Source organism: Meriones unguiculatus, chromosome 21, assembly GCF_030254825.1.
Source record: "Meriones unguiculatus strain TT.TT164.6M chromosome 21, Bangor_MerUng_6.1, whole genome shotgun sequence".
In the NCBI taxonomy this organism is placed as follows: domain Eukaryota; kingdom Metazoa; phylum Chordata; class Mammalia; order Rodentia; family Muridae; genus Meriones; species Meriones unguiculatus.
The window spans coordinates 5,188,877-5,260,965 of record NC_083368.1 but is presented as its reverse complement, the minus strand read 5'-3'; the positions used below and the strand labels follow the sequence as shown (position 1 = coordinate 5,260,965).

General features: G+C 37.6%; 2 pseudogenes; one reads left to right on the top strand and one right to left on the bottom strand.

Moving 5' to 3' along the window:
• The first annotated feature begins 26,613 nt into the window (after positions 1-26,613).
• Positions 26,614-26,988, top strand: LOC110544082 (protein phosphatase 1 regulatory subunit 14A-like; annotated as a pseudogene).
• A 6,963-nt stretch (positions 26,989-33,951) lies between these two features.
• On the bottom strand, positions 33,952-61,144 carry LOC110543524 (transforming acidic coiled-coil-containing protein 3-like; annotated as a pseudogene).
• Positions 61,145-72,089: the final 10,945 nt, after the last annotated feature.

Here is a 72,089-nt window from a genome sequence, read left to right as displayed (position 1 = left end):
TGAAGTCACCTTTAGTTTACAGAGAATTTGGTGGCAGAAATGTGAGTGTTTCTACAGGCTCAGATTTTTAATCCCTTGGTCCCCGAGTATCTGGCGATGTTTGGGGAATGTGTGAAGCCGAATGCTGGACTTCCTTTGAAGTTCCAATACATCACATATAAACCTTACCACAGGTAGAAAACATAATTTTCTGGAGGAAATAAAGCTTTGGGTTTTGAGTTTTCAAACCTTGCCCGTCACACACACACACAAATGTCCCAGTTAAATTCCATGCTGTACAATATTCTCATCTTCAAAGTAGGTGAGAATGATTTCTGAGCATCTGGCCAGAAATATATTTCTGACTACCTACCCAATCTTAGTGGGACTAAAGTTCATCACAAAAATAAAAGACACCAATGCTGACAGAAATCTCACAATATACCTACCCCGCACAACATTTTATAGCATAAAATACAGTAATTGCAAAGGCTGATCTGGGATAATTAAACCGAAGTTCACAGGAAAATGCAGCAGTAATTGACTGTCAGGAGGCTGTAATGTTTGTTGCAGCTCTAAAATAGCCAAATTATCTTGGGCTACCTTTGGCTCATTTAGTCACCATGTTTTCATGACTATCAAGTGAGTTCCTTCGGAATTCATGAAGAAAACTCTACCTTCATTTTCATAGGATAATTCATGTATATGCATGTCTCATGGACATATCACACACACACACACACACACACACAAAACTGAAAACTGAATTAAAGTTTAACTAAAATAAAATTTCAAACTTCTCTGAAATTTTCTATTTTTTTCTTTCAATGAGATTTTTGAGTAAAGAAATGGTACTTGGTGAAAAAACTGAGAGAATAAATGAAAGACTTGTGAAAAGAACAAAAATAAAGTGGAAATAATTAAAGTTTCTAAATACATGGATTTAATAATGAGAATATATCAGTTATACCATAACTGGTAATTTTCATTATCAGGTGAATCAGTTTTTAATTTTATCAGGATATTGTAATATATGGAATTCATATTGGTTATTGTTTTATTGAAATCTAATTTTACAACAACAGTATTTCTTTCAAGTTATAAATGTTTTAATTATCTGTGTCTGAGGAGCGATATTTTTGAGTATTGGTTACTATATTACATGTTCATGTACACTGAATTATTCTATCATAATATAGGGTAGATTAAAATATTAGGTGTTCACACACCTTTAATAATAAATGAATGTCCTCCATGAGCTAGCTTTTTGAGAGTCAGGGAAGGTCTGTTTCCCACATTATGACTAGGATACATGCCATGCACTTTGACCTCATTGGTATTCATATTTGACTCACAGGATTTAGTCATTATAGGAGGCCTATTAGTGGACATGACAGCATTATTGGGGAAAAGTTTGATAATATCATATAAAATATTTTCATATGGGAAAATACTAATTCCTAATGTGAACAATTTCTTTTTAACAGTACAGAGATCTGCAGTACAGTACAGAGTATTTCCATGCTCATATTCTTTGCAAAGTAATTTATAAGCACTCCAGAGGTTTATTAATTTTGCCTACTTGTAAGTAATGTCACTTTTTCTGCTCACAGTTTTACTTCCATAGAATGCCATTTAAACATCAATAGGGATATAAGATTGTCTTATTAGAGCTGAAAAATGTAGAGAAATACCATCATACATTTTTAAACTTAGTGACCTCTCCCATCAACCACCAATCAACGAAATGCCCCACAGGCTTTCCCACAGACCAGTCTGATGGAGGCTTCTTCTAAGTTGAGACTGCCTCTTTCCAGATGACTCAGGTGTCATATTGATTAAAAATAAATTAAACAAAACGTTCCTCAATGGACAAGTTTTGCCAATGTTGTGGTATTTGTAGCTCACAAGGGTTACAGCTTGAAAATCTCACAGGCAAACCTAGGATCCTTCCTAAAATATATCCGTATTTTAAAAGAGTTTAAGTGGATTTATTGTGTGTAGAAAAACAATGCCCCCACTGTATAACACGGGCTAACAAATTTAAAGCTGAGTGACAAGAATGGATGCTTTGCCATAGCAGACTAGGTCTTCCCATAACAACCAAGACAACCAAAGGTAAAACTAGTGCATACAGTCCTTCACTGAGTCTTCGTCTCCAGACAATTCTGGGTTATATACAGTTAAAGCAAGCTATTATCTATCTATCTATCTATCTATCTATCTATCTATCTATAAGTCATCCATCTTTCTGTCTGTCTATCTATATATCTATCATCTATCAATGTGTACATGTCACCTATCATCTGTAAAACATCTGTCAGATATATATCATCTATCAGTTGATCATCTACCTAACATCTGTCTATCTATCATCTATCTACCATCTGTTTATCACCTATGAGTCTATCTGTCTCCCTGCCTATCTTCTGTTATCTGTCTATCATCTGTCTATAATTTATCTTTCACGTACACACATATGATTAAATGCATACATACAACCTTCCTAGTCCATTTACTGTTGCTCACACATCTGGTTTTAAGGCTGACCATCTCTTGTTTGACAAACAGTTATGGGGCTTTGTAGGCTTAGATTGTCCAGACACCTACTTTATTTAAGGTTCTAAAATGCCTCTACTTTCTTTCCAACCTCCTAATCTTAGGTAGGAGATTGGTAGAGTTCTTTTTATTTCTACTAAATAAGGTTTAGTAGAAAAGACCAAAGCCCATGTCAAGATCAGACTCCTCAGATTCTCCCTTCTTTGTTTCCACTTTCTTCTCCTCAGCTGGGGCAGTAGTGGTAGCTGGGGAAGGGCCTCCTTTTGGCACAGCTTCATCTTTTGACGTTCAGTGGCTGTTATAGTCACTGTTTTATTTTTGTGTGAAGAAAGACCAAGGCAACTATTGTAAGAGACAGTGTTAATTGTTGGTCTGATTACAGTGTCAGAGGTTTAATTCATTAACATCATGCCAGGGATCATGAAGGCAGACATGGAACTGTATAATGATTCATATGCAGAAAGAGAGAGAAAGAGAGAGACAGAGAGACAGAGAGAGCAACAGACTAGGCCTGTCATAGCCTCAAAGGTGGTGATTAGAGAAAAAATATTGGGTACACAGTGAAGATTTAACTGAGTGGGAATCATGCATTTTAAGGTCACTTGTATGCGCAGTAAGAGAAATCACAACAAAACGAATACATAGTTGGTGGAACATATTTTTGCCTTGAAGCTATGCTATTGATATTCAATTTAAACTTTTTATAATCAAGAAAGTAGTTTATTAGACTTGGAAAATAATTTGAATGAGACCCATTTATAAATTTGTTCACAGTAAGCTGGGAATGGACATCGAGCACTTAGACCTTGGTCATAAGACCAGTTGATATTGCCATTCTTGAGACATCTCACGTGGACTGTGCTCTTTCGGTGGTATAACGTCACCAAACCAGCTTGTTGTGACCATGGATTAAAATTTAGTGGATTATGATGTTTGTTGACGTTGTTTCTGAATGTCAAGAGTTCAGGAACATTACACTCCACTGAGTTTAATCCCATTGTTTAAAATAAAGCAATGCCAGACACATGCAAATACTGTCACCCATATTTCTCTGGAAATTAAAAAAAAAAATAATTGGTTCATTGGCACCAGGCCCACGTATTTCTTTTGATGAAAACTTAAAAGCTTCATGAGCATTTTCAGTTCTTCATTCAACAGCAGCTGCACGACTCTGCTCTTCTGCTCCAGAAGAAGGTGGATTCTAGAAGATGAAGGTCCTTCTGCTCGCTGCTCTAGCCTGTTTGGTGTCCACCAGGGAACCATTACGGGTACAAGGATGGGATTTCAGGAGGTTATACAAAGGCAAAAGTGGAAGTGATGACCACCTTTTGACATGTCAACCAATTTGATTCTATGAATACATGGTTTTCTTTTGCTTTTGTAATTGTATATGGTCCAGTCTCTTTAAAGAGTTATTTCTTTTAGTTTTAAGATTTAATTACCCTGAGCTTTTTTGGAAGGGAGACTTGATAACTGCTTCTATTTCCTTAGGGGATACAGGACTATTAAATTTATTTACCGCTCTTGATTCAACTTTGGTAAATGGAATCTATCAAGAAAATTGTCAGTTTCATTTAGATTTCAAGTTTTGTGGCATATAGACTTTTGAAGTAAGACCTAATGATTCTATGAAATTCGTGAGTGTCTGTTGTTATTTCCACCCTTTGATTTCTGATTTTGCTGATCTGAATAGTGTCTCTCTAGGTATTTTATTTAGTTTGGCTAAAGATGCTGATTTTTCTCAAAGAAACAGCTCTTGGTTTCATTGATTCTTTGTATTGTTTTCTTTGTTTTTAATTTATTGATTTCAGCCGTGAGTTTGAGTATTCCTAGTTGTCTACTCCTCCTGTGTGTGTCTCTTTCTTTCTTTCTTTCTTTCTTTCTTTCTTTCTTTCTTTCTTTCTTTCTTCTTTCTTTCTAGAAGTCTCAAACTTCTTTCTGAAGGCACTTAGTGCTAAGAACTTTCCTCTTAGAACTGCCTTCATTGCCACAAGAGACATTGTTCAGAACAGACCACCAACAGCACAGTTTCTTAGATCAATAATCAACAAATGGGACTTCATGAAACTGAAAAGCTCTGTAAAGCAAAGACCATTGTCAGTAGAATAAAATGACAGCCTACAGACTGGGAAAGGATTTTCACCAATCCAATAACTGACAGAGGGCTAATATCCAGAATATATAAAGACCTCAAGATGTTAAATACCAACAAACCAAGTAATCCAATTAATAAATGAGGTACGTTCTGGATGTTAGCACTCTGACCAATACAGGGTTGGTGAAGATACTTTCCCAATCTGTTGTCTATTGTTTTGTTCTGCTGACTGTGTCCTTTGCTTTACAGAAGCTTTTCAGTTTCGTGAAGTCCCATTTATTGATTGTTGATCTCATAGTCTGTGCTGTTGGTGTCTGTTCAGGAAGTTGTCTCTTGGGCCAGTGAGGTCAAGGTTTTTTCCCACTTTTTCTTCTAACAGGTTTAGTGTATCTGGTTTTAGGTTTAGGTCTTTGATTCACCTGGACTTTAGTTTTGTGCAGAGTGATAAGTATGGATCTATTTGCATTTTCCTACATGTAGACATCCAGTTAAACCAGCACCATTTGTTGAAGATGCTCTCTTTTTAACATTGTATAGTTTTGGCATCTTTGTCAAAAATCAGGTGTTCATAAGTATGTGGGTTTATTTCTGGATCTTCTATTAGATTCCATTGATCCACCATTCTGTTTCTATGCCAGTACCATGCAGTTTTTATTACTGTTGCTCTAAAGTACAGCAACAGTAATAAGATCAGGGATGGAGATACCTCCAGAAGATCTTTTATTGTACAAAATTGTTTTAGCAATTCTGGGTTTCTTGTTATTCCATATGAAGTTGAGATTTTTTCTTTCAAGGTCTGTAAAGAATTGTGTTGGTAATTTGATGGGAATTGCATTGAATCTGTAGATTGCTTTTGGTAAGATGGCCATTTTCACTATGTGAATTCTGCAAAGCCATGAGCATGGGAGATCTTTCCATCTTCTGATATCTTATTCTAATTCTTTCTTCAGAGACTTGAATTTTTTTTCATACAAGTCATTGACTTGCTCGGTTAGGGTCACACCAAGGTACTTTATGTCTTTTGTGGCAATTGTGAAAGGTGTTGTTTCCCTAATTTCTTTCTCAGCCCTTTTGTCTTTTGTATACAGGAGGGCTTCTGATTTTTTTTTTTTAGTTGATTTTGTATCCATCCACTTTGCTCAAGATGTTTATCAGCTGAAGGAGTTCTCTGGTAGAATTTTTGGGGTCACTCATGTATACTATCTTATCATCTGCCGATAGTGATACTTTGATTTCTTCCTTTCTGATTTGAATACTCTTGAGCTCCTTTAGTTATGTTATTGCTCTAGGTAGGACTTCAAGAACTATATTGAAGAGATAAGGAGAAGGTGGGCAGCCTTGCCTTGTCCCTGATTTCAGTAGAATTGATTTAAGTTTCTCTCCATTGAGTTTGATGTAGGCTATAGGCTTGTTGTATATTGCATTTACTCTGTTTAGGTATGTGCCTTGTATCCCTGATCTCTCCAAAACTTTAAACATGAATGGGTGTTGGATTTTGACAAATGTTTTTTTGGCATCTAAGGAGATGATCATGTTTTTTTGTTTTTCCTCTTTTTTTTTATGTGGTGGATTATATTGATGAATTTCCGTATATTGAACCACCCCTGAATGCCTGGGATGAAACCTACTTGGTCATGGTGGATGATATTTTTTTGTGTGTGTTTTTGGATTCTGTTTGCTAGTATTTTATTGAGTATTTTTGTGTCAATGTTCATACGAGATATAAGCCTGAAGTTCTCTCTTTTTTTTAACTAGTTCTTTTATTTATTTTTATATTAATTTCAGCTTATTCACTTTGTACCCCTTTGCCCCCTTCTTCATTCCCTCCCAATTTCAACCTCCCACCCTCATCTCCTCCCTTGCTGCTCTCCAAGTCCACTGATAGGGAAGGTCCTCCTCCCTTCCATCTCACCCTAGCTTATCTGGTTTCATCAGAACTGGCTGCATTGCCCTCTTCTGTGGCCTGGCAAGGCTGCTTCCCACTTGGGCACTGAGCTACCATGGGCTACATTTGAGCAGGGGTTCTAGGTTATATTCGTGAATGGTCCTTGGTTGGAGTATCAATCCCAGAAAATACCCCTGTGCCCAATTATTTTGGTTCTGTTACTCTCCTTATGGAGCACCTATCCTCTTTTTTGTTGGTTCTTTGTCTTTTAGGTAAAAAAGGTTACTGTGGCCTCATAGAGTGAGTTTAACACCAAGAAACCAAGATATCCAATTAAAAAAATAGGATACAAAGCTAAACAGAGAATTCTCAGTAGAGGAATATCAACTGGCAGAAAAATTTAAAGCAATGCTCAACACTCTTAGTCATAATAATGACTAAGATTTCAGCTTATACCCATTAGAATAGCTAAAATAAAAAAAAAAAAAACTCAAGGGACAACACATGCTGGAGAGGATGTGAAGAAAGGGGAACCCTCTCCTATTGCTGGTGCAAGTGTAACCTTGTACAACCACTTTGGAAATCAATCTGCGCTTTCTCAGAAAATTAGGAATAATGCTATCTCAAGATATAGCTATACCACTCCTACGCATATATTTGAAAGATGCTCAAGCATACAACAAGAACATTTGCTCAACTATGTTTATAGCAATTTTATTCGTAATAGCCAGAATCTGGAAATAACCTAGATGTACCTCAAACAAGGAATGGATACAGAAATTGTGCTACATTTATACAATGGAATAGTACTCAGCAATTAAAAACAAGAAAATTATGAAAATTTCAGGCAAATGGATGGATCTAGAAGGCATCATCCTGAGTGAGGTACAGAGAACCAGAATGATACACATGCTACATATTCACTTATAAGTTTATATTAGCCATATGATATAGAATAAACATTCTTAAATCTATAGTCCTAAAGAAGCTAAACAACAAGAAGGACCCTAGGAAAGATGCTTAATCCTCATTCAGAAAGTCACACAGTATAGGCATGTATAGCAGGAAAAGATGAGAAACAGGGCAGGAACCTACTGGAGAAGGCCTCTGAAAGAATTTACCTAGAAGGGTATCGAAGCTGATTTTGAGAATTATAGCCAAACTTTTAGCAGAGTACAGGGAATCTCAGGGAAGAAGGAGGAGATAGAAAGACTTGGACAGGACAGGAGCTCCACAAGGAGACCAACAGAGCCAAAAAATCTGGGACCAGAGTAGCTTGCAGCGACGGAGAGGACCTAGAACTTCTGTTCAGATGAAGCCCATAGGCAAATCAGTCTCCATGTGGGTTCCCTAATAACGAGATCAGGGGCTGTCTCTGATATGGACTCAGTGGCTGGGTCTTTGATCACCCCCCTTCTGTGTGGGGCGGGGGGGGTGGCGCAGCCTTCCTAGGACACAGAGGAAGAGGATGCAGCCAGTTCTTATGAGACCTGATAGGCTAGGGTCAGATTGTCCGGGAGGAAGACTTCCCCTATCAGTGGACTAGGAGATGGTCATAGGGGGAGAAGAAAGAGGGAGTGTGGGACTAGGAGGAGATGAAGGAGGGGGCTACAGCCAGAATAAAAAGAGAATAAACTGTTATAAGAAAGAAATAAGTAAATAAATGAAAAAAGGATTGTAATTACTCCATTGCACTTCCTATAGTTCCTACTTTCATTTTCCTTGAGTAAAAGAGTGAAAAATAATCTGTTTTTAATGTATTTTTCCTTATTTTTTTTATACTTTAGCATAACTAATGTTTTTTACAGTTGAAACATAATATACCTTTGCATAAAAGATTTTACTATCCTATAAGAATTCTAGAATGAATTTTAATAAATATAATAGAAAAATTATAATAATTTTAATACCTGCAGGACCAACACATTGTGTGTCATTTGCTGAAGAATACATTTCTCTATGTTTAAAGACATCCTACTATGGTCAATATGAACAGTTATATTGGTATTAATTGTAATCCAGTTATGTCTCTAAAAACAGACGTGATGTTTTTTTGATGTTTGCATGTCTGTGTGTTTGTGACTGTGGGTTCACAATTGCTGCAGCAGAAATGTAGAAACTAAAGCAAAGCCTCCAAACAGGTACAATTTTCATTCTTTCCTCTTGTGATCAGAGGGATTTCTCAGGAGAAAATGGGATCTGATGCTTTGGCATACAAAGACATCAAAATCATCAAAACATGATTTATTCTTTTTATTTACTTTGAGTATATTTAGTATGCAGATTTTATTATATTTTCTTTTGGATTACTTATGTGTGTTGATACTCCTTCATTATAGAGACCTTTATTTTTTATTTTCCACTTTTTTCTCAATCATATTTCTGCATGATATAAAATTATTATCATTACTTAAATGTATATATGTTTTCAAATAAGGCGTTGGGCAATTTTATGGTCTAAACAGAAATGAACAGTAATGCTGTTATCACGGTATATGTGTAATACATTATATGTCACAATATAAAATATTTTCTATTTCTTTACCTTAATATTTATAACTTACTATTTTTTTCTAACCATTGCTTTTATCTTTAAATTTTTACTAATTTTATTTTACTGTTTTTATGGGTGTGGGTGTTTGGTCTGCATGTTGCACTGTGTGTAAGCAGTAACCTCAGCCTTGGAAATAAAGCTACAGAAGTTTATGCACAAACATGTGGGTGCTGGGACTTCAACTTCTATCGTCTAATGAATTTAATTCACATTAATTTTTAGTTTTCAGGGAACTTTAAAACCATCTACCTAGCAGCCAAATATCTGAGGTCAACAGAAGAAAAGAGTCAAGTGGAGATACTGATGCGTGAAGTGAAGTATTTTAACTATTACAGAGCCATGAGCATGATGTTCTATCTCAGGTAAAAACTTCTCCAGTAGAAAAGCTGCTCCAGACATTCCCAATATGCTTCTGAAGACAAGATGACGATTTGGATCTAATCATTCAAAAGCTGAATTTAAGAGTAACCTTATCCAAAATATATTAAACTCAAGTGTTCATATGTTGTAGTTTTAATTTTTTCTATTAAAATACTGAAAATATAAACTCAAAGAGTAAAAACTACATTATGTAAAGAAACTGATTTTTCTAAAAGTAAAATATGAGTAGGTGTGAATGTGAATAAAGGAAAATCTGAGATGGTAAATATCAAAAGAGCAGTGTTTCTTACCTCACTGTGAAGAATGCTCCTTCTTCTGAAAACCAGCCTCATGACTGGATAGCTATCCTAGCATCAGTGAGGTCATTGGCAGAACTTCTGTGACTCAGGTCATCCTGTCAGTTATGGGTCTGGTGCTCATTCTCATCCACATGTCATGGTGAACACAGAAAGTCAGTTTATATCTGTAAAGAGTCACAGACCAAACAAATATTTATTGAAAATATTTACAATCCATGGAATAACATCATGGAAGACAGGGACAGGGCAGCAAATGTGTCTCAGTTTCAGCAAGATTGTTCTTCTTGAGACACAAACGCATGTGGGATGATAAATGTTAAATTATGAGTGATTATTGTTTATATTTTTTTGTTTAGGAAAAATGGGACGTGCCAACTACATTCAGCTTGGGCAGATAAAATTGAATTGAGGTATTGCCCTGGGAAATCTCAGAAATGTGAGTATCAGCTGTTCAGGATAGCTGCGTTATTTACATGTTCTGTATGGGATCTCTCTAATGGGTAACTGTTCCATTGTGTCTCAAGTTTCAGCAAGTTTCAACCTAGCAAAATGCTTGAAGAAGAGCGAGACTGACTTAATTCTTGGGATTTGGCGGTTGCGTGATCCCCATCTTCACTTCCCACAAGCATACTATTATCCAATAGCTCCTGTGTGGGGCACAGTCAATTGTGAGTAAAATCTTCATTACCTGCTTTCATCAACTGTGAAAACAAAATGCAAATATGAATCTTGCTAAATGGCACAAAAATAAAGAAAGAAAGAAAGAAACAAATAAATAAAGACAGAATTTGCTAAAGTTGGTTAAGTACAGGTATGCTCCTGACTTTTGTATTTCATGTTAGAAGATAAAGGAATGTTTCCATGACCCAATAATTTAATACAGAAATATATTTTTTGTGTCCTAGCAATACTAGGATTACTGTGAAGGAGTTGTTTGATGATGTTGCTTTGGGAATGTTACAATTAAAAATAAACATGTGCTGGGCCCAGTGGCATTTGCCTCCCAGCACTCAGGGAGGCAGAGGCAGGTGGATCTTTTTGAATTTGAGGCTGGCCTTGGCTACAAAGGGAGTCCAGGACAGCCAAAGTTTTACAGAGAAACCCTGCCTAAAAAAAGAAAACAACCCACAAACAAATAAATAAATACATTGACTCAAAAGCTTATGTTTATGGATAAGTATATTTACTTAATAAATTATCATTTTTATGTAACAATGTGATACAAAATTTTAATAATATAAGATATAATTATAACATATATAAAACATAGTAACATAATACATACAACCATGGGGATGATAATGATTGAAAAAAAGGAATCCTGATTTTGAAGTAGAATGTAGATGCGTATACACTCTGATTTGTGGAAAAGAGGGAAGTTGGCAAAATGATGGAACCATTTAAAAATCTTCAAAATGAACAACAAATAAACAAATAAATATATAAATAGGAATCTCTAGACATTGTTTTAATGAAGGATTTTTTTCCCCCAGATCCAAATGAGTTTTCTTTTCGTATACATTTTGCCTCAAACTCTACCATCCTATTTGAGAGCAACTTTCTTACTGCTGACAAGTTCCACCAGAGGCTGATAGTAGCACTGGGTATGTAAATCTCATGCGGTACAAGCCTTTCCTTTTTCTGTTGGTTAATTCAACATAACTGTGTCCCTGCATTTAGTTTCATGACCCACTGATGTAGGAAGGTGTTCTCTCACATATAATCACAATTGTGTGAAATTAGAGTTGAATTGTACAGGATACTTGTACATAAAAATAATAATAATAATAATAATAATAAAATTTTAATATTCCTGTTTTTTAAATCATTATCTTAGACATAATGAGATGAAAATTTGTTAATTTATCCCCAGAATGAATGTGTGATCTGACTTCAGAATGTTTCTCTGTCATCACCATTCTGATAGAGAGGGAGGGATAGATGAGGTAGTGGGATTTACCAAGTGACGACAAAGTTTTATGACTTCAAACTTTTAGATGTGATTATAATGGGCATCTCTTCTGACTTTCCCTCCATGAAATGCAGGAACAGGAACAAGTATCCCTGAAGGAGTGTGGGAAAAATTCACAGAGCTGACACAGCGCTACAAAATCCCTGCTGCAAATATTGAAAATGTCTATGAAACAGGTAAGTCAGTTCCTGTAAAACTGACTTGAAATTAGTGCAAATCATAAAAGTTCGTATAAAATACTTACAAAAAGGGGGAGTTAGTAGGATCTGGAGAGGACAGGAGCTCCACAAGTTCCAAATATATCTGGATCCAGGGGTCTTTTCTGAGACTTTCTCCAACAAAGGACTGTGAATGGATATAATTTAGAACCCCTGCCCAGATATAGCCCATTGCAGCTCAGTTTCCAAGTGGGTTCCCTAGTAAGGGGAACAAGGATTATCTCTGACATGAACTCAATGGCTGGCTCTTTGACCTCCCCCACCCCATGGGAGGAGCAGCCTTGCTAGGCCACTGAGGAGAACATCGTAGCCAGCACTGAAGAGACCTGATAAGCTAGGATCAGATAGAAGGGGAGGACCTCCCCCATTAGTGGACTTAGAGAGGGGCAGGAAGGAGATGAGGAGGGAGGGTGGGATTGGGAGAGAATGAGGGAGGGGGTACTACTGGGATACAAAGTAAATAAACTGAAATTAATATAAAAAATAAAATACAAAAATAATAAAGTAGCCATATTAAAAAATACTTACAAAAATACGAGGGAAATACAATAATGTTTCTTTAATTCTTTTTTTTGTCTCACCTTACAGATGAATGCCCTAAATAGAAGTCTTGATCTCATAAATAGAAACATTGTACTATTTGCTATTCTTGACTCATTGGAATTAAATTTGAGGTCAATTAAGTTGTCTAATAGAAAGTAATCACTATTCTTGTTTGGGAACTTTTGCAACCCTCAATTTGTGGAGAATCATTACTGACTTCATGGATGATGAAATTGGAACCACATATTGTAAAAGTGATTTTAATAAAGCTCCCAATGTGTGTCATACAGTGTAATTTATCAGGATCTAAAATCTTGGCCACCTTCATTACCCTATCATGAATGGGAAGAATTTGTGGATTTCAAAATTTAGGAGTAAGATTATAGAAAGCTCCTAATGATATCAGGTATTTCAATTACTTTTTCCTCTGTTATTCATTTCACAATATTTCCAAAAATATCTTAGAGTGACACACAAGATACAGTGTCCCCTTGATGGCAGATTCTCATGGTACACCTCTGAGCTGACTTCATTACAAATCATGGTCGAATTGTTTCACCCAAAACAGTCTCTTTTTTTATATCTATCTATCTATCTATCTATCTATCTATCTATCTATCTATACATACATAGTGTATGTGTGTACATATATATGCATGCAACAGCAAATATTATAAATATTGTTTTTATTGAAATTTCATGGTGGAATTGTTTCACAGTGTGCTTGGCAACATATGAATACATACATGCCTGCTACACCAATTAATTGAAAAACAACAAGAGGAAATACTTAGGATTAGAGGGATTAAAAAGCAGTGACATAGTTATTATAATAGAGATATTAAAGAAAAAAAATCAGTTGTCAGCGCTCACAAATAATGACTTGAAGTCTTATTTGTGCATCATCAGTCCCAGCACTGGATGAAGAAAGTTGGAGATTGCACTTGTGACAATGGCAACAGCTCAGAGCCCACCTGTCAGGAGCAGAGAGACCCTGTTTCAAAACTAGAGCATAGCGTGATGAAATAAATACTTTTTTACACACTTAAGAGTATACACACATCCGTGAGCACACACACATGCACCCATACACACATATATATCCATGCAAATAACCTATGTTTTAATGCACACATACATGAGTCACAGTGTTGGCATTGGACAGTGGTGCTATGCCCAATGTTGTAAGGAAATTCTAAGAAATTCTAAGAATTTCATCAAATGAATCAATTTTTAAAATTTTTTATTGGAAATTTTTTTCATACAATATATTCTGATTATAGCTTCACCTTTCCCAACTGCTCCCAGAGCTTCCCCACCTCCTTACTCACCCAAATTCACACTCTTTCTATTCTTCTCCCATTAGAATATAAATTAATGTGCTTAAAAAAATCCTCATAAACCAGAGTGCTCTGAGGGTGCGAATTGTTATAAGACACACAGGATTTTGGTTTGAGGCTGAAATATGAGGGAAAATGACAACATTTGCCATGGTACCTTGAAGATGAGGGGTGGCGTGGGTGAGTACAGAGTGCTCTGAGGGTGCAAACTGTTATAAGACACACAGCATTTTGGTTTGAGGCTGAAATACGAGAGAAAATGACAACATTTGCCATGGTACCTTGAAGATGAGGGGTGGCGTGGGTGAGTGGGTTACCTGTGTTTGTCTCACAGAGCCTCCCCACCTGTTGTCATAAGTAGAAACATTGTTTCCACACCAGGCCAGTCACTAATAGGGTGAATCATAGACACTGATGCTCCAAGATTTTTTTTAAGTGGTGGTGGTTTAAAATCAGATTTCAATCCACAAAGAAGGACTGGCAAATAAAGAGCACTGAGAGTGGGAGAACTGTCTGCCTTGGGGACAAGGTCTTTCACTGGTTATCCTGTACCATGTGGTCTGCTCTGAAATATACACACAAGCAATACGTTACTTTCATACATTTACACACACACACACACACACACATATATATATATTTCTTTACGTATGTAAAAATAATAATTAAAGGCTGTTTGTGTGAAAAGGAGTTCAGGGGTATATGAGGGATTGGAAAAAGAGAGGGTGAGATCACTGATGTAGCTATATAACAATATATGTTATATATATTTATGTAAAGTACATTTATATTGTATATACATTTTATGCTATTATATATTTATATAGTCTATTTTAGAACTACTTAATATATTTATTTATATAAATTTCATAAAATATTTAGATATAATTTCATATTTACATATTATATTAATACATTAATTATGTTATATATTTAAATATATCAAATAATTGTACTGTGGTGTTTTGAATAGGAATGGCCCCTTAGGCTCATATATTTGGAGGTTTGGTCATTAGGGTGTGGTGCTACTTGATAGAGATTAGAAAGTTGGCCTTGCTGTAGGAAATATGTCACTGAGGGTGAGATTTGGGGTTTCAAATGCTCAAGCCAGGTCTCTTCCTGATACATGTGGGTCAGGATGTAAAACTTTCAGCTCTCTCTGCAGCTTGCTCTGCCTGCAAACTTTCATGCTCCCCACCATGCTGGTTATGGACTAAACCTCTGAAACTGTAAGCAACTCCAAGTTGTTTTTTTAATTTGCATTTAATTTTATTTTAAACAATGATTTTTTACTTTTTACAATTTATTCATTTATATCCTGATTGCGCTCCCTCTCTTATCTGCCCAGGTCCCACCTTCCCTCTATTAGCTCCCCTTTCCCCTTCTCCTAGTCCATTGAAAGGAAGAATCCTCCTCTCCTGCCCTCTGTCCCCAGCTTTTCAAGTCTCATCAGGACTGCCTGGGTCCTCTTCCTCTGGGACCTTGTCAGCCCACACTGCCTGGGAGAAGTGATCAATGAACAGGCAACTGAGATCATGACAGAGGCAGCCCCTGCTCCCCTTACTCAGGCACCCACATGGAGACTGAGCCACCTATGGGCTACATCAGAACAGGAGGTCCAGGTCCTCTCTATGCATGGTCCTTGGTTGCCCAGCATGTAGAAAGCACCAAGATGGATGTGCTGCCAGTGGTACAAAGTATAACTGAACTGGAAAACCTGGACATTCCTGGTGGGTATCTTCTTCATGGGGTATATTTCGTAATGCCCCGTGCAATGTGGACTTCTAGCAAATCACATTAAGATCCTTGCCCTCTAGAAAACCTCACAAAACACAACTCCCCCTCCCTTAAGCTGGCCACGTGGGTACAATATAGGAACAAGAATAATGGGGTCATTCAAATGCTCTCTAGTTGGTGCTGAGACTTGTTCCATAATAATAACTCTACCCTGGTTCTCTAAACATGAGGAAAAATTCCATACCTAAGAAAATCTTTGGTCTCAGGGAGAAAGATAGTGTTGTTTATGTAGATTGGCTTAGCACCAAACTGTGTTTTATCTGTTTATGTTTAAAGCCATTGGCAAATAGCATCATCTTTTTTAAAAAAATTCTTTGTTAATTACAATTTATTCACTTTGTATTCCCCCCTGCTGCTGCTCACCATAAGAAGAATGAGTGACAGGTGAGTGCTGAATACCATACATGGCATTTGAAGTCCCCTTTAGTTTATAGGGAATTTGGTGGCAGAAATATGAGTGTTCCTACAGGCTCCCATGTTTAATCACTTGCTCCCAAGTATCTCGTGCTCTTTTGGCAATGGGTAAAGCTCATTGCTAGGACTTCCTGAGAAATGCCAATACATAGCATGTAAACCTTTCCAGAGATAAAAAGTGTATTTTTCTGGAGGAAAGAAAGCAATCGGTGTGTGCTTTGAGATACCTTGCCCATCATCAAATATGTTCCAATTGGATTCCATGCTATGCAATATTCTAATCTTCAGAGTAGGTGAGAATTATTTCTGAACATGTGGCCAAAGGTACTTTTCTGTCCTTCTACCTTGTGTCAGTTGGAGTAAAGTTCACCACATGGGTAAAGGACACCGACACTGGCAGAAATCTCATGATTCACCTGTTCCACACAAAAGTTTTTTTCTTTTTTTTTCTTTTTTTTATTATTATTATTAATTACACTTTATTTATTTTGTATCCACCCATAAGCCCCTCCCTCCTCCCCCTCCCCCTCCCACCCTACCTCCCCTTTCTGAATGCATGCCCCTCCCCACGTCCACTGATAGGGGAGGTCCTCCTCCCTTCTGATCTTAGTCTATCAGATCACATCAGAAGTGCCTGCATTGTCTTCTTCTGTGGCCTGGTAAGGCTGGTCCCCCCTAGGGGGTGGGGTGATCAATGAGCAGGCCAATCAGTTTATATCAGAGGCAGTCCCTCTTCCCATCACTATGTAAGCCACTTGGACACTGAACTGCCATGGGCTACATCTGTGCAGGGGTTCAAGGTTATCTCCATGAATAGTCCTTGGTTGGAGTATGAGTCTCTGGGAAGTTCCCTGTGTTCAAATTTTCTTGTTCTGTTGCTTTCCTTGTGGAGTTCCTGTCCTCTCCAGCTCTTGCTATTTCCCACTTCTTACATAAAATTTCATTCACTCTGCCTGACAGTTGGCCATCAAGCTCAGCATCTGCTTTGATAGTCTGCAGGGCAGAGGCTTTCAGAGGCCCTCTGTGGCAGGTTCCTAGGTTGTTTCCTGTTTTCTTCTTCTGGCTTTCAGAGGCCCTCTGTAGCAAGTTCCTAGGTTGTTTCCTGTTTTCTTCTTCTTCTGATGTCCACCCTCGTTGCCTTTCAGGATGGGGATTGAGCCTTTTAGTTAGGGTCCTCTCTTTTGCTTAGTTTGTTTAGATGTACTGATTTTAGTGGGTTTATTCTATGTTGTATCTTTATATGTGTGAGTATATACCGTGTGTGTCTTTTTGCTTCTGGGACAACTCACTCAGGATGATCCTTTCCAGGTCTCACCATTTACCTGCGAATTTCATGATTTCCTTATTTTTCATTGCTGAGTAATACTCCATTGTACCACATTTTCTGCATCCATTCTTCAGTTGAGGGGCATCTGGGCTGTTTCCAGCTTCTGGCTATTACAAATAAAGCTGCTACAAACATGGTTGAGCAAATGTCCTTTTTGTGTACTTGAGCCTCTTTTGGGTATTTGCCTAGGAGTGGTATGGCTGGATCTGGAGGAAGCTCTATTCCTAGTTGTCTGAGAAAGCGCCAGATTGATTTCCCGAGTGGTTGTATAAGTTTACATTCCCACCAGCAGTGGAGGAGGGTTCCCCTTTCTCCACAACCTCTCCAGCATGTGTTGTCACTTGAGTTTTTGATCTTGGCCATTCTGATGGGTGTAAGGTAAAATCTCAGGGTTGTTTTGATTTGCATTTACCTAATGGCTAATGCGGTTGAGCATTTCTTTAAATGCTTCTCTGCCATTCGATATTCCTCTACAGAGAGTTCAATGTTTAGCTCTGTTCCCCATTTTTTAAGTGGATTACTTGGTTTGTTGCTTTTCAGCTTCTTTAGTTCTTTATATATACTGGATATGGGTCCTCTGTCAGATAAAGGGTTGGTGAAGATTTTTTCCCAATCTGTAGGCAGTCACTTTGTTTTGATGACAGTATCCTTTGCTTTACAGAAGCTTTTCAGCTTCAGGAGGTCCCATTTATTGATTGTTGCTCTTAGAGCCTGTGCTGTTGGTGTTCTGTTCAGGAAGTTCTCTCCTGTACCAATGAGTTCTAGGGTATTCCCCACTTTTTTTTCTAGCCGATTTAATGTGTCTGGTTTTATGTTAAGGTCTTTGATCCACTTGCACTTCAGTTTTGTGCAGGGTGATAAGTATGGATCTTTTTTCATTTTTCTACATGTAGACATCCAGTTAGACCAGCACCATTTGTCGAAGATGCTCTCTTTTTTCCATTGTATGGTTTTGGCACCTTTGTAAAAAATCAGGTGTTCCTGAGTGTGTGGGTTTATTTCTGGGTCTTTTGTTCGGTTCCATTGATCCACCATTCTGTTTCTATGCCAGTACCATGCAGTTTTCATAACTGTTGCTCTATAGTACAGCTTGAGATCAGGGATGGAGATACCTCCAGGAGATCTTTTATTGTAGAGGATTGTTTTTAGCAATTCTGGGTTTCTTGTTATTCCATATGAAGTTGAGAATTTTTCTTTCCAGGTCTGTAAAGAATTGTGTTGGCAATTTGATGGGAATTGCATTAAATCTGTAGATTGCTTTTGGTAAGATGGCCATTTTTACTATGTTAATCCTGCCAAGCCATGAGCATGGGAGATCTTTCCATCTTCTCATATCTTCTTCTAATTCTTTCTTCAGAGACTTGAAATTTTTTTCATATAAGTCTTTGACTTTCTTGGTTAGGGTTACACCAAGGTACTTTATGTCATTTGTGGCTATTGTGAAGGGTGTTGTTTCCCTAATTTCTTTCTGAGCCCTTTTGTCTTTTGTATACAGGAGGGCTACTGATTTTTTGAGTTAATTTTGTATCCGACCACTTTGCTGAAGGTGTTTATCAGCTGTAGGAGTTCCCTGGTAGAGTTTTCATGTATACTATCATATCATCTGCAAATAGTGATAATTTGACTTCTTCTTTTCCAATCTGTATCCCCTTGATCTCCTTCAACTGTCTTATTGCTCTAGCAAGGACTTCCAGAACTATGTTGAAGAGATATGCAGAGAGTGGGCAGCCTTGTCTTGTCCCTGATTTCAGTGGGATTGCTTTAAGTTTCTCTCCATTGAGTTTGATGTTGGCTATAGGCTTGCTATATATCGCCTTTACTATGTTTAGATATGTGCCTTGTATCCCTGATCTCTCCAATACTTTAACCATGAATGGATGTTGGATTTTGTCAAATGCATTTTCAGCATCTAGGGAGATTATCATGTGGTTTTTTTTTCTTTCAGTTTGTTAATATGGTGGATCACATTGATGGATTTCTGTATATTGAACCACCTCTGCATACCTGGGATGAAGCCTACTTGGTCATAGTGGATAATATCTTTGATGTGTTCTTGGATTCAGTTTGCAAGTATTTTATTAAGTATTTTTGCATCAATGTTCATAAGGGAGATTGGCCTGAAATTCTCTTTCTTTGTTGAGTCTTTGTGAGGTTTAGGTACCAAGGTGACTGTGGCTTCATAGAATGAGTTTGGTAATGTTCCTTCTGTTTCTATTTTGTGGAATAGTTTGAAGAGTATTGGTGTTAGCTCTTCTTTGAAGGTCTGGTAGAATTCTGCACTGAAGCCATCTGGTCCTGGGCTTTTTTTGGAGGGGAGACTTTTGATGACCTCTTCTATTTCTTTGGGGGATATAGGACTATTTAGTTGATTTACCTGGTCCTGATTCAGCTTTGGTAAGTCAAATCGATCAAGAAAATTGTCCATTTCATTTAGATTTTCAAATTTTGTTGCATATAGACTTTTGAAGTAAGTCCTAATGATTGTTTGGAGTTCCTCAGTGTCTGTAGTTATGTACCCCTTTTCATTTCTGATTTTGTTGATTTGGGTGGTGTCTCTCTGCCTTTTAGTTAGCTTGGTAAGGGTTTGTCTATCTTGTTGATTTTCTCAAAGAACCAGCTCTTGGTCTCACTGATTCTTTGAATTGTTTTATTTGTTTCTAATTGATTGATTTCAGCCCTGAGTTTGATTATTTCCAGCGTCTACTCCTTTTTGGTGTGTCTGCTTCTTCTTTTTCTAGGGTTTTTAAGTGAGCCATTAAGTTGCTTGAATGTGCTGTCTCAAATTTCTTCTTGCAGGTACTTAGTGCTATGAACTTTCCTCTTAGCACTGCTTTCATTGTGTCCCACAAGTTTGGGTATGTTGTGTCTTCATTTTCATTGAGTTCTAGGAAGACTTTAATTTCTTTCTTTATTTCTTCCCTGACCCAGCTGTCATTTAGTAACAAGTTGTTCAGTTTCCATGTGTGTGTAGGCTTTTTGCTATTTCTGTTATTGTTGAGGTCCAGCTTTATTCCATTGTGATCAGACAAGATACAAGGGATTATTTCAATCATCTTGTATCTGTTGAGGCTTACTTTGTGACCAACTATATGGTCTATTTTGGAGAAGGTTCCATGAGGTGCTGAGAAGAAGGTAAATTCTTTTGTGTTTGGGTGTAAAGTTCTGTAAATGTCTGTTAGGTCCATTTGATTCATGACCTCTGTCAGAGACATTGTTTCTTTGTTTAATTTTTGTTTTGTTGACCTGTCCTTTGTTGAGAGTGGTGTGTTGAAGTCTCCCACTATTAATGTGTGGGGATCTATATGTGGTTTGAATTTTATCAATGTTTCTTTAACAAATGTCGGTGTTCTTGTATTTGCGGCATAGATGTTCAGGATTGTGATGTCTTCCTGGTGGAATTTTCCCTTGATGAGTATGAAGTGTCCTTCCCCATCTCTTTTTATTAATTTTGGTTGAAAGTCTATTTTATCAGCTATTAGAATGGCTACTCCTGATTGCTTCTTGGGTCCGTTTGCTTGGAAAGTTGTCTTCCATCCCTTTACCGTCAGGTAATGTCTATCTTTGTGTCTTAGGTGTGTTTCTTGTATGCAACAGATTGCTGGGTTTTGTTTATGTATCTATTCTGTTAATCTGTGTCTTTTTATTGGAGAGTTGAGTCCATTGATGTTGAGAGAGATTAATGACCAGTGGCTGTTAGATCCCTTGATTTTGATGTTGGCTGTGGTCATCAGGTTGTGTGCTTGGTTGCTTTTTGTTTTACTGTAGTAAGGTTAATTATTTCCTGTGTTTTCTTGAAAGAAGCTAATTTTTTGGGGTTGTATTTTCCCTTCCAGTGTCTTCTGTAATGCTCGATTTGTTTGTAGGTATTGTTGAAATTTGTTTTTGTCATTGAATATCTTGTTTTCTCCATCTATGAGGACTGAGAGTTTTGCTGGGTATAGTAGCCTGGGCTGACATCTGTGTTCTCTTAGTGTCTGCATGATATCCGTCCAGGCCCTTCTGGCTTTCATAGTCTCTGTTGAAAAGTCAGGTGTGATTCTAATGGGTTTGCCATTATATGTTACTTGGCCTTTTTCCCTTGCAGCTTTTAGTATTTTTTTCTTTGTTCTGTATACTTACTGTTTTGATTATTATGTGGCAGGAGGATTTTCTTTTCTGGTCAAATTTGTTGGGTGTTCTGTAGGCCTCATTTATTATAATTGACCTCTCCTTTAACTTGGGGAAATTTTCTTCAATGATTTTGTTGAAAATATTTTCTGTGCCTTGGAGAAGGGAGTCTTCTTTTTCCTCTATACCTATTATTCTTAGGTTTTGTCTTTTCATATTTTCTTGGACGGTCTGTGTCAGAAATTTTTTGGATTTAACATTTTCTTTGACAGATACATTGATTTCTTCCATTGTATCTTCTACACCTGAAATTCTTTCTTCCATCTCTTGTAGTCTGTTGGTTATGCTTACCTCTGTAGTTCCTGCTTTCTTCCCTAGATTCTTCCTCTCCATTATTTCCTCCATTTGTGTTTTCTTTAATTTTTCCAATTCTATCTTCAGGTCTTGAGTTGTTTTCTTTACTTCCTTCACCTGTCTGATTGTACTTTCCTGTTTTTCTTTTAGTTCCTTCAACTCTGTTTCTTTTATTTCATTCAGTGCTTTAAGCATTTCTTTTCTAAATGCCATAAACTGTTTGGCTGCAGCTTCCTCTATTTCTTTAAGGATGGCAATATTCTGTTTGAGTTTATCTTCCTCTATGTCTCTACGTATCTTATTTGTTTCCTCTGTTATCTTCATGAGCATAGTTGTTAGGTCATCTTCTTGGTTTTCAGTTGTGCTGGGATGTCCAGGGCTACTTGTCCCTGGGTAACTGGGTTCTGGAGATGCCATATTGCTCTATCTGTTGTTGCTTGAGCTTTTACGCTGGCCTCTACCCATTGTGCTATCTGAGGTGTTTGGGGTTATTTTCTGGTGGTTCCTGGGGATCCTGTGGTGGAGAGAATCCCCTTTGCAGAAAGCTGCTTTTCCTGAAGGATGTCTTCTCAGCTTTTTGGGTATAGTCCCTGGATGGCTGGCGTTTTTTCAGGAGTTGCTGCTGCTCACCTCAGGGATAGAGACCTGAGTGGTAGCTGTTGTGGTCTTTGTTAGTTGAGAGGGTTCTCCTCCTACCCAGGGAAGTCCTGAGGACAGCTGCCCTGTTTCTGGGTTTCTTGTTGTAAATTTAATGATCAGCTGCTGTGACCCAGTTGGAAATCAGGCACGCAGCAAATGTTTGTGCCTGTGTCTGGAGCACAGCTGAGTGATGGTGCCTCGGCCCCACTAGTCTGCTAGACTTTTTCTAGGGAAGGATTGGGTGATTTAGGTCAGTACAGTTTCCTTCCTTCCTTGTGGATTCTCTGGAGACATGGACTCCCAGTGTCTTTTTTGCCATGGTGCACACTGCTCAGTGTCTGCCAGCTGGCTGGCGTGCAGAAACTGCCTGTGTCTGCCTTTGCGGCCTTTGGGAGCCTGGGTGCCTCCCTAAGCTGGGTAATTTTCCAGAGATCTTTTCGGGGTGGGGGTGTCGGCTGAGTGCTCTGAGATCCGACCAGCCGTTTCCCTCCCTGTGTGTTTGCACCAGACAGTGAAACTCATTTGCTGGTGTCCTGGTGCCCACAGTTTTATCTTAGGTGGCAAATCAGGCGTACAGGCAGGCAGGGCTTTGTGAAGGCGCCTCGGTCGCCGGCTCTGGCTCCGGGCTGGCTCCTGGGGTGCCTGTGGAACCGGAGTCTTTTCCAGGGGATGTCTGGGTGACCTAGGGTCGGTCCCAATCGTTTCCTGTACCATAGGGTTATCTCTCGACTGAAAATTCTGATAGTGTGGTGCACAAGGTTCAGTCTGGGACCGTGACCAGAGACACTGGTTTGTGGCTCTGGGCTGGGGCTGGGGCTGGCGGCAGGCAGCCAAGTGTCTGGAGGAACCGGGATCTCTTCCGTGGTTTAGCCGGGTGAGTTAAAAGCTGATTGAATCCCCCACCATGGGGTATCCTCTCACCTGGGAAACACAATGACTGTGTTTTATGGCCGCGAGTTCTGATCGCTGGTCACTGTGCTGATCCTCCTGCTGCTGCTCCGCACACAAAATTTTATAACTTAAAACACAATTATTGCAAAGGTTGAGCTGATATTTTTCAACCAAATTTCACAGGAAAAATTCAGTACCTATACTAAATATTCTACATAAGGGGATATTGATTGTGAGGAGGTTGGAATGTTTGTTGCAGGTCTAAAATAGCCAAATTATTGGGCTACCTTTGGTCCATGTACTAGCCATTTTTTATGATTATCAGGTGACTTTCTTTAGAATGTATGATTAGAACTCTCATCTTTCAGAGGATAATTCATATATATATATATATATATATACATATAATACATGTCTCATGGATATCTGACATAGGAAAAAAAACACAACAAATGTGTAGAGGAATTTTTAATTCAAAATGTGGCTGCTCTGGCAAGAGATTACACCCAAAAACCTTCTAGGTCAATGTCATCCCAATGGATAACAAACTTTAATATAAACACGCCTTTAATCTAGGAGACAGAGTTCAAGGCCAGGGTGATATATATGTTTCAGGTAAAGAAAAGTTTAGATCTAGGTATGGTGGTACATGTCTTCAATCCCAAAGAATGAAGGTAAAGCAAATTTGTAGAAGAAAGCATCCATGTTTGAAAGTGATGTCTAATTGAGTGGCAGAAAATGTGAGACAGCAGAGAAGATATGACAGAATAGGATATGCCCAACTCTCCAAAGAAGAATGAGGAAAAGGAAGCTACTTAAGGGGCAATGTACAGAGTGAGAGAGAAACAGAGACAGACAGACAGACAGAAAGAGAGAGAGAGAGATAGAGGGAGAGAGAGAGAGAAAGGAGGTAGTTTTACCTAGACAGTAATAGAAGGGTTGCCGAGAGAAACTCAGGTGAAGACCAAAGAAATCAGAGAATGGGGAGACAGGAGACTAGAGCAGTTTGAGTTAGTTTGAATCCAAGCGGAGCAAATCAAGGGCTTAGAGAGAAGACAGATTGAATAAGTCAGCTAGGAGAGGAATTTGAGCCAGAACAGCTGAGTTGAACCAGTCAACCCAGAGCTCAGTAAGAACAAGAAAGAATGAGCTTGTTCAGCTGTAAGTCTCAGAAGCTGAAAACATTCTAGGCCTAGCTTAGATTGTACCAAATCTTGAAGCTTCCAGGACTAGGCCTAGGTTAGCAGACAGTAAGCCTCCAAAACAATAATTGAACCAAGCTAATAAAAGTTCCTTTTACATACCTGAAAACAAAATTAAAATTTAACTAAAATAAAATTTAAGACTGAAATTTTCTATTTCCTTTCTTTCAATGAGATCTTAGAGTGCAGAAATGATACTCAGCGAAACAACTGGAAGAATAAGTTCAAAAATGTGAAAAGAACAAAAATGAAGTGGAAATAATTAAACCATCTAAATATAGAGATTAATAATAAAAATATCTCAGTTATAGTATAACATGATTTTCATCATCAGATAATTCTATATTTAATTATCAGGAAATTATAGAATATGGAATTCAAATTGGCTAGTGTTTTTCTTATTGAACTATAACAGCATTTTTTAAGTTACATATATATTTTTAATAAGTTTGAGTCTTGGAACGATAATTTTCAGTATTGGTATGTTACATGTTCATGTACACTGAATTATTCTATCATAATATAGGGTAGATTAAAATATTAGGTGTTCACACACCTTTAATAATAAATGAATGTCCTCCATGAGCTAGCTTTTTGAGAGTCAGGGAAGGTCTGTTTCCCACACTATGACTAGGATACATGCCATGCACTTTGACCTCATTGGTATTCATATTTGACTCACAGGATTTAGTCATGATAGGAGGCCTATTAGTGGACATGACAGCATTATTAGGGAAAAGTTTGATAATATCATATAAAATATTTTCATATGGGAAAATACTAATTCCTAATGTGAACAATTTCTTTTTAACAGTACAGAGATCTGCAGTACAGTACAGAGTATTTCCATGCTCATATTCTTTGCAAAGTAATTTATAAGCACTCCAGAGGTTTATTAATTTTGCCTACTTGTAAGTAATGTCACTTTTTCTGCTCACAGTTTTACTTCCATAGAATGCCATTTAAACATCAATAGGGATATAAGATTGTCTTATTAAAGCTGAAAAAATGTAGAGAAATACAATCATACATTTTTAAATGGAGGAATTAGTATGACTGGGAGAGGACAGGAGCTCCAAAAGGACATAATATATCAGGGCATGGGGGCCCTCTATGAGACTATTTCTTCAACCAAGGACCATATAAGGATATAACCTAAAACCCCTGCTCGGATGTAGCACATGGTAGCTCAGTAACTAAGTGGATTTCCCTAGTAAGGGGGAGAGGAACTATTTCTGACCTGAACTCAACGACTGGCTACTTTACCCCCGCCCCCTGAGGGAGGAACAGTCTTGCTAGGCCACAGAGGAGGACATGGCAGCCAGTCCTGAAGATACCTGATAAGCTAGTGTCAGATGGAAGGGGAGGAGGACCTCCTCTATCAGTGGACTTGGAAAGAGGCAGGTAGGAGATTTGGGAGGGAGGGTGGGATTGGGAGGGAATGAGGAAGAGCGCTACGGCTGGGATACGAAGTAAATAACCTGTAATTAATATAAAAATTAATTTAAAAAATCAAGAGTTTTCTTTATGATATGAAGGACTCTTTGAGCTGCACTCACAGATTTAGGCACATCCACATTCTATACCTGTCTGGATATTTGAAAGTCTCCATGAACGCTATATTGCTACCTAAACATGTTTTCACTGGTCATCCATGTTTTTGATGTCTGGAACTTTCTAGACTTTCCATTTCAGCTTATTCACCTGACAAAGTCCTTAAACAAACAAGCACGACAAAAGCAACTTCTGTTTTTGTTTTATTTTTGTTTTTAGAAGTTTTCTTTTCTTATTTAATAATTTAATTAATTTTATTTTATGTGCATTAGTGTGAACGTGTCAGTTCCCTTGGAATTGGGGTTACAGACATTTGTGAGCTGCCATGTGGGTGCTGGGAATTGAATCCAGGTCCTTTGGAAGAACATACAATGCTCTTAACCAAAAAAATAAAAATAAATAAAAAAATAAAAAAATAAAGAAATGAAAAGAAAAGAAAGAGAAAGAAAGAGAGAGAGGGAGGGAGGGAGGGAGGGAGGGAGGGAGGAAAGTGGAAAAGGGGTGGGGGCAGCCCCAGCGGGCTGCAGAAGCGGCCAAGGAGTGCCCATCAAGTATGACCGACCGGTGGGAGCTTCAGCTGCGGCTGGACATGAAGAAGTGGATTGAAGGTCCCTTGGAGGAGCTCTACTGAGGCAGGGAGTCAGATATGCCAGACGAGGTCAACATTGATGGGCTGTTGGAATTGGACAGTGAAGCTGAAAGATGCCTGAAATCCAGGGACTCCTGGAGTCTTGCACAAATCCTATGGAGGACTTCATCCAGGGGCTGCTGACCAAGCTTCGGAGCCTGCACAAGCAGCCGGGATTCCTGCAGCCAGTCCCTCAGAGACCCTCAGCCTGAGCCCCCGCCAGGACCTGGCCCACACTGCCAGACCCTGACGGCCATTCTCCATCCCCAAAGCCCAGATTGTTTCTAAATTGTTTTTAATGGTTCCGTAACGGCAAAAACAAACAAACAACATTTTTTTCAGTCCCAAGGAGAAAAAACTTCTGGCACACATCTTAGTCAATTGTTCTATTGTGAAGAGACATCATGATCTTGACAATTCTTGTAAAGGAAAGCCTTTAACTGGGATTGTCTTACAGTTTCAGATGTTTAGTCCATAATCAGCATCACGGTGGGAAGCAGGAAATCTTGAGGACAGAGTGCTGCAGAAGGAGCTAAGTGTTTTACAGTCTGATCCACATGCAACAGGAAGAGCCCTGGCTTGAGCACTGGAACCCCCAAATCCCACCCCTCAGTGACACACTTTGTCTAAGGAGGCCAATCTTCTAATTCTTCTCAAATAGCACCACTCCGTAATGACCAAGCCTTCATGTATAGGCACCTATGGAGCCATTCCTATTCAAACCACAACAGTACAATATTTATGTATTGATATAAATTCATTACATGTGTGTTATATATGTATATGCATGTTATACATATATAACATATATAACATGCATAAACATATGTATGTATATACATATGTTATACACATATATAACATACATATACATATATAGCATACATGTAATGAATTTATATCAATATATAAATATCAAAGTATATTTAAATATATTCTATATTATAAAATAATTAAACAGCTAACAATTAAATATATTAAATAGTTATGCATATATAAATATATGAAATATAGTATACAATAAAACACATATGATTTAAATATACTTTATATGAATATACATAACATATTCAAATATAACTACATCACTGACCCCAACTTCTCTTTCCAACCCCCCTCATAACCCCTGTACTCTCATATTCACAGTCTTCTCATTAATTATTATTGTTACATACATAAATATATATGTACACATTAAATGTATGAAAGTAACATGCTCAGTCTGTTTCCATACCTCTTGTGCGTATATGATCTCAGGGTGGACCACTTGTTACAGGATAACCAGTGAGAGATCGTGTACCCAAGGCAGACAGTTCTCCACTCCCAGGGCTTGTTATATGCCACTAGTTCTTTGTGGACTGAAATATGATTTTAAATCACCACCACTCTGAAAAGGAAAATCTTGGAGTATCAGTGTGTGTTATTAACCCTAGCGGTGAATAGCAGACGAGGAGAGACAGTGTATGAATTGATAGGTCCTTTAAACACACCTTACACACCTGGCATGCCCCTATTTTCAAGGTGCCATGGCTGATGCTGCTGTCATTTTCCCTCTCTTCTCTCAGCCTCCAACAAAATCCTGTGTGTCTTTTAACAGTCCAAACACACAGAACACTCTGATTTATGGGATTGAAAAAACCCACATTAATTTGTATTCTGAGGAGAGAGAAATAGAAAGGGTGTGGATTTGGGTGGGTAGGGAGGTAGGGGGCATCTGGGATGAGCTGGGAGAGGCGAAACTGTGATCCTATTATAACATATGAAAAAACTGCTGGAAATAAAAATTTTAAAAAACAACATTGATGAAATTTTCAGAATTTCTTTCCATCCTTGGGCATGCCTCCATAAACAGCATCATGTCTGATGACAGCACCCTGACGCCTGTGGATGCGTGTTGTTTGTGTGGATAGATATGTATTGGTGAGTATATAAAGGAGTGTTTCCTCCATCCCCCTGTGCCTGGTTCTTAAGACAGAGTCTTTCTCCACCTGAATGACAGGTGGGCTCAGTTGCCAGGGTTGTAAGTGCAGTCTCCACTCTTGTTGAATGACGAAATACAACTGACTCTTCAAGCCTTTTTGAGAGTGATGACAACCCTGTTTTATATTTCTTTTACTTTCTTATTATAATTATGTCACTGTTTTCCCCCTCCAAATCCTTTCAATTAATTGGTGTCACACATATGTGTGTATGTATGTTCACAAGCACATTCTGCGAAACAATCCTACCATAGTTTAATAAAAACATTTTTACTATTTGCTATTTATTACATGCATCTATGTATATACATACATGTACACACTATATATAATTGCTTTTGTGAGAGAATTGTACCATGGTTTGCAATAAAGCCAGTTCAGATATGTATATAGGAGATTTGGAGACATTGTGTGTCCTTTAAGAATTTTTTGGTAATATTCCGAAATAAACCACAGAAAAAATTGAAATACCTTTATATAATTTATATATGATTTTATATAATACTAGCGTTTTATAATTCTAGCTCCTAAATTTTATAATCCACAAATTATTCCCATTCATGATGGGGTTATGAATGAAGGTAATCACAGTTTGGGCTTCGGATAGAATCCACTGCATGATGCACATTGGCACTTTATTGAAAATGCTTTTGCTATTGAAATCAATGCATTTAATCACAAATGAAGCCAGGAATGATTTTCAATAGCAGTTAGGAGGTGCAGAAATTTGTTTGTGTGGATAGGTGATTGACAGCTGTAAATACTTTGTTTTTACAAGCTTGAATTGACATCAAAATTTAATTCTAATGAATCAAGAAGAGTGAATAATACAATGTTTCTCTACACTCGGGATCAAGACTTCCATTTAGGGCATGCATCTGTGAGGTAAGACAAAAAAAAAAAAAAGAAGAAGAAAATTTAATATATTATTGCATTTCCTTCATAGTTTTGTAGAGATCCTACACTGCTGAGATGGAAAACAAAAATCTTTATGACTTGCTCTAATTTCAGGTCAGTTTTACAGCAACTGACTTACCTATTTGTAGACATTTTCAATATTTTCAGTAGGGATATGGACAGCCTTTGTCAGATTCACATATTTTTCCCACATTTCTTCAGTAATACTTGTTCCCGTTGCTGAATTTCATGGCAGAAAAGTCAGAAGAGACAGGTGTTATAATCACACTTAATAATCTGAGTTCACGAAACTTTGTCATCAGTTTGTAAATCCTGCTACCTCACCCCACCCTTCCTACCAACATGGTAATGCCAGTCAGGTCACACATTCTTTCTGGGGATAAATTAAAACATATCCATCCCTGCTCAACCATGTTTGTAGTGAAAGCGTTAGACTAACTTTGTAACCTATATGTCTTCTAAAGCCTATAGTTTTGAGTTTTAGGTCCAGGTTAAGCTAAAGCCTCTTAGTACCTTTCCAGAGAGTGAAGGAATGTGACCCTATCTGTGAGGACAGATATAAAAAAAGGGGCAAGCAAGCAATGACCTTCACTCAGCAAAAGAAGGACCAGACCCTTGTCCTTGAGATAGCGTTTCTTAGCAACGAACCTAGACTTCTTCTGAGTAGCTTTTGACCTCCAGCCAAAAGTCTGTAGACCCTAATCTTCAAGGATGAGCTAACGACCCCCACCTTAAATTGCAGCTGCATCCACACTTGGCAAGACTGGCCAAGCTTGAGCACCTAAGACTAACCAATTATCTTACTTTATAACTTCCTCATCCAATCCTAAATTGCCAAAACTGCAACTTCAAATTTCCCACAATTTTTCTTTTAAAAACCTAAAGGCCTTTGTTTCCTGGTGCCACTCTTTGCTGACCGGCAGGGGTGACCCCGTTGTACAATGGTTAATAAACCTCTTGCTTTTGCAACGAGTCTTGGTCTGGGGGAGTTTCTGGGAAGGGCGTGATTAAACTCCTGAGCTGTGAGACCCCAGGTCTTACAGTAGCAGCTTTATTTGTAATAGCCAGAAGCTGGAAACAGCCCAGATGCCCCTCAACTGAAGAATGGATGCAGAAAATGTGGTACATCTATACAATGGAGTATTACTCAGCAATGAAAAATAAGGAAATCATGAAATTTGCAGGTAAATGGTGGGACCTGGAAAGGATCATCCTGAGTGAGTTGTCCCAGAAGCAAAAAGACACACACGGTATATACTCACTCATATAAACATACAACATAGAATAAACCCACTAAAATCGGTACATCTAAACAAACTAAGCAAAAGAGAGGACCCTAACAAAAAGGCTCAATCCCCATCCTGAAAGGCAAAGAGGGTGGACATCAGAAGAAGAAAACAGGAAACAACCTAGGAACTTGCTACAGAGGGCCTCTGAAAGCCAGAAGAAGAAAACAGGAAACAACCTAGGAACCTGCCACAGAGAGCCTCTGAAAGACTCTGCCCTGCAGACTATCAAAGCAGATGCTGAGCTTGATGGCCAACTGTCAGGCAGAGTGAATGAAATTTTATGTAAGAAGTGGGAAATAGCAAGAGCTGGAGAGGACAGGAACTCCACAAGGAAAGCAACAGAACAAGAAAATTTGAACACAGGGAACTTCCCAGAGACTCATACTCCAACCAAGGACTATTCATGGAGATAACCTAGAACCCCTGCACAGATGTAGCCCATGGCAGTTCAGTGTCCAAGTGGCTTACATAGTGATGGGAAGAGGGACTGCCTCTGACATAAACTGATTGGCCTGCTCATTGATCACCTCCCCCCCCGGGGGACCAGCCTTACCAGGCCACATAAGATGACAATGCAGCCACTCCTGATGTGATCTGATAGACTAAGATCAGAATGAAGGAGAGGAGGACCTCCCCTATCAGTGGACGTGGGGAGGGGCATGCATGCAGAAAGGGAAGGAAGTGTGGGATCGGGAGGGGAGGAGGGAGGGGCTTATGGGGGATTCAAAATGAATAAAGTGTAATTAATAATAATAACAAAAAAGAAAAATACTTACATGCTCAACATTATCAGGCATCAGGGAAATGAAAATTAAAATGACTCTGAGATTCCATCTTACAACCATCAGAATTGCTAGGATTAAAAACTCATATGCTGGCGAGGTTGTGGAGAAAGGGAAACACTCCTTCATTTGCTGGTGGGAGTAGAAACTTGTAGTACCACTTTGAAAAAAAAAAACATATCCATCCCATTGTATCTAAGACGCTGATCTAAAAATCAGGAATATTAAAATTATTATTATTAGATTATTAGCCTGTACCATTCAACTCAAATGTCATACCATTGCGATTGTAGTTGTAACTGTGAGCGAACAGCTTCCTGTGCCAGTGTTTCATGAAATGAAGTGCAGGGACAGTGATGTTGCAATGAACAATCAGGAAAAGAGAAGTTTTATCTCTTACGAGGTTTACTTACCCAGAGCTGCGTCAGGATCTGGAATGTCTTCCTGTCATCAAGAAAGAAGGCTTCGAATAGGATGGTGGTGTTTGATACAAAACCTATCCAGATATAAAATCTAGTTGGTTCTGGGAATGAATAAAATTTCTTCATTAGAACATGATATAGATATTACTGAAATTTTAATGTAGTTACATCATTTTGCCACTTCCGTTTCCTAGCTACATATTAGAGTGTATAACTATCCATACTCTCCTTCATTCATGGCCTTTCTTGCGCTAATATCATCACATGCTTATATTTATCTATTATAATATTTATATAAGTTATAAATTTATTTATATTATATAAATTTGGTATTATATTCTTGCATAATATATTTTATGAAGTGAATACATATTTATTCAGAAATATAACCCTTTGATTCCATATGATGTTACTTGTATATATTTTTAAATTTTATTTATTTATTATATGTGCATTAGTGTTTTGCGTGCATGTGTGTCTGTGTGAGGGTTATCTGATATTGGAGTTACAACTGTTGTGAGCTGCCATGTGCTAGGAATCAAACCTGGGTCCTCTGAAGCAGCAGTCTGTACTCTTAACCACTGAGCCATTTCTCCAGCCCCTCATATTTATTTTTAATTTTATTATTTCGAAGACAACATCATCAAGCAATTTTGTCATAATAATCCCAGTATTGCTTGAACTCTCTAAACTATATATAACCACTTCTACATTTAATTACTGAATCAGAAAAACATTCCCTTATCTTCTAACATGAAATACAAAAGTCAAGTACACTCCAGTACTTTAGCAAAACTTGTACTTGTTTGTTTATGTTTGTGTGACGAAAGTGCTTGTGTGTCCCCCTGCCTCCTTCTTTTGTCGGCGAAAGCAGATAATGCTGGTTTTACTCACGTCTAGCTCTGCCCCCTTCAGACTCTGGATGATAGACTTCTGGAAAATGATGTTCTGGGTTACGCAACAACCAGATCCTGGTGATGAAAGCTGGCGCGCTCTTGTTGTTGTATTTTACTAGGTCGAAATTCGCTGCAGCATAAGGCAAAATGTAGGTTTATTTACCCACGAAAGACGCCCCAGACAAAGATCAAGAGCTACTACAGAACATGTAAAGAACGCAGCCAAGCCTGAACAGGTGACACTCACGGTCTACTGAGTAATACGAGTATTCAGTATTATCCACGCAAGCTGTGTGTAACTGGCACATCCCATTTTCCCTAAACACAAAATAATAAGCAATAATCACTTGCTACTTAACGTCTATCATCTCACGTGTGATTGTGCCTGAGGAAGAATAATCTTACTGAAAGTGAGACGCCTTCTCGGTCCTGTCCTTGTCTTCCATGATGCTATTCCATGTTCTATAATTATTTTCAATAATCTTTTTAGTGTGGATCAACTTTCTGTGTGCACCAGGACATGTGGATGAGTATGGGCTTCAGACCCCCAACTGACAGGTTTTTCGAAGGTACAAAAACTATAAAGTGGCTTCATTGATACAATGATAAGTATCCAGTTATTAGGATATATTTTTTCTCAGATTTTCCTTTAAACGTGAATGTGAGATTCACGTTTATTATTATTTTCCTTTAACAAATATTGGCTTCATTACATGGAATACTGTTTTACTCCCTGAGTTGCTATTTTCAGCATTTTAAAAGAAACAAAAATTAAACATCAGATAATAATACTCAAGTTTAATATATTTTGGATGCAGTCTAGATTTTCTTATTAGATCCAAATCATCTTTTCATTTCCTGAAACATACTGGGAATGCTTTGACTCCCATTGAAACAAATCATTTCTTCTACTCAAGCAAAGTTTTCTTACATGACATAGAACGTCATGCTCATGACGCTGTAATTGTTAAAATACTTCACTTCCCCCATCAGCATCCTCGCTTGACTGTTTTCCTTCGCTGTACTCGCGTAAATGCCTGCTAGGTAGATGGTATTAAATTTCCCTGAAAACTAAAAATATGAATTAGATCCACTCGTGAAAGGACACATGTTCAAGTCCCAGAACCCACATGTTGGTGGATAGACTCTTGTAACCTCATTTCCAAGAAATATTGTATGGCCTTTGTGGGTACTGCATACACACAGTACAGACCAAACACCCACAACCATAAGATGATAAAATAAAATTGGCAACAATTTTAAGATGAAAGCAATGGTTAGAAAAAGCAAATAAATTACAGATTTTCAAGAAAAAAAAAGAAAATATTTTATATTGTAATAAAAACTTGTTGCACATTTGTTGGGCTAACAGCATTATTGTTCATTTCTGTTTATACATTAAAATTGCCTGGCATCAATAAGATGCAGGCAATAAGATGGAAAACATATATACATTTACTTACTAATAAATAGTTTCATATCGTGCAAAATATGATTGAGAAATAAGTATAAATTATAGCTTAGAAGTTCCTTTTATCAAGAAGAATCAGAAAACACAACTAAGCTAAAGGAAAACATAATGAAATCCACATACCAAATGCTTTCTAAGTAAATAAAAAAAGAATAAGTCATATTTTGATGATAAAAGGCCTTGTATGGCAAAACATTAGACACAATTTTTCTCTAAGCAGTCACTCTGATGACAGAAGGAAAAAGTGAAAATCATACCTGTTGGGTGCCTTTGCCTCTGATTTCCACACTTTTGTGGCAGCATTTGTGAACCAACAGTCATGGACACACACACACACACACAAACACACACACATCCACACAAACTTCAAGACACATTCAAGTCTCTTTTCTGAAATATAACTGGATTATACTTCAAATCGACCACAGTAGGATGTCTCTAAAACACTGAGAAATAAAGGCACACAATCTATTGATCTTGCAGATATTAAATTGATTTTAAATTTTGATTATATTTATTGAAATTAATCCCTGAATTATTATAGGAAAGTGAAATGTTTTATGCAAAGATGTATTGAGTTTCAACTAAGAAAACAAGGTTAATAATGCTAAAGTATAAATTAAGAAAATAGTTATGGCATGTTAAAAAAGTTATTTTTCACTCCCTTTGCCCTAGGAAAATACAATTAGGCAATACAGAAAGCGGAAATAAGGTAATTATAATATTATAACTAAAACAAATAAGTCTAAAGACACGAGTATATACAAACACAAAAACAAGAGAAACCAATATATTCCTAGAATCACACTGGCTGAGATGCCAAAAAGTGGTAAAGACACCACTGCCGCTTTTCCTTCTGTATAACCTCCTGGAATCCATTCTTGTACCGGTTCCTTGTGGCAGACACTAACCAGGCCAGAGCACTGAGCAGAAGGACCTTCATCTTCTAGAATCCATTCTTTCTTCTGGAGCAGAAGACAGTGAAACGGTGACCTGAACATGCTCACAAAGCATTTGAGTTTTCACCACATGAGATGAGCCTACCAATGAACATGTTACTTGAGGTGTTTTCTGTTTTTTTTCATTTTGTAATTTTCAGAATAGTCTGAAGGCAGTGTTTGCATGTATCTGGTGTTGCTCTATAGGATTAGAAGTTAGTGGAGCATAATGTTCCTGAATTGTTGATATTCAGAAACAATGTCAAGGAACCTAACACACCACTGAATTATAAGTCATGACAAGCTGACTGGGTGACATTATACCAACAAAAGAGCAGAGTCCACATGAGATGTCTCAAGAATGGCAATGTTAACTGGTCATATATCATGAGTGATATACAACCAAGATCTAAGGGTTACATGTTCGTTCCCAGTTTACTGTGAAAAATTCAATAAATGGGTCTCATTAAAATTATTTTTCTAGTCCAATAAACTACTTAATCGGTTATAAAAAGTTTAAACTAAATATCAATAGCATAGCTTCAAGTTAAAAATGTGTTCCGCAGATGAATCTGTATTTAGTTTCTTATTAGCCTTACAACACTCAGATTTGGATATAATTTATTGAATTCTTGCCAGAGGATTATTTCTTCTACTATATATATATAATATATATATGATCTTAAAACCCATGTTTTCCAATCAATTAAAAGTTCCTACTGTTCTTAATATTCTTTTTTCTCCAATCCTGTACAACCACCTCTTTTGTGGCCCATGCGAAGCCCAGTCTTTCTCTTTCACTTTCTCTCTTTCTCTCTCTCTCTGTATGTATGTCAGTCTCTCTCTGTCTTTCTCCCTCTTTCTGCCTATGAATCAGGATGTAACTCTCAGCTGCTGCTCCAGCTTGATGCCTGCTGCCATGATCCCTGCTATGATAACGAACTAGCCATTTGAAACTGTAAGGAAACCTACATTTAAACACTTCCTATTACAGTCATTGCTTTGGCCATGATGTCTCTTTACAGCAATAAAATAGTGAACATCAAAAGGTAATTCAGACACAGTTTAAAATATCATCATAATAATTGAGGAATTTGTAAAATTCTGCTCACTTAGAATGTATTTATATGGAAGGAAATTATATATTCTTAATTTTCAAAAAGATACATAGTGTTTCTTGTTCATATCCATCATCACCCTCTCCCAGCAGGTTCCCATGAATCTCTTCCAAATATCTTCCATTTTCCATTCAATGTCATGCTTTTTTTTTTTTTTTTACATCTACTAAATCCAATTAGTGTTTCCCATATGTACACATGTGTGGGCTCATCCACCTAGCTATGGGCAACCTGTACCAGTGTCTGTTGCCCCCAGGAAGAGTTAACCTCCATTCCTCCTTCAGTAACCTTGAACTGCAGTCTGCCATGGCCCCTGAACCCACAGAGTCAACCAGTAGATATAAATGTAAACAATGCAGCACCCTGACAGCTGTTCTGGTCTGGGCTTCTGAGCAGAAGGCACGGAAGCTCTAGCAACAAAGATTCTGCTTTCAGCAGCTGCTCACAGCTGGTTTCTGCTGATGTGGATTCGTCACTCACCTTAGACATGCAGAGGTACCCTCCTTTGCCTATGTGATGGGAGATAAGCCTTGGACCCCTGATGTGGTAGGAAATCCTGCACCAAGGTTTACAAGGTTGTTCTGGGTTAAGGGCAGACCCACATGTTATAAGCAGAAATATCCACATATTTCTCTGTTTAATTAATAATAGACCCATTTCAACCTCTGTTTTTTTTTTCTTCATATCTGAAGCAAACTATAAAAACAATTAACAGACAGAGTGCGAGTCCAGGATTTTCAAAGTACTGAAGGGCATTGATTTGTCTTTTTCCAAAATGTCACTCTGGGTCCTTACTTCCTTCTGTAGGATTTAAGGAACTGAGCCATGTATCACTCATCAAAGGCAGATCTATGTTCTCTGCTGGCCAAAAACATGCAATGAGCAGGGCAGAGCTGCTGAGAGACAGGAAAGGAAACTGCATACACATTTTCTGAGGGATTTGTTCCCTTCACACAAGAATTTTCAATGTAAGGCAAAGAGAAGGAAAAGAGTAATATGAGGGGATTCAAAACAGGCATAAATTTTCAGTATGAATATTAAATTTAGAGTTTTATGTATGATATGAAAGATTCTTGCAGCTGGATTCACAAATTTAGGCACATCCACACTCTACACCTGTCTGTATATTTGAGAGGCTCCATGGTCACTCTATTGCTACCAGAAAAATATTTCCACTGGTAATGCATGTTTTTGATATCTGGAAATGTCTAGACTCTCCATTTCAGCTCAATTCACTTGACAACTTCCTCAAATAAACACAACAATCAAAGCTTCTTCTATTCTTATTTTTTAGAATTTTTTTAATCCCCAAGAGAAAACACTTATGGTATATACCTCAGTCAATGTTCTTTTGTTATGAAGAGACATAATAACCATGAAACTTCTGATAAAAGAAAGCAATTGATTGGCACTTGCTATTTGAAGTTCTAGCTAGAGTAATAAGACAACTAAAGCAGATCAAAGGAATTCAAATTGTAAAAGAAGTCGAAGTATCACTATTGGTAGATGATATGAGAGTATACATAAGTGACACCAAAAATTCTACCAGGGAATTCCTACCTTGATAAACATCTTCAGCAAAGTAGCTGGAAACAAAATTAATTCAATAAAATCAGTAGCCCTCCTGAATATAGAAGACAAATGCACTTGGAAAGAAATTAGGAAACAACATTCCTTAAAATAGGCACAAATAATCCATAGAATCGAATAGAAGACCCAGAAATAAACCCACATACCTACAGTTACTCGATTTTTGACAAAGAAGCCAAAACAATATAATGGAAAAAAAAGACAGAATCTTCAACAAATGATGCTGGTCTAACTGAATGTCTACATGTAGAAAAATGCAAATACATCCATGTTTATCACCCTGCACAAAACTAAAGTCCAAGTGGATCAAAGACTTCAATATAAAACCAAACACACTAAGTAAGTTAGAAGAAAAAGTGGGGAAGAGCCTAGAACTCATTGGCACAGGAGACAACTTCCTGAACAGAACAGCAACAGCACCGGCTCTTAGAGCAACAATCAATAATTGGGACCTCATGGAACTGAAAAGCTTCTGTAAAGTAAAGAACACTTGTCAGAACAAAACTACAGCCTACAGATTGGGAAAGGATCTTCACCAACCCTATATCTGACAGAGAGCTACTATCCACACTATATAAAGAACTCAAGAAGTTAAAAGGCAACAAATCAAGTAATCCAATTAAAAAATGGTGTACAGAACTAAACAGAGAACTGAATTGCAGAGAAACATCCTCAGCCATCAGAAAGATGCAAATCCAAACAACCCTGAGATTTCACCTTACACCCATCAGAATGGCTAAGATCAAAAACTCAAGTGACAATATGCTGGAGAGGATGTGGAGAAAGGGGAACCTTCCTCCGTTGCTGGTGGTAATATAAACTTGTACAACAACTTTGGAAATCAATCTGGCGCTTTCTCAAACAATTAGAAATAGTGCTTCATCAAGATCCAGCTTTACCACTCCTAGGCATATATACAAAATATGCTCAAGTACACAACAAGGACGTTTGCTCTACCAGATTTGTAGCAGCTTTATTCATAATAGCCAGAACCTAGAAACAACCCAGATGTCCCTCAGTTGAGGAATGGATACAGAAATTGTGGTCAGCAATTAAAAACAATGAAAAAATGAAATTCGTAGGCAAATCGTGGGATATAGAAAAAATCATCCAGAATTTAGTATCCCAGAAGCAGAAAGACACACACAGTATATACTCACTTATAAGTAGGTATTATACATATAATGTAGATTAACATACTAAAATATATACACCTAAAGAAGCTAAGCAAGAAGGAGGACCCTTGGTAAGATGATCAATCCTCACTTAAAAAAGACAAATGGGATGGACATTGGAAGAAGGGAGAAAACAGGAAACAGGACAGGAGCCTACCACAGAGGGCCTCTGAAATACTCTACCCCGCAGTGTATCAAAGCAGATGCTGAGACTCATAACTAAAATTTGGGCAGAGTGCATGGAATCTTATGAAAGAAGGGGGAGATAGTAAGACCGACAGGAGCTCCACAAGGAGAGCAATAGAACCAAAAAATCTGGCCACAGGGGTCTTTTCTGAGACTGATACTCAACCAAGGACCATTCATGGATATAACCAAGAACCCCTGCACAGATGTAGCCCATGGCAGCTCCATCTCCCAGAGGATTCCCTAGTAAGGTGTACAAGGACATGAACTCAGTGGCTAGTTCTTTGATCACCTTCCCTTGATGGGAGAACAGTATTTCCAGGTCACATAGGAAGAGAATGCAGCCAGTCTTGATGAGACCTGATAGGCTAGGGTCAGATGGAGGACCAGAGGTCCTCTCCTACCAGTGGCTTGGAGAGGGGTATGTGAGGAGATGAGGGAGGGTGGGAATAGGAAGGTATGAGGGAGGAGACTACAGCTGGGCTACAAAGTAAATAAACTGTAATTAATATAAAAATGAAAATTAAGAAAATAGCCACAAATAACATGAACTACCTTGGTGTAACTCTAACCAAGCAAGTGAAAGACTTGTATGAAAAAAAAAAAAAAAAAAAACTTCAAGTCTATGAAGAAAGAGATTGAAGAAGCTATCAGAAGATAGAAAGATCTCTCATGCTTTTGTCTCAGTAGAAACTACATAGTGAAAATGACCATCCTATCAAAAGCAATCTACAGATTCAATGCAATTCCCTTTAAAATACCAACACAATTCTTTAGAAACCTTGAAAGAAAAACCAAGAATAACTAAAACAATCCTCTACAACAAAAGATCTTTTGGAGGTATCTCTATCCCCGATCACAACAGTGAAATAGAGCAATAGAGCAACAGTGAAAAAAAATGAATGGTAGTGGCATAGAACAGACAGGTGGATCAATGGACTCAAGTTGAAGACCCAAAAATAAACCCACACACATATAGACACTTAATTTTTGACAAATATGCAAAAATCCTACAATGGAAAAAAGATGGCATCTTTAACAAATTGTTCTGGTATAACTGGATGTCTACATGTAGAAAATTCAAATAGACCCATATCTATCGCCTGAACAAAATTAAAGCTCATGTGGATCAAAGAACTCAATATAAAACTAGACACACTAAATCTGTTGGAAGAAAAATTGTGGAAGTTCTTTGAATTCATTGGCACATTAGACAACTTCCTGAGCAGAACACCAACAACTCAGGCTCTAAGATCAACAGCACAGAGACTTACTGGAGAAGGGTGGAGGATAGAAGGAACCTGAGGGGACAGGAACTCCATAAGGAGACCAAAAAAGCTAAAAATTTTGAGCCCAGGGGTCCCTGCAGAGACTGTTGCAACAACCAAGGACCATGCATAGAGAGGACCTGGACCTCCTGTTCTGATGTAGCCCATAGGCGGCTCAGTCTCCATGTGGGTACCTGAGTAAGGGGAGCAGGGGCTGCCTCTGTCATGATCTCAGTTGCCTGTTCATTGATCACTTCTCCCAGGCAGTGTGGGCTGACAAGGTCCCAGAGGAAGAGGACCCAGGCAGTCCTGATGAGACTTGAAAAGCTGGGGACAGAGGGCAGGAGAGGAGGATTCTTCCTTTCAATGGACTAGGAGAAGGGGAAAGGGGAGCTAATAGAGGGAAGGTGGGACCTGGGCAGATAAGAGAGGGAGCACAATCAGGATATAAATGAATGAATTGTAAAAAATAAAAAATCATTGTTTAAAATAAAATTAAATGCAAATTAAAAAACAACTTGGAGTTGCTTACAGTTTCAGAGGTTTAGTCCATAACCAGCATGGTGGGGAGCATGAAAGTTTGCAGGCAGAGCAAGCTGCAGAGAGAGCTGAAAGTTTTACATCCTGACCCACATGTATCAGGAAGAGACCTGGCTTGAGCATTTGAAACCCCAAATCTCACCCTCAGTGACATATTTCCTACAGCAAGGCCAACTTTCTAATCTCTATCAAGTAGCACCACACCCTAATGACCAAACCTCCAAATATATGAGCCTAAGGGGCCATTCCTATTCAAAACACCACAGTACAATTATTTGATATATTTAAATATATAACATAATTAATGTATTAATATAATATGTAAATATGAAATTATATCTAAATATTTTATAAAATTTATATAAATAAATATATTAAGTAGTTCTAAAATAGACTATATAAATATATAATAGCATAAAATGTATATACAATATAAATGTACTTTACATAAATATATATAACATATATTGTTATATAGCTACATCAGTGATCTCACCCTCTCTTTTTCCAATCCCTCATATACCCCTGAACTCCTTTTCATACAAACAGCCTTTAATTATTATTTTTACATACGTAAAGAAATATATATATATATGTGTGTGTGTGTGTGTGTGTGTGTGTAAATGTATGAAAGTAACGTATTGCTTCTGTGTATATTTCAGAGCAGACCACATGGTACAGGATAACCAGTGAAAGACCTTGTCCCCAAGGCAGACGGTTCTCCCACTCTCAGTGCTCTTTATTTGCCAGTCCTTCTTTGTGGATTGAAATCTGATTTTAAACCACCACCACTTAAAAAAATTCTTGGAGCATCAGTGTCTATGATTCACCCTATTAGTGACTGGCCTGGTGTGGAAACAATGTTTCTACTTATGACAACAGGTGGGGAGGCTCTGTGAGACAAACACAGGTAACCCACTCACCCACGCTACCCCTCATCTTCAAGGTACCATGGCAAATGTTGTCATTTTCCCTCCTATTTCAGCCTCAAACCAAAATCCTGTGTGTCTTATAACAGTTTGCTCCCTCAGAGCACTCTGTACTCACCCACGCCACCCCTCATCTTCAAGGTACCATGGCAAATGTTGTCATTTTCCCTGGTATTTCAGCCTCAAACCAAAATCCTGTGTGTCTTATAACAATTCGCACCCTCAGAGCACTCTGGTTTATGAGGATTTTTTTAAGCACATTAATTTATATTCTAATGGGAGAAGAATAGAAAGAGTGTGAATTTGGGTGAGTAAGGAGGTGGGGAAGCTCTGGGAGCAGTTGGGAAAGGTGAAGCTATAATCAGAATATATTGTATGAAAAAATTTCCAATAAAAAATTTTAAAAATTGATTCATTTGATGAAATTCTTAGAATTTCTTAGAATTTCCTTACAACATTGGGCATAGCACCACTGTCCAATGCCAACACTGTGACTCATGTATGTGTGCATTAAAACATAGGTTATTTGCATGGATATATATGTGTGTATGGGTGCATTGTGTGTGCTCACGGATGTGTGTATACTCTTAAGTGTGTAAAAAAGTATTTATTTCATCACGCTATGCTCTAGTTTTGAGACAGGGTCTCTCTGCTCCTGACAGGTGGGCTCTGAGCTGTTGCCATTGTCACAAGTGCAATCTCCAACTTTCTTCATCCAGTGCTGGGACTGATGATGCACAAATAAGACTTCAAGTCATTATTTGTGAGCGCTGACAACTGTTTTTTTTTCTTTAATATCTCTATTATAATAACTATGTCACTGCTTTTTAATCCCTCTAATCCTAAGTATTTCCTCTCATGTTGTTTTTCAATTAATTGGTGTAGCAGGCATGTATGTATTCATATGTTGCCAAGCGCACTGTGAAACAATTCCACCATGAAATTTCAATAAAAACAATATTTATAATATTTGCTGTTGCATGCATATATATGTATACACATACACTATGTATGTATAGATAGATAGATACATAGATAGATAGATAGATATAAAAAAAGAGACTGTTTTGGGTGAAACAATTCGACCATGATTTGTAATGAAGTCAGCTCAGAGGTGTACCATGAGAATCTGCCATCAAGGGGACACTGTATCTTGTGTGTCACTCTAAGAAATTTTTGGAAATATTGTGAAATGAATAACAGAGGAAAAAATAATTGAAATACCTGATATCATTAGGAGCTTTCTATAATCTTACTCCTAAATTTTGAAATCCACAAATTCTTCCCATTCATGATAGGGTAATGAAGGTGGCCAAGATTTTAGATCCTGATAAATTACACTGTATGACACACATTGGGAGCTTTATTAAAATCACTTTTACAATATGTGGTTCCAATTTCATCATCCATGAAGTCAGTAATGATTCTCCACAAATTGAGGGTTGCAAAAGTTCCCAAACAAGAATAGTGATTACTTTCTATTACACAACTTAATTGACCTCAAATTTAATTCCAATGAGTCAAGAATAGCAAATAGTACAATGTTTCTATTTATGAGATCAAGACTTCTATTTAGGGCATTCATCTGTAAGGTGAGACAAAAAAAAGAATTAAAGAAACATTATTGTATTTCCCTCGTATTTTTGTAAGTATTTTTTAATATGGCTACTTTATTATTTTTGTATTTTATTTTTTATATTAATTTCAGTTTATTTACTTTGTATCCCAGTAGTACCCCCTCCCTCATTCTCTCCCAATTCCACCCTCCCTCTTCATCTCCTTCCTACCCCTCTCTAAGTCCACTAATGGGGGAGGTCCTCCCCTTCTATCTGATCCTAGTTTATCAGGTCTCTTCAATGCTGGCTACGATGTTCTCCTCAGTGGCCTAGCAAGGCTGCTCCTCCCATGGGGTGGGGGAGGTCAAAGAGCCAGCCATTGAGTTCATGTCAGAGATAATCCTTGTCCCCTTACTAGGGAACCCACTTGGAAACTGAGCTGCAATGGGCTATATCTGGGCAGGGGTTCTAAATTATATCCATTCACAGTCCTTTGTTGGAGAAAGTCTCAGAAAAGACCCCTGGATCCAGATATATTTGGAACTTGTGGAGCTCCTGTCCTCTCCAGATCCTACTAACTCCCCCTTTTTGTAAGTATTTTATACGAACTTTTATGATTTGCACTAATTTCAAGTCAGTTTTACAGGAACTGACTTACCTGTTTCATAGACATTTTCAATATTTGCAGCAGGGATTTTGTAGCGCTGTGTCAGCTCTGTGAATTTTTCCCACACTCCTTCAGGGATACTTGTTCCTGTTCCTGCATTTCATGGAGAGAAAGTCAGAAGAGATGCCCATTATAATCACATCTAAAAGTTTGAAGTCATAAAACTTTGTCGTCACTTGGTAAATCCCACTACCTCATCTATCCCTCCCTCTCTATCAGAATGGTGATGACAGAGAAACATTCTGAAGTCAGATCACACATTCATTCTGGGGATAAATTAACAAATTTTCATCTCATTATGTCTAAGATAATGATTTAAAAAACAGGAATATTAAAATTTTATTATTATTATTATTATTATTTACAAGTATCCTGTACAATTCAACTCTAATTTCACACAATTGTGATTATATGTGAGAGAACACCTTCCTGCATCAGTGGGTCATGAAACTAAATGCAGGGACACAGTTATGTTGCAATTAACCAACAGAAAAAGGAAAGGCTTGTACCGCATGAGATTTACATACCCAGTGCTACTATCAGCCTCTGGTGGAACTTGTCAGCAGTAAGAAAGTTGCCCTCAAATAGGATGGTAGAGTTTGAGGCAAAATGTATACGAAAAGAAAACTCATTTGGATCTGGGGGAAAAAAATCCTTCATTAAAACAATGTATAGAGATTCCTATTTACTTATTTATTTGTTTATTTGTTGTTCATTTTGAAGATTTTTAAATGGTTCCATCATTTTGCCAACTTCCCTCTTTTCCACAAATCAGAGTGTATACGCATCTACATTCTACTTCAAAGTCAGGATTCCTTTTTTTTCAATCATTATCATCCCCATGGTTACTATGTTTTTTATATATGTTATAATTATATCTTATATTATTAAAATTTTGTATCACATTGTTACATAAAAATGATAATTTATTAAGTAAATATACTTATCCATAAACATAAGCTTTTGAGTCAATGTATTTATTTATTTGTTTGTGGGTTGTTTTCTTTTTTTAGGCAGGGTTTCTCTGTAAAACTTTGGCTGTCCTGGACTCCCTTTGTAGCCAAGGCCAGCCTCAAATTCAAAAAGATCCACCTGCCTCTGCCTCCCTGAGTGCTGGGAGGCAAATGCCACTGGGCCCAGCACATGTTTATTTTTAATTGTAACATTCCCAAAGCAACATCATCAAACAACTCCTTCACAGTAATCCTAGTATTGCTAGGACACAAAAAATATATTTCTGTATTAAATTATTGGGTCATGGAAACATTCCTTTATCTTCTAACATGAAATACAAAAGTCAGGAGCATACCTGTACTTAACCAACTTTAGCAAATTCTGTCTTTATTTATTTGTTTGTTTCTTTCTTTCTTTATGTTTGTGCCATTTAGCAAGATTCATATTTGCATTTTGTTTTCACAGTTGATGAAAGCAGGTAATGAAGATTTTACTCACAATTGACTGTGCCCCACACAGGAGCTATTGGATAATAGTATGCTTGTGGGAAGTGAAGATGGGGATCACGCAACCGCCAAATCCCAAGAATTAAGTCAGTCTCGCTCTTCTTCAAGCATTTTGCTAGGTTGAAACTTGCTGAAACTTGAGACACAATGGAACAGTTACCCATTAGAGAGATCCCATACAGAACATGTAAATAACGCAGCTATCCTGAACAGCTGATACTCACATTTCTGAGATTTCCCAGGGCAATACCTCAATTCAATTTTATCTGCCCAAGCTGAATGTAGTTGGCACGTCCCATTTTTCCTAAACAAAAAAATATAAACAATAATCACTCATAATTTAACATTTATCATCCCACATGCGTTTGTGTCTCAAGAAGAACAATCTTGCTGAAACTGAGACACATTTGCTGCCCTGTCCCTGTCTTCCATGATGTTATTCCATGGATTGTAAATATTTTCAATAAATATTTGTTTGGTCTGTGACTCTTTACAGATATAAACTGACTTTCTGTGTTCACCATGACATGTGGATGAGAATGAGCACCAGACCCATAACTGACAGGATGACCTGAGTCACAGAAGTTCTGCCAATGACCTCACTGATGCTAGGATAGGTATCCAGTCATGAGGCTGGTTTTCAGAAGAAGGAGCATTCTTCACAGTGAGGTAAGAAACACTGCTCTTTTGATATTTACCATCTCAGATTTTCCTTTATTCACATTCACACCTACTCATATTTTACTTTTAGAAAAATCAGTTTCTTTACATAATGTAGTTTTTACTCTTTGAGTTTATATTTTCAGTATTTTAATAGAAAAAATTAAAACTACAACATATGAACACTTGAGTTTAATATATTTTGGATACGGTTACTCTTAAATTCAGCTTTTGAATGATTAGATCCAAATCGTCATCTTGTCTTCAGAAGCATATTGGGAATGTCTGGAGCAGCTTTTCTACTGGAGAAGTTTTTACCTGAGATAGAACATCATGTTCATGGCTCTGTAATAGTTAAAATACTTCACTTCACGCATCAGTATCTCCACTTGACTCTTTTCTTCTGTTGACCTCAGATATTTGGCTGCTAGGTAGATGGTTTTAAAGTTCCCTGAAAACTAAAAATTAATGTGAATTAAATTCATTAGACGATAGAAGTTGAAGTCCCAGCACCCACATGTTTGTGCATAAACTTCTGTAGCTTTATTTCCAAGGCTGAGGTTACTGCTTACACACAGTGCAACATGCAGACCAAACACCCACACCCATAAAAACAGTAAAATAAAATTAGTAAAAATTTAGAGATAAAAGCAATGGTTAGAAAAAATAGTAAGTTATAAATATTAAGGTAAAGAAATAGAAAATATTTTATATTGTGACATATAATGTATTACACATATACCGTGATAACAGCATTACTGTTCATTTCTGTTTAGACTATAAAATTGCCCAACGCCTTATTTGAAAACATATATACATTTAAGTAATGATAATAATTTTATATCATGCAGAAATATGATTGAGAAAAAAGTGGAAAATAAAAAATAAAGGTCTCTATAATGAAGGAGTATCAACACACATAAGTAATCCAAAAGAAAATATAATAAAATCTGCATACTAAATATACTCAAAGTAAATAAAAAGAATAAATCATGTTTTGATGATTTTGATGTCTTTGTATGCCAAAGCATCAGATCCCATTTTCTCCTGAGAAATCCCTCTGATCACAAGAGGAAAGAATGAAAATTGTACCTGTTTGGAGGCTTTGCTTTAGTTTCTACATTTCTGCTGCAGCAATTGTGAACCCACAGTCACAAACACACAGACATGCAAACATCAAAAAAATCATCACGTCTGTTTTTAGAGACATAACTGGATTACAATTAATACCAATATAACTGTTCATATTGACCATAGTAGGATGTCTTTAAACATAGAGAAATGTATTCTTCAGCAAATGACACACAATGTATTTGTCCTGCAGGTATTAAAATTATTTTAATTTTTCTATTATATTTATTAAAATTCATTCTTGAATTCTTATAGGATAGTAAAATCTTTTATGCAAAGGTATATTATGTTTCAACTGTAAAAAACATTAGTTATGCTAACGTATAAAAAATAAGGAAAAATACATTAAAAACATTATTTTTCACTCTTTTACTCAAGGAAAATGAAAGTAGGAACTATAGGAAGTGCAATGGAGTAATTACAATCCTTTTTTCATTTATTTACTTATTTCTTTTTTATAACAGTTTATTCTCTTTTTATTCTGGCTGTAGCCCCCTCCTTCATCTCCTCCTAGTCCCACACTCCTTCTTTCTTCGCCCCCTATGACCGTCTCCTAGTCCACTGATAGGGGAAGTCTTCCTCCCGGACAATCTGACCCTAGCCTATCAGGTCTCATAAGAACTGGCTGCATCCTCTTCCTCTGTGTCCTAGGAAGGCTGCGCCACCTCCCCTCGCCCCATACAGAAGGGGGGTGATCAAATACCCAGCCACTGAGTCCATATCAGAGAGAGCCCCTGATTTCGTTATTAGGGAACCCACATGGAGACTGATGTGCCTATGGGCTACATCTGAACAGAAGTTCTAGGTCCTCTCCGTCGCTGCAAGCTACTCTGGTCCCAGATTTTTTGGCTCTGTTGGTCTCCTTGTGGAGCTCCTGTCCTGTCCAAGTCTTTCTATCTCCTCCTTCTTCCCTGAGATTCCCTGTACTCTGCTAAAAGTTTGGCTATAATTCTCAAAATCAGCTTCGATACCCTTCTAGGTAAATTCTTTCAGAGGCCTTCTCCAGTAGGTTCCTGCCCTGTTTCTCATCTTTTCCTGCTATACATGCCTATACTGTGTGACTTTCTGAATGAGGATTAAGCATCTTTCCTAGGGTCCTTCTTGTTGTTTAGCTTCTTTAGGACTATAGATTTAAGAATGTTTATTCTATATCATATGGCTAATATAAACTTATACGTGAATATGTAGCATGTGTATCATTCTGGTTCTCTGTACCTCACTCAGGATGATGCCTTCTAGATCCATCCATTTGCCTGAAATTTTCATAATTTTCTTGTTTTTAATTGCTGAGTACTATTCCATTGTATAAATGTAGCACAATTTCTGTATCCATTCCTTGTTTGAGGTACATCTAGGTTATTTCCAGATTCTGGCTATTACGAATAAAATTGCTATAAACATAGTTGAGCAAATGTTCTTGTTGTATGCTTGAGCATCTTTCGAATATATGCGTAGGAGTGGTATAGCTATATCTTGAGATAGCATTATTCCTAATTTTCTGAGAAAGCGCAGATTGATTTCCAAAGTGGTTGTACAAGTTTACACTTGCACCAGCAATAGGAGAGGGTTCCCCTTTCTTCACATCCTCTCCAGCATGTGTTGTCCCTTGAGTTTTTTTTTTTTTTATTTTAGCTATTCTAATGGGTATAAGCTGAAATCTTAGTCATTATTATGACTAACAGTGTTGAGCATTGCTTTAAATTTTTCTCTGCCAGTTGATATTCCTCTACTGAGAATTCTCTGTTTAGCTTTGTATCCTATTTTTTTAATTGGATATCTTGGTTTCTTGGTGTTAAACTCACTCTATGAGGCCACAGTAACCTTTTTTACCTAAAAGACAAAGAACCAACAAAAAAGAGGATAGGTACTCCATAAGGAGAGTAACAGAACCAAAATAATTGGGCACAGGGGTATTTTCTGGGATTGATACTCCAACCAAGGACCATTCACGAATATAACCTAGAACCCCTGCTCAAATGTAGCCCATTGTAGGTCAATGCCCAAGTGGGAAGCAGCCTTGCCAGGCCACAGAAGAGGGCAATGCAGCCAGTTCTGATGAAACCAGATAAGCTAGGGTGAGATGGAAGGGAGGAGGACCTTCCCTATCAGTGGACTTGGAGAGCGGCATGGGAGGAGATGAGGGTGGGAGGTTGAAATTGGGAAGGAATGAAGAAGGAGGCAAAGGGGTACAAAGTGAATAAGCTGAAATTAATATAAAAAATAAATAAAAGAACTAGTTAAAAAAAGAGAGAACTTCAGGCTTATATCTCGTATGAATATTGACACAAAAATACTCAATAAAATACTAGCAAACAGAATCCAAAAACACACAAAAAAAATATCATCCACCATGACCAAGTAGGTTTCATCCCAGGCATTCAGGGGTGGTTCAATATACGGAAATTCATCAATATAATCCACCACATAAAAAAAAAAAGAGGAAAAACAAAAAAAACATGATCATCTCCTTAGATGCCAAAAAAACATTTGTCAAAATCCAACACCCATTCATGTTTAAAGTTTTGGAGAGATCAGGGATACAAGGCACATACCTAAACAGAGTAAATGCAATATACAACAAGCCTATAGCCTACATCAAACTCAATGGAGAGAAACTTAAATCAATTCCACTGAAATCAGGGACAAGGCAAGGCTGCCCACCTTCTCCTTATCTCTTCAATATAGTTCTTGAAGTCCTAGCTAGAGCAATAACATAACTAAAGGAGCTCAAGAGTATTCAAATTGAAAAGGAAGAAATCAAAGTATCACTATCGGCAGATGATAAGATAGTATACATGAGTGACCCCAAAAATTCTACCAGAGTACTCCTTCAGCTGATAAACATCTTGAGCAAAGTGGATGGATACAAAATCTACTAAAAAAAAAAAAAAAATCAGAAGCCCTCCTGTATACAAAAGACAAAAGGGCTGAGAAAGAAATTAGGGAAACAACACCTTTCACAATTGCCACAAAAGACATAAAGTACCTTGGTGTGACCCTAACCAAGCAAGTCAATGACTTGTATGAAAAAAAATTCAAGTCTCTGAAGAAAGAATTAGAATAAGATATCAGAAGATGGAAAGATCTCCCATGCTCATGGCTTGGCAGGATTCACATAGTGAAAATGGCCATCTTACCAAAAGCAATCTACAGATTCAATGCAATTCCCATCAAATTACCAACACAATTCCTTACAGACCTTGAAAGAAAAAATCTCAACTTCATATGGAATAACAAGAAACCCAGAATTGCTAAAACAATTTTCTACAATAAAAGATCTTCTGGAGGTATCTCCATCCCTGATCTTATTACTGTTGCTGTACTTTAGAGCAACAGTAATAAAAACTGCATGGTAGTGGCATAGAACAGAATGGTGGATCAATGGAATCTAATAGAAGATCCAGAAATAAACCCACATACTTATGAACACCTGATTTTTGACAAAGATGCCAAAACTATACAATGGAAAAAAGAGAGCATCTTCAACAAATGGTGCTGGTTTAACTGGATGTCTACATGTACGAAAATGCAAATAGATCCATACTTATCACTCTGCACAAAACTAAAGTCCAGGTGAATCAAAGACCTAAACCTAAAACCAGATACACTAAACCTGTTAGAAGAAAAAGTGGGAAAAAACCTTGACCTCACTGGCCCAAGAGACAACTTCCTGAACAGACACCAACAGCACAGACTATGAGATCAACAATCAATAAATGGGACTTCACGAAACTGAAAAGCTTCTGTAAAGCAAAGGACACAGTCAGCAGAACAAAACAATAGACAACAGATTGGGAAAGTATCTTCACCAACCCTGTATTGGTCAGAGTGCTAACATCCAGAACGTACCTCATTTATTAATTGGATTACTTGGTTTGTTGGTATTTAACATCTTGAGGTCTTTATATATTCTGGATATTAGCCCTCTGTCAGTTATTGGATTGGTGAAAATCCTTTCCCAGTCTGTAGGCTGTCATTTTATTCTACTGACAATGGTCTTTGCTTTACAGAGCTTTTCAGTTTCATGAAGTCCCATTTGTTGATTATTGATCTAAGAAACTGTGCTGTTGGTGGTCTGTTCTGAACAATGTCTCTTGTGGCAATGAAGGCAGTTCTAAGAGGAAAGTTCTTAGCACTAAGTGCCTTCAGAAAGAAGTTTGAGACTTCTAGAAAGAAAGAAAAAAGAAAGAAAGAAAGAAAGAAAGAAAGAAAGAAAGAAAGAAAGAAAGAAAGAAAGAAAGAAAGAAAGAGACACACACAGGAGGAGTAGACAACTAGGAATACTCAAACTCAGGGCTGAAATCAATAAATTAAAAACAAAGAAAACAATACAAAGAATCAATGAAACCAAGAGCTGTTTCTTTGAGAAAAATCAGCATCTTTAGCCAAACTAAATAAAATACCTAGAGAGACACTACTCAGGTCAGCAAAATCAGAAATCAAAGGGTGGAAATAACAACAGACACTCACGAATTTCATAGAATCATTAGGTCTTACTTCAAAAGTCTATATGCCACAAAACTTGAAATCTAAATGAAACTGACAATTTTCTTGATAGATTCCATTTACCAAAGTTGAATCAAGATCAGGTAAATAAATTTAATAGTCCTGTATCCCCTAAGGAAATAGAAGCAGTTATCAAGTCTCCCTTCCAAAAAAAGCTCAGGGTAATTAAATCTTAAAACTAAAAGAAATAACTCTTTAAAGAGACTGGACCATATACAATTACAAAAGCAAAAGAAAACCATGTATTCATAGAATCAAATTGGTTGACATGTCGAAAGGTGGTCATCACTTCCACTTTTGCCTTTGTATAACCTCCTGAAATCCCATCCTTGTACCCGTAATGGTTCCCTGGTGGACACCAAACAGGCTAGAGCAGCGAGCAGAAGGACCTTCATCTTCTAGAATCCACCTTCTTCTGGAGCAGAAGAGCAGAGTCGTGCAGCTGCTGTTGAATGAAGAACTGAAAATGCTCATGAAGCTTTTAAGTTTTCATCAAAAGAAATACGTGGGCCTGGTGCCAATGAACCAATTATTTTTTTTTAATTTCCAGAGAAATATGGGTGACAGTATTTGCATGTGTCTGGCATTGCTTTATTTTAAACAATGGGATTAAACTCAGTGGAGTGTAATGTTCCTGAACTCTTGACATTCAGAAACAACGTCAACAAACATCATAATCCACTAAATTTTAATCCATGGTCACAACAAGCTGGTTTGGTGACGTTATACCACCGAAAGAGCACAGTCCACGTGAGATGTCTCAAGAATGGCAATATCAACTGGTCTTATGACCAAGGTCTAAGTGCTCGATGTCCATTCCCAGCTTACTGTGAACAAATTTATAAATGGGTCTCATTCAAATTATTTTCCAAGTCTAATAAACTACTTTCTTGATTATAAAAAGTTTAAATTGAATATCAATAGCATAGCTTCAAGGCAAAAATATGTTCCACCAACTATGTATTCGTTTTGTTGTGATTTCTCTTACTGCGCATACAAGTGACCTTAAAATGCATGATTCCCACTCAGTTAAATCTTCACTGTGTACCCAATATTTTTTCTCTAATCACCACCTTTGAGGCTATGACAGGCCTAGTCTGTTGCTCTCTCTGTCTCTCTGTCTCTCTCTTTCTCTCTCTTTCTGCATATGAATCATTATACAGTTCCATGTCTGCCTTCATGATCCCTGGCATGATGTTAATGAATTAAACCTCTGACACTGTAATCAGACCAACAATTAACACTGTCTCTTACAATAGTTGCCTTGGTCTTTCTTCACACAAAAATAAAACAGTGACTATAACAGCCACTGAACATCAAAAGATGAAGCTGTGCCAAAAGGAGGCCCTTCCCCAGCCACCACTACTGCCCCAGCTGAGGAGAAGAAAGTGGAAACAAAGAAGGAAGAATCTGAGGAGTCTGATCTTGACATGGGCTTTGGTCTTTTCTACTAAACCTTATTTAGTAGAAATAAAAAGAACTCTACCAATCTCCTACCTAAGATTAGGAGGTTGGAAGGAAAGTAGAGGCATTTTAGAACCTTAAATAAAGTAGGTGTCTGAACAATCTAAGCCTACAAAGCCCCATAACTGTTTGTCAAACAAGAGATGGTCAGCCTTAAAACCAGATGTGTGAGCAACAGTAAATGGACTAGGAAGGTTGTATGTATGCATTTAATCATATGTGTGTACGTGTAAGATAAATTATAGACAGATGATAGACAGATAACAGAAGATAGGCAGGGAGACAGATAGACTCATAGGTGATAAACAGATGGTAGATAGATGATAGATAGACAGATGTTAGGTAGATGATCAACTGATAGATGACATATATCTGATAGATGTTTTACAGATGATAGGTGACATGTACACATTGATAGATGATAGATATATAGATAGACAGACAGAAAGATGGATGACTTATAGATAGATAGATAGATAGATAGATAGATAGATAGATAGATAGATAGATAATAGCTTGCTTTAACTGTATATAACCCAGAATTGTCTGGAGACGAAGACTCAGTGAAGGACTGTATGCACTAGTTTTACCTTTGGTTGTCTTGGTTGTTATGGGAAGACCTAGTCTGCTGTGGCAAAGCATCCATTCTTGTCACTCAGCTTTAAATTTGTTAGCCCGTGTTATACAGTGGGGGCATTGTTTTTCTACACACCATAAATCCACTTAAACTCTTTTAAAATACCGATATATTTTAGGAAGGATCCTAGGTTTGCCTGTGAGATTTTCAAGCTGTAACCCTTGTGAGCTACAAATACCACAACATTGGCAAAACTTGTCCATTAAGGAACGTTTTGTTTAATTTATTTTTAATCAATATGACACCTGAGTCATCTGGAAAGAGGCAGTCTCAACTTAGAAGAAGCCTCCATCAGACTGGTCTGTGGGAAAGCCTGTGGGGCATTTCGTTGATTGGTGGTTGATGGGAGAGGTCACTAAGTTTAAAAATGTATGATGGTATTTCTCTACATTTTTCAGCTCTAATAAGACAATCTTATATCCCTATTGATGTTTAAGTGGCATTCTATGGAAGTAAAACTGTGAGCAGAAAAAGTGACATTACTTACAAGTAGGCAAAATTAATAAACCTCTGGAGTGCTTATAAATTACTTTGCAAAGAATATGAGCATGGAAATACTCTGTACTGTACTGCAGATCTCTGTACTGTTAAAAAGAAATTGTTCACATTAGGAATTAGTATTTTCCCATATGAAAATATTTTATATGATATTATCAAACTTTTCCCCAATAATGCTGTCATGTCCACTAATAGGCCTCCTATCATGACTAAATCCTGTGAGTCAAATATGAATACCAATGAGGTCAAAGTGCATGGCATGTATCCTAGTCATAATATGGGAAACAGACCTTCCCTGACTCTCAAAAAGCTAGCTCATGGAGGACATTCATTTATTATTAAAGGTGTGTGAACACCTAATATTTTAATCTACCCTATATTATGATAGAATAATTCAGTGTACATGAACATGTAATATAGTAACCAATACTCAAAAATATCACTCCTCAGACACAGATAATTAAAACATTTATAACTTGAAAGAAATACTGTTGTTGTAAAATTAGATTTCAATAAAACAATAGCCAATATGAATTCCATATATTATAATATCCTGATAAAAATAAAAACTGATTCACCTGATAATGAAAATTACCAGTTATGGTATAACTGATATATTCTCATTATTAAATCCCTGTATTTAGAAACTTTAATTATTTCCACTTTATTTTTGTTCTTTTCACAAGTCTTTCATTTATTCTCTCAGTTTTTTCACCAAGTACCATTTCTTTACTCAAAAATCTCATTGAAAGAAAAAAATAGAAAATTTCAGAGAAGTTTGAAATTTTATTTTAGTTAAACTTTAATTCAGTTTTCAGTTTTGTATGTGTGTGTGTGTGTGTGATATGTCCATGAGACATGCATATACATTAATTATCCTATGAAAATGAAGGTAGAGTTTTCTTCATGAATTCCAAAGGAACTCATTTGATAGTCATTAAAACATGGTGACTAAATGAGCCAAAGGTAGCCCAAGATAATTTGGCTATTTTAGAGCTGCAACAAACATTACAGCCTCCTGACAGTCAATTACTGCTGCATTTTCCTGTGAACTTCGGTTCAATTATCCCAGATCAGCCTTTGCAATTACTGTATTTTATGCTATAAAATGTTGTGCGGGGTAGGTATATTGTGAGATTTCTGTCAGCATTGGTGTCTTTTGTTTTTGTGATGAACTTTAGTCCCACTAAGATTGGGTAGGTAGTCAGAAATATATTTCTTGCCAGATGCTCAGAAATCAATCTCACCTACTTTGAAGATGAGAATATTGTACAGCATGGAATTTAACTGGGACATTTGTGTGTGTGTGTGACGGGCAAGGTTTGAAAACTCAAAACCCAAAGCTTTATTTCCTCCAGAAAATTATGTTTTCTACCTGTGGTAAGGTTTATATGTGATGTATTGGAACTTCAAAGGAAGTCCAGCATTCGGCTTCACACATTCCCCAAACATCGCCAGATACTCGGGGACCAAGGGATTAAAAATCTGAGCCTGTAGAAACACTCACATTTCTGCCACCAAATTCTCTGTCAAATAAAGGTGACTTCAAAGGACTTGTGTGGGATTCAACACCCACCTGTCACTCATTCTCCTTAAGCTGAGCAGCTATGCAGACACTGATGCTAGCTCATGGAGGACATTCATTTATTATTAAAGGTGTGTGAGATATAGCTCAGGAATATTTGTCAACAGCTTTGAACATAAACAGCTAGACCACAGTTTGGTGCTAAGTCAATCTACATAAACAACACTAAGTTTCTCCTCAAGACCTAACATCTTCCTATGCTGGATATTTTTTCTTCTCATGTTTAGAGAACAGGGTTGAGTTATTATTGTGGAACCAGTCTAAATAAGCACCAGGCAGAGAGCATTTGGATGAACCCATTACACTTGTTCCTCTATTATACCCATGTGGACATCTTAATGGGGGGGGGAGAATGTTGTGTTTTGTCAGGTTTTCTAGAGGGCAAGGATCTTAATGTGATTTACTAGAAGTCCACATTGCACGGGGCATTGCGAAATATACCCCATGAAGAAGATACCCACCGGGAATGTCCAGGTTTTCCAGTTCAGTTACACTTTGTACCACTGGCAGCACATCCATCTTGGTGCTTTCTACATGCTGGGCATGAGAAAAGACTATGCCAAGGAACCAATCCAAATTTATAACACTGTCTTCCTTTTCTATTTTTTCTTGTCTTATCACTTGTCATGAATACAATGAAGCCATTGAACACTGTGTGACCCAGCTTGCACCTTCTCTGCATAGCATATCCTCGTTGGCAATGAAGTGCCGAGGTTGAAGCTGTGATATTTACAGATGAGATTAGTTTGAAGAGAAACTTAACTGAAAATTGACATTTTATAGGCCATGCAAATATCAAAACTCCATGGTATAGCTCAGGAATATTTCTGTATTCTTCTGCCCCAATTAGTGAAATGGAGTAAAGAGCACAATGCTCTCTGCACATCCTTCTTAAATCCTTCACTGTGACACCTTGTGTTTATGTGTGATTCCTGAAATGAAATACACTAGATTCCTCATTTAGCATCAAGTTTCTGAATGCCCCAATGACCTTGATCCTCTTAAGCAGTTGTTCGTAACTTGCGGCTGTAACCCCTTTGGCAAACCTGTATCTCCAAAAATGTTTACACTATGATCCACGGCAGTATCAAAATTACAGTTATGAAGTAGCAACCAAAATAATTTTATGGTTGGGAGTCACCACAACATGAGAATCTATTTTAAATGGTCTCAGCATTAGGAGGGTTGAGAACCATTGTTCTTAAGAATATAAGAATACGAATACACAAAGTAGATAGACCTGTGTGCAAAAGATATTTTTACTTAAGTATTTAGGAAGCTCTGAAAACCTAATACGAGGAGCATAAATTCATCAACATAGCCTGAGAGCATGTCTTAGTCACATGCCCTGTTGCTGTGAAGAGATACCATGACCACTGAAACTCTTATGGAAGAAAACACTTAGTTAAGAACTTATGATTTTAGAAGTGGGGAGCGTGGTGGCACTCAGGCAGACATGACACTAGAGAGGTAGCTGGAAAAGTTTTACATCCACATCCACAGGAGTCAGGGAGAGCTGCTGGGCCTCTTTGGGCTTCTGAAACCTCAGAGCTCACCCCAAGAGACATACTTTCTCCAAGAAGGCAGCACCTATTTTAACAAAGCCGCATTTCCTAACCCTTCTCAATTAGTGCCACTCCCTAGTGCCTCAGCGCTTAAAGAGAGAGGCCTATGGCGTCCGTTTTCCTATTCAAGGCACCACAGACCTTTATAGAATATTCTTTTTCAATGAATCACCCCACAGTGAATATCCTGTACTAAATCAGGAATCAGATCCTCACTAATAGCAAAGTTTGTGGTCCAAAAAGCAAGCTGTCAGTATGACATTGGGACCTGGGTTTGATTCCCAGCACAAAAATGGTAATACATAACAACCTAGGAGTCTGTTTCCAGAATGTTCAACATGGTCTTCTGTCCTCTGCAGTCTCAAGGAACACACACATGTTGTGTACACATTTATATACAGAGCAGACATCCATAAACATAAAATAAATTACTTAACTGATTAATTAATTAAAATAAAAGAATAACTTCCAAAATATTTTAGGGTCAAGAAGGAATCTAGAAGCAAATAGTAATCATAAAACACAATACTTAGGAGACAAGTGACAATGCAGAAGAAAAACCTCACTTAAAATTCTTCAAAAGGATCCCATTTTATCCTCAAAACTGACAGTCAGGTTCAGCAGGAATGTGCACCGTCCCCTATCTGTTCTGGACACAAAATCTGTCAAAGCCAGTTCATTGAGATGTCTTGGCCAGAAACTTCAGAATGAACCAGGATGAGAGATAGGGTTTAGTAAAAGGAGATTTTAAACATAGTTTTAAGCATGGCTGTTCACTGAAGGTGAAGCACTTAAGGAATAAGGCACTGTACACACAAACAAAACAGTAAGAGGTGCATGAGCTGATGATACCGACATGAACTTTCTGAGACGGTAAACGAAAAACATGGATAAGGATATGGTGGAAAATTTGGTAAACATGACATGCTATAGGGTTAGACCAGTGTTTGTCTTCTTTTTTTATAGTATTTCCCATACAAGTTACATTATTGACTTCCACAAATTATTCATTTTTAAGTGGAGAGTGTCACAAAATTCTTTCCTATCACCTCTAAGTTAAAAGAAATCTATGCTTTGCTTTAAAAGAGAGTTACTTCTCCTTATGCTATAAAGACTAACACAATGTCAATTATGGCTTTGTCACTTTTGATTATATATTTATATAATTATAAATAGAATTAATCTATTAAATACATGAGTCTCATAGACTAACATGAGAATTCTAGCACATTAAAATGTTAGTAGGCTCTGCTGCCCTGTCTGAACTCAAACTGTTTCCTTATTGATCACACATGTCTGTGTGTGATAGTCTCAAGAGAGAGAAAATAAATACAAACATTGTTAGAATTCCTTAATATTTACATTGATTTAAAATAATTTTATTTCTCAGTCAATGATTATTCTGAACATTTTCATAGGCATTTGTTTGTTGTGTGATGCACAATCTTATTACCTGTGAGCACCAAGTGTTGGGTATTCTTGTAATATGGAGTTCCTTGCTAGCTTCCTAAGCTCCTGTTTGTTGTGGAGATAACCATGGTTTTGTTTTGGTCCCAGGTGTGGGATGTATGACTGATTCAGATGGTCCACAGCAGCAGACTATTTGCCTCATGTGGGCTCTGAGAGGAGATGTTTGCCAGCTGCAGATGGTTTGAGTCTGAGGACTATGGAGAGAGAATAAATGCCAGAGTCCAGAGAGTAAATACAGGAGAAAGAACGCTGCTCCTGCTTCCCTCTTGCTCTTTGTTTGTTGTTGTGAAACAAAAAGATGGAGATCTTCTGAAACAAGCACTGGAAAGGCTTCAAGCAACCCTATGATCCTAACCAGCTGGAAACAGCTAAAAAAGAAATGCACCCTCTCTCCCACTAACCCTTTCTCTCCCTTACCTGGTGTTGGGGTGATGGAAGGGATTGGGGTGGAGTAGGGATTCCTCAGGCTTGTCTCGAAAGCCAGTGCCTCTGTATGGGCCTTGCTGCGTACTTGGGCAATTTCTTCATTTGCGAGCTTGAGCTTTTCTTTTACATGGACTTTCAGCGCCTGGTACCTCTGGCCTTCCTCTCCAATCTTCACTATATATTCCTCAACACAGTTCTTCAGTGACTTTTCATTCTTGTGGTAGCCTTCAGTCACTTCCTTCTGCTTCTCGACGTGCGTGGAATCTTTCCACAGAGCTCAAGTCTGCAGTGAGCTGGTCTCTCTCCTTTAGGACCTTGTGGATTTTGTCTTTAGCCAGTTCCTTTTGTTTCTGAGCCTCCTCCGTTGACTTGTACTGATCTTCTCAAACCCATCTACAATCTTTCCCATTTCCAAGTACTTTGTGCTGAGGTCTCAGCTCTAAATTCTCCTGTTGTGCTGCGTTCACTGCTGCATCCAGCTCTTCCTGGCTGTGTTGCAGCACATCTGCAATAGGCTCACTAGGAAGGAGACCTCTAGGTTCAAGGACATACGGGGGTGGGCCTGACACAGCAACATCGAGAGTGCTCAAGAAATCTAAATCCACAGGCTTGCCTTCCATCGGATTTCCCGAGCCAGGCTCCTTTTTATCCTGTGTACTATTTGTCACCAGGACCACTGGCATTGGCCACAAAAGGCTCTCTTTCAGGAGGGAATCAAATTTTAAATACAAAGACTGCTTCCTCCAGGCTGACTCCTTAAATGAGGAAGTTCCAAACTGCTCCAGATAATCCACTTCAAGGCCAGTACCTAGAACTTTTGTTGGGTCTCTGAAGCTCTCTTCCTTTGGGTCCAAGATAGGCTCTGGTCCCTGATGGAATGGTTCCAGCAGTGGCTCAATAGAAGGGGCCATCAGCTCATTGTCCAAGATAGGCTCTGGTTCCTGATGGGAAGGCTCCAGCACTGGCTCAATGGCTCATCAGCTCATCTTTTTCTATAAAAAGACACATTTTGTAATCCGATATTGTCATCCAAAGCAAAAGGAATCTCAAGTTTGCTGGTCATTTTAGGGCTTAAGATGCTGTGTGTCTGTGGATCCCGAAGAGGTGTTTGAAAAGTCAACTTTGCTGCTTTAGCCTGGTTCTTGGGTGGTACATTTTCTTTCTGTGACAAATGAAGAACAGAGGATCTTCCAGTAAGTTCTTGTTGTGAAAACAGGAACACAGCTTTCTGAATTCTTTTCACTGGGGACATTTTCGTCATTTAAGATATGAAGACTCATGCGGCTGCTCTCCGCACAACGCGCTGTCCAGGGCTGGGAGGTAGCTCCGGCCACGACCGCCACGCAGAACGCTAACATCCAGGCCAGGACTACCACGGCTCCAGAGGTGGGGGCGGCGGCGTCCTCAAGCAGGGCCCTCCCAGGGTCAGCCCTGTCCCCGCGGCCGGCAGCCCACCCGGAGTCCCTGCGCCAGAGCCGGCCACAGGGCGCCAGCGTCCCCTGCCACCCTCGCTGCCACAGTGCACTCAACTGCGCGCCGGGCTGTTTCTTATAATTTCATAAATTATAATATTCAGAAACAACTTAAATGTCTTTTTTTTTCCCCCAGAGACAAGAGTTGAGTTATAAACAACATTCTGGTTTTCTGTACCAAGATCAGACCAAGGAAACCATTCAAAGGTCCTTCGCAGCCCACGTGCACGCCACTTGCTTTAGATTCAGAAGTCAGGCTTCTGGTACCCTCTCTGAACCAAGTGTCAGGATTGCTTGATTACCTAAAGCAGCTTTCAGGATGTTACAGTTCAACATTGTAACATTAGCTGTAATCACACTCTGACTTACAGGAAATTGAAAATATGATCTATGAATTTTTTGCTCTTACGGAGAGACCTTAATTATAACAGAATGAGGTTCAGTATCCTATGACCACAGTGACTGATTTTGCCCCTGTCTAAACATTTTATTCTCTAACAAATTGTCTTCCTTTAATGTGATGAACTTTTAACATGAGTCCATAAAAATACGTTGTATTTGTTCAACAAATGTGATGCATATATTTTTACTGTTTTCTATAAGTCTGTGTTAATAAGCAGCAATGCTTGTGTTATAGATAAGCAAAATTAGCAAACACTCTTCTGTTATATGGGAGAATGAGTAAAACCATGAGGTTTAAGGAATAACAAAAAGAATTTTATTGAAAAAATGTATTTGATATATGTGTGATTTTGCCATTTAATAATAACAAATTTGATAAAAGATTAATATTTTTATTAATTGTTAATTTTTAAGTAAAGAATTAAATTATTGTGGTGGAGATGTGGCTCAGTGGTTAAGAGTATTTGCTACTCCTCAAGAGGATCCAGGTTGGGTTCCTAGCATCCACATCATAGCTCAGAGCCTTCCGTAAGTTCAGTTCAGTTTCAGTGAATCCAGTGTCCTCTTATGGACTCTGTGAGCCCCAAGCACACACGTGATGCACAGACATACATAAGGTGAAACATGCCATCGTGTAAAATAAAAAATAAATAAGTAAATTTCTAAAAGAATATCTGATTATACATTGAACTGTAAGGCAGAGAGCACCTTCAGCAACTGTCAGTGTTGATGCTACTGTAAATTTACGGTTGTCAGTGCTGAGTAAACCACCTAACGCACATGGATAGCATAAAATGCCAGAACATTGAAGGGCCATTTCAGAAACTGTTGAATTTTAACATGAGTTGAGCTAATCCCAAACCAAAACTTATTGAATAATTTTTATTTGTTCTTTGAGAAGTTCTTGGAATTATATTGATTACATTTAATCCCAACCCCTTCCCTGCCTTAAATGAATATTTTTTTCAAAACTGAAACTCAATCTCAAAGAACATTTTTTAAAAATAAGCATTTGAGCACAGTGCAATTTAAATATGTACTAATTTGATACACACAAAAATATTAAAAGTTTTGTTTCCATATTAAACAATTGGTTTGTGATCAGGTATGTACAGCAACAATGCAATCCATGCATATGAGAGTCTTGAATTTGGGCCAAGGTGTTTTGGGCTGCGTGCTGCCCCTGTGTGGGCGGCGTGGTCAGGGCCAAGGCTGCAGTGGACCACATGGTGCAATATGCATATTATTATATCTATAATAATAATTATTACACAATTGCTATTATATCACCATCATTGTAATAAAGATACGGACCGTGAGTCACAATATGTACCAAGCAAAAATAACATGTCAAAACCTTATCATCATTGAAATAGGAATTGTAAATTATCATGCATACAGAATCTTGAAGGTATGATTACCTGCATCTGTGGTGTGAAAAGGTAGATCTCAGAATTTAAGCATTTTAATACTATTTCAGTTAGCTTGAACAGGCTCAGTTCATGGACCACACAATTATTTCCTCTTCCTTTATCAATGCCACTGTTTCATTAACAATCTCCTCAACATATTATAATTCAGTGATCAGTCATATTTAAGTTAAACGTAGATATTTGTCAGGCTGAAATGAGAATACTATAGTGTATGTTTTCTCCATATAATTCATTAATTATCTGGCTATTCATTCTATGAGACTGAAGATTCCAACCATTGTCAGTTACTAGAAATCACAAACAAAAACAATGTTCTCATTGGAATTGAAGTATAAATTAAGTATGCTTGGGTATGTATATTTTAATTTGTTATTTTAATTACTGTAATTCCCATCTTTTATATTTCAGCTAATCAGAATATCCTCATTAAATTCTTTATTAAATATATTTTTAGATTCTTAAGTATTTTATAGCTTTTAAAGACTGATTTCATTTTATTTATGTGTATATGTGTGTCTGTGTTTTTAATGCATGTGATGAGGTGCTCTCAGAGTCCAGAAGAAAACACTGGATCCCCAGAGCCAGGCAGACGGTTGTGCACCATCAAATGTGGGTGCTGAGGTCAGAGATGGGTCCTTTGGAAAGAGCATCAAGTTCTCTTAACTGCTGACTATCTCTCCTGCCCATGAATATTTATTTTTTCACTGACAAACTTGACAACTTGCCAAATAGTAAAAATAATATTTATAATGTATATGAGATTTAAATTAACCTAAATAAAATATATTCTTAGCTGTTTTATATGTGAACATCTCACACACACACACAAAAAACAAAAACAAGGAGGGTTTGTTTTTATGTTTGGCTTTGTTTATCAATTTAATGTGACATGTATGTGATGAAATAATGTGACTTCTTCAGAGACAAGGTGTAAGACCTGTTGAAAAATTCTTCCAGGCTTGGCTTTGATGCCCAACACCAGGGAGTTTACCTCACACTCTAGTTTAAGTCATGAAATCTTCCAAATAGGTCAGATATAGTTTTAGGGGTTTTTAAAGATGTAATTGAGTATTCATTTGTGCTTCTATTTCAAGCTTTTCACATTCTTCATTTAACCCTAAAAGACAAAGAGACAGGCACTATCACGGTCCTGAATGATGTGACCTTCAGATCACAGGACCACAAAGGTTGAATTTGGCATTAATCTTTAACCAGTTTAGACAAAGATATCAATGAACTTTACCTTGTAGCCACTACAGATTCCTACAGTGAAATGAAAATTCTTAATCTTTTTCTGGATATGGAAAATCTTTTTCTTTTTGAACTATTTATTTGCAATTTCCTCTTCCATAAATATTGCTGTTTTTAAGGACAATGAATTCATCATTGTTTAACTCATACTTTGACTCTGCTAATTTGGCTTGCCTTCACTCAGCAAGAAAATTTATATAGAAATCAATGATGGTAGACATGGATAAATGTATCAACCCATATGGGGGACATAGAAATGGAGATAATTGAATTCATATATTAGATATAGATCTGAGAAATACAAAACCATCACTGATATCTGAAACCTACCATTCAAGTGAATCTCTGTTGTTGTTACTAGGTTATAATGGTATATTTTAAACCATTTTCTACTCAAATTTTTAGTATTGCCATCTTGAATAATGACAACTTTGAAAGAAGCAAGACATGGGTTATTAAGGTCTTTATCAAGATTCTCTTTATATATATATATACATATATATATGTATACACACATTATATATTCATCATGGTATTCAATCTCTATATATTACAATCTGAGGACCAATGATTGTACAGAAATTGAATATCATTCCTTCTTCTTTACACCAAATCCATGCTAATTTCTCTGCTAATGAACATAAAATGACACTTATTATGTGTAAAAACTTTTAGCATTAACTTTTTGATTCACATTTCCAGTTAGGTTATTTAAAATCATTTAACCCATGTTGCACCTTTCTTGAAGTCCCAATGACCTTTAACATGATTTTACCTTTTCTTATCCTAATCCAAATTTTATTCTGATCTATGTTTTTATTTTATTTATTTTTATATTTCACTTTAGCTTTTTTATAATCCCACACATATATGAAATAAAATCCAATTATATCTATTCCAACCCATTTTTACCCTCCACTTCCTCTCAATGCAATAAACTTACCCTTTTCAAATTTGATACATTTCCAGTCACTACTGAATGCATTTGGATCCTATCACTTTCTAGTCCAGTCCTCCCTAGTCTTATACCCAAACCCTCCTCCCAACATTTCGCTCTTTGTTAATTTATTTGCTCTTTCTTATTTTTTAACTTTTATTAATTACACTTTATTCACTTTGTATCCCCCCATAAGCCCCTCCCTCCTCCCCTTCTAATCCTACCTTCCCTCCCCCTTCTTCATGCATGCCCCTCCCCAAGTCCACTGATAGGGGAGGTCCTCCTCTCCTTCCTTCTGATCTTAGTCTATCAGATCTCATCAGGAGTGGCTGCATTGCCATCTTCTGTGGCCTGGTAAGGCTGCTCCCCCTCAGGGGGAGGTGATCAAAGAGCAGGCCAATCAGATTATGTCAGAGGCAGTCCCTCTTCCCATTACTATGTAACCCTGGGCTACATCTGTGCAGGGGTTCTAGGTTATCTCCATGTATGGTACTTGGTTGGAGTATGAGTCTCTGGAAAGACCCCGTGTTCAAATTTTCTGGTTCTGTTGCTCTCCTTGTGGAGTTCCTGTCCTCTCCAGATCTTACTATTTTCCAGTTCTTTCATAAGATTCCATGTACTCTGCCCAACAGTTGGCCATAAGTCTCAGCATCTGCTTTGATAGTCTGCAGGGCAGAGCCTTTCAGAGGCCCTCTGTGGCAGGTTCCTAGCTTGTTTCCTGCTTTCTTCTTCTTCTGATGTCCATCCTCTTTGCCTTTCTGGATAGGGATTGAGCATTTTAGTCAGGGCCCTCTCTCTTGGTTAGTTTCTTTAGATGTACAGATTTTAGTAGGTTTATCCTATATTATATGTCTATATGAGTGAGTATATACCATGTGTGTCTTTCTGCTTCTGGGACAGCTCACTCAGTATGATCCTTTCCAGGTCCCACCATTTACCTGCAAATTTCATGATTTCTTTATTTTTCTTTGCTGAGTAATATTCCATTGTGTAGATGTACCACAACTTTTGCATCCATTCTTCAATTGAGGGGCATCTGGGCTCTTCCCAGCTTCTGGCTATTACAAATAAAGCTGCTACAAACATGGTTGAGCAAATGTCCTTGTTGTGTACTTGAGCCTCTATTGGATATTTGCCTAGAAGTGGTATGGCTGGGTCTTGAAGAAAAAGTGGGGAAGACCCTAGAACTCATTGGTGCAGGAGACAACTTCCCGAACAGAACACCAACAGCACAGGCTCTAAGAACAACAATCAATAAATGGGACCTCGTGAAACTGAAAAGCTTCTGTAAAGCAAAGGACACTGTCATCAAAATAAAACGACTGCCTACAGATTGGGAAAAAATCTTCACCAACCCTTTATCTGACAGAGGGCTAATATCCAGTATATATAAAGAACTAAAGAAGCTGAAAAGCAGCAAACCAAGTAATCCAATTGAAAAATGGGGACAGAGGTAAACAAAAACTTCTCTGTAGAGAAATATCGAATGACAGAGAAACACTTAAAGAAATGCTCAACGTCATTAGCCATCAGAGAGATGCAAATCAAAACGACCCTGAGATTTCACCTTACACCCATAAGAATGGCCAAGATCAAAAACTCAAGTGACAACACATACTGGAGAGGATATGGAGAAAGGGGAGGAACCCTCCTCCATTGTTGGTGGGAATGTAAACTTGTACAACCACTCTGGAAATCAATCTGGCGCTTTCTCAGACAACTAGGAATAGTGCTTCCTCAAAACCCAGTTCTTTCTTATTTTTAAATAACAAATGATTCCAGTTACTGTTGAATATACATGCACAAATGTGGCCCCATTCTTAAAGAAATGTGACTATTCCTCCCTCAAGAGCTAGTAACTAGCTCTCACTCCAGCTAGGGATGGGCCCTCATGAGACTCTCCCCAACCCATTTTGAAATGTTAAATGTCTTCATCATGTGCTGCTTAATGATGTGAATGCTACTTCCGTGACTGGAATTCATCATTAATTATATTTGAAAGCAATTTCCAGAACCTCAGTGTAACTGTACTCGTGTCTACTGTCACAGATTGATTCTGTCACTCATTTTCTGTGTGTATTAATATTTTTTCTTTTATTTAATTCATTTTACATTTTTGTTGTAGTCTCACCTCTCCTCCCTTTCCAGTCCTACCATCATTTTCTTCCCCTTCTTCCTCCCATTTTCCTCAAAAAAGGGGACCTCCTTTTCCCATCCAGCCCAGCTTATCAAGTGACATCAGCATTGAGCATGTCCTCTTCCCCTGTGGCCTGGCAAGGCAGTCCCACGAGGGGAAAGTGATCGAAAAGCTAGCAAGCTAGCATCCTGCCCGATGCTGTCTCCACTTCTCTTATTAGAGGACCCACACAAGGCCTAAGCTACCCATCTGCTACATCTTTGTAGGGTGCTTAGTCCAGTTCATGCATGTTCCTTGGTTGATGCTTCCGTATCAGCAAGCCCCTCTGGGCCGTGGTTAGTTGGCTCTGGTGGTCTTCTTGTGGAGCTCCTGTCATCTCCAGGTTCTTCTCTTTCCTCCTACTTTTCCATGAGACTCCCTACGTATAGCACGATGTTTGGCTGCGCGTCTCCGCATCTGTTTTGAGATGCCGCTGGGTAGGCCCCACAGCGAACAACTCTGTCAGGCTCCTGTCTGCGAGCTTAGTATCCTTTATAGTATCAGTGTTGGCACTCACAGATAGGGTGGGCATTTGATTGGGCCAGGCATTGTTTAGGCATTCTCCAGACGATGCTTATTATATACTTTCTCAGGGCTAGGGCATTTGCTGTCCTATGTCAGGTAGGATACAATCTTGCCTTATCATCTTTAGTTTCTTTTTTTAAACATCATCGCTTTGGTCACCATTCACAGTCAGCTGTTGATTAGCAGCTTCTAGAAACAGGAAAAAAAGAGAGACTCTCATCTCTCTCATCAGTCCTAAGCCCCATTGCCCATATCTTAGAATGATTTGGTGACATTTTCCTTCATCTGATATGTTTAGATTGTATCTAAAAAATTTTTATTTTACTTTATTTTTCTTGTTAATAATATAAAAACATAATATATTCAAGATATAGAAAAGAAATTTCTGTAGTAATTCAGTGATGTTCTGTAAATAAATGAATATTTAAAAAGAAAAGAAGATACCTGATAAGCTAGGGTCAGATGGAAGGGGAGGAGGACCTCCTCTATCAGAGGACATGGAAAGGAGCAGGGATGAGATGAGGGAGGGAAGTTGGGATTGGGAGGGAATGAGGAAGGGGTCTATGGCTGGGATACAAAGTAAATAACCTGTGATTAATACAAAAAAATAAAAATTATAAAAGAAGTTATGTCATAAAAAAAGTAATACAATTCTCTAAGTAATAGTTGAGTGTTCTGCCTTAACCAAGACATTTATACCATTCCCTGTAAGGTCCATGGAACCTTGCAGAAAAGGGAATGAAAAGAGTGTAAGAGTTTTCAGGTAAGAAAAAGAAATGAAATGTCATCTTCTGGTTAATACACAGCACTGCTAACATACAGTCTCATAGGGAAATCATTGTCTTCACTTGTCTACCATTAATGACCTAACCACTTTCCAATCAATAGTTTCAATTTAATGGCCACAGAGATGGTCCTGATCAAGTCAGCCACAAAACAAAACCAAAGTAATGAATCTGGGCAAGAAACAGATAGGGAGGAAGAAGGTAGGTTGATATAGTGGTATTTAGCTGACTAATTTATTTGTATTTTTGACTTAAGTGTTTAGAAGAAGGATCTGCCCCAGACAATACTGTAACAAATTATTTTAGATTTTGATATGAGCTTGGGAAAATGTTTCCATTCTTTCATTGCATTTTCAAATCAAAATAATAACAAGCAATTACAATTTATGGTTGCAAGGAGGTAAGGAACTATGAGAGCTTTCCTTTATTATGGTTTCTTCCTAAGCACAAATCACTATAATTGCTTTTGTAATAAACACAAATATGACTCAGCAGTCTTATCAGCTATTGTTTTGGCTACAAAGATTTAATGTGTAGTGCTGTGAGAATCATAAATACCTATGTAACTCACTCAGGAAATGATAACACAAAATAGTCTTTCACTGCCTATGCCAAGGGCCTTTTGATCACCTCCCCCTAAGGGGGGAGCAGCCTTACCAGGCCACAGAGGAAAACAATGCAGCTACTCCTGATGAGACCTGATAGACTAGGATCAGAGGGAAGGGGAGGAGGACCTCCCTAATCAGTGGACTGGGGGAGGGGAACAGGTGGGGAAGAGGGAGGGAGCTACAGGGGGGATACAAAGTGAATAAACTGTAATTAATTAATTAATTAATTAAAAACAAAATAAAAAATGAAAGAAGCCATAAAAAGAAAGAAAGAAAGTAATAGTGCCCTTTGTGGGCCTGTGGCTAAGACTCAGGACACTTCAGGAGACAAACGTTGTTTCTATATGATAAGTATTTGATGTAATTATTGGCAGATGATGGGTGCTCTGGCTTAACACTTTTTTTCATGGTGGCTGTGAAAGACAGAATCAAGGGACCACTAAGGAAGCAATTCTTAACAAAAAATATAAATCTCAGATTCAGAAAACGTTGAGATTCTTGTTTGAAGAGAAAAAAAGAAACTCTCTGTTAATATTCATGAATCAAGTTGTCCAGAAGTATACATTTGTGTTGTCTGTCATATTTTATCTATACGACCTTCTTTTGCCAACCATGTATTTGCTTCTCTCCATCAAGAGGGCATTGTGCCTACAGTACAATGTGAAATCAGTTTCAGTTGCAAGGCATAACTTAGTGAAAAGGATTTGAGTCTCTTACTAATTAAAAGGAACTAGAACCATAACAGAGAGCCCCATGGTGATCTATGTTTCTAGCTTATCTTCAGTGTACATAGGCCCAAGAAGCATTTCAGCCATTTCTGTAATTTTCTCTTCAGCCAGCGATGCATGCTCGTGTAAGCAGCATCTTCTTCAAGTACTAAAATGTTCATTTATCCAGAAATAGATTCTAAATCTATTAAATTTCTATACTTCATTGTTTTTTTCATTTTAAGATAATAAAGACATACATCAGTTTTTGATGGTTATTTTGTTTTGTGTTATATAAGATATTTTTATTTCTTAGAACATCTTGAATTCATTATATTATGAACTGACAGGTTAACTTTTAGAATGTTTCAGATGTGCTGTTACAGTTAATAAATGAAAATGTCATGCCATTTTTCTGAGATATTTTATTATTTTGTCATGAATTTACAATTGGGAAGTCAATAAACCAAATTCCCTCCTCTTTGGGCAAAGAGAATCTGCATGTGTGAGTGTAGTTCTAGGTCGCACTAGCTAAGACAGGTTTGTGAGTCACTAAGCTGCAATAACTTTATTTTTTTAAATAAATCACTTTGTATATCGTATCATCTGCAATATTGATACTTTGACTTCTTCCTTTCTGATTTGTATCCCCTTGATCTCCTTTAGTTGTGTTATTGTTCTAGCTAGGACTTTAAGAACTATGTTGAAGAAATAAGGAGAGAGTGGGCAGCCTTGTTTTGTCCCTGATTTCAGTGGGATTGATTTAAGTTTCTCTCCATTTAGTTTGATGTTGGCTATAGGCTAGCTGTATATTGCTTTTACTATATTTAGGTATGTGCTTTGTATCTCTGACCCCTCCAAAACTTTAAACATGAATGGGTGTTAAATTCTGCCCACTCTCTCCATACCTCTTCAACATAGAACTGGAAGTCTTTGCTAGAGCAATAAGACAATTAAAGGAGTTTAAGGGGGTTCCGTTCAGAAAGGAAGAAATCAGTGTATCACTATTTGCAGACGATATAATAGTATAACTGAGTGACCCCTAAAATTCTACCAGGGAACTGCCACAGTTGATAAAAACCTTCAGCCAAGTGGTTGGATTCAAAATCAACTAAAAAAAAAAACAAAAACAAAAACATTAACCCTCCTGTATACAAAAGACAAATGGGCTGAGAAAGAAATTAGGGAAACAACACCCTTCACAATAGCCACAAATGACATAAAGTACCTTGGAGTAACTCTAACCAAGCAAGTCAAAGACTTGTATGGAAAAAATTTCAAGTCTCTGAAGAAAGAATTAGAAGATATGAGAAGATGGAAAGATCTCCCATGCTCATGGCTTGGCAGGATTAACACAGTACAAATGGCCACCTTACCAAAAGCAATCTACAGATTCAATGCAATTCCCATCAAATTACCAACACAATTCTTTACAGACCTTGAAAGAAAAAATATCAACTTCATATGGAATAACAAGAAAACCAGAATCGCTAAAACAATCCTCTACAATAAAAGATCTTCTGGAGGTATCTCCATCCCTGATCTCAAGCTGTACTATAGAACAACAGCAATAAAAATTGCATGGTACCAGAACAGAAACAGAATAGTGGGTCAGTGGAATCTAATAGAAGAACCAGAAATAAACCCACACACCTACAGCTACCTGGTTTTTTACAAAGAAGCCAAAATAATACAATGGAAAAAAATAGCATCATCAACAAATGGTACTAGTCTAACTAGATGTCTATATGTAGAAAATGAAAATATACTCATATTTATCACCCTGCACAAAACTAAAGTCCAAGTAGATCAAAGACCTAAACCTAAAACCAGACACAATAAACCTGTTAGAAGAAAAAGTAGGGAAGAGGCTTAAACTCATTGACACAGGAGACAACTTCATGAACGGAACACGAACAGCACAGACTC